Below are 69031 nucleotides of genomic sequence, written 5' to 3'. Positions count from 1 at the left end.
TTTTTCACTGTGAAATGTTGTTAATTAATGAATAAATCAATTAGTGGATATTTGATAATATAGTTATATATTATATATTAGGGGTGTAACGGTACAAAATATTCACGGTTCGGTAGGTACCTCGATTGTTAAGTCACAGTTCGGTACAATTTCGGTAGAGTTGGGGGCAAGAAAATGCAAAACAAAAAATTGTATTAATGCAGTTTATTATTTTTAACATTTGTGATCATCAACATTTGAACAGTTTACATTTTTTATAAAATGCCTGCTTGGTAAAATAATATTTAAAATCACATTTTATAGTATTTTATAAAAAAAAAGAATAAATCAAAGTAATGCAATACACTTGCTTATTATATTGATTTAATTAAGTAATAAATTGAATTGGCACAAATAAAATGTATTAAATACAATTTAATACAATGGGGAAAAAATGAATTAAATAGAATACAGTTGTTAGACCCCATTTGGGTAATAGAGACGTGTATGTGTGTGTTTTTTATATTTAATATAATTTTTTTTTTAAAGATTTTATCTATTTAACTGTTCTACTTATTTCAGCAGACTTTAACAAATGTTTTCATTCCTTCCATCCTTCATTCATTCAATCCCTCGATATGTGGAATTGTCAGGATTTTCTCCTTTTAAGAGAAATTGGAATTGAATTGAAACATAAAATACTAAAGAACCCATAGCGCTAGCGTTAGTCGTTAACCAGGAAGTGGCTAGCGGCTAACGCTAGCGCTATAGATTTAAGATTTAAGGTTTTTTTATTTGTCGCAAACATAGTCACATGCAAAAATTAACTTTTTTGTTGTTGTTGCAGTCTTTAGAAGATCTGGAGGACCAGAAGAGGAGAAAGAAGAAGGAGAAGATGGGCTTGAGCTCTCTGTCACGCGTCTTCGCCCGAGGAAAACAGAGGAAATCTCTGGATCCTGGCCTTTTCGACGGTACCAACACACCCGAGTACTACATAGAGGAGGACGCTGACTGGTGATCCAGCCACACTGACCTCTGTGTGTCCGTGTGTGTTTGTGCAAGTGAAAGAGTATCATTATGAGCCTCTGCGGTGTGTGTGTGTGTGTGTGTGTGTGTGTGTGTGTGTGTGTGTGTGTGTGTGTGTGTGTGTGTTCTTGCTCCTTGCATTGCTGCTGACTACAAAAGCACAAGTTTAGAAGCACAAACTCAGAACAGTCCTGCAGCGTGCCGACTCTACATCTTCTAACCTTTTCATCCCTCATCTACACTGAAGCTTGCTGTACTTTCTATGGAAACTTGAAGGACCTGCTGGATTTGTAAATAACAAGTGCATTGTAGTACATCCCGTGCTTGTAAATGTCTCGTCCTAAATGCGTTCTGTTTAATTTAACCTTGTCTGTGTGTGTGTGTGTGTGTGTGTGTGTGTGTGTGTGTGTGTGTGTGTGTGTGTGTGTGTTTTGGGGGGGGTGTCATTGACCAAATTCTCTATGTTTTCCTGCTGAGATGTGGCAGGCAGATACGATTCAGAGGCCAAGCACACTGAACGAAGAGGTTTAGCCCATGTCCACACCACCTGGTCTGAGCCTCTCATTAATACACACGCCAACCACACACATGCACATCAAGGTCTCAGTGTAATCCTCGCACGTCTACGAACCCACAATACATATCCGTCTGCCTGCCATTCTGACAGGGTGACGCTCTTAACCTGCCACACTGGATATGAGCTCCTCTTAAACACTGATCCATGACCAATGTAGTCTGCTTAATAACCATCAATGCTTTTTTAAACCCAAACCAAATCTACTAAAAGATCAGTGGCTTAAGGGAAGCTTTCCTTCTTCTCCTCCTCTGATGTAGGAAGGGGTGTCATGGAAACACAGCTGTCATTGCTCCTATGCAGATGAAATAGGATTGCGTGTATTTAACAAAGCCAGGTTTCCAACACTTCATACGACTCGCTACTTGCTTTTTGTCGTTCTTTTCTTGTCCTTTCTTTTGTTTTTTTAGACATTCTATTCATTCCATGGCTAAAACTTGATGTTGTGAAAATGTGAATACTGAATTAACTCTCTGTGAGGGAGTAATGTAGCTTTTAACAGTAAAGAACCTCTTCATGGCTGTCTGGGATTGTCTGAAATCATAGAGATCTAAATAGCATGGAAACAAATGTTAAAAAAAATAACTATTATAGAAGTAATTATTTTGAAATAAAACCAATACTACAAACAGTCGAGGCTGAGGAGACTTGCGTGTGTGATTTTGATGTTATATAAGGCTGGGCAATAGGACGACGTTATACCTTGCTGAATTGTCACAATCCACTTAGTTATTTAGCAGGGTATCCAAATAATTATATATAATTAATTGCCATAAAACAATGGAAATGGTTAGGAAAGAATCTGATGTTCAGCACTTCATTTCTCAAATTATCATGTTTACGTTACATATTTTGTAGTTTTTAGTGTGAAGCAGTTTGATCAACAATTTTATTTCTAGAGAATCTTTTGTATATAACAGTACAGTACTTCTTTACTACATTGTTCTTCATAAGCCTATGTATTCAAATCCATTTTTTACATCGTAGGAATGTAAATTTCTGATTTGTGTCCTATTGCCCACCCCTAGTTCCCCTCATGTTTGGGGTGCTTTCAGTTAATTTTACTAACCATAAATGTTCTCACAATGTTATACATAAGTGCTAGTTGTGCTTTGTCAATGCTGTGTGTCTTTATGCTTATATATGTGTGTGTGTGCTTGTGTGTGTGTGTGTGTGTGTGTGTGTGTGTGTGTGTGTGTGTGTGTGTGTGCAGATCCTTGAACACACAATGAAACACAATTTTTTGCCGGGTATAGCCCCAGAAGCAATAGTATAATATTTAATAATAATAATGATAATAATAATAATAATAATAATAATAATAATAATAATAGAACTATCTTGTTGATTGATATTTATTTGTTTAATGTTTCCAAGAAGTCCAAGTCTCTTGAGCATTCATGTTCGAACCTAATGAGAAGTGAATGTTCGGAGGCTAAGCAGAGCTCAGGGAGGAGGGAATGTGGTTTTGCACATTAGGTCATTGTGAATATCTTTGTGAGCTGACATCACCTTAGCCCTCAGAGACTAGAACTGAGGAAATGATAAATGTGTACTGCCACCTGCTGGTGCCATTCTATGGCGTTACCATGTGCAACGGAAAAATGGGGCAAATGATGGAACACATCAGATACTGCAGTAAAGGTGTTTTATTTTTAATTTGTCATATGCAAGCTGGGCTTAGAGCACAGAATCAGCCATGATACAGCACCTCTGGAGCACAGAGGGTTGAGGGCCCTTTTCGAGGGCCCGAGAGTGGCAGCTTGGTTATACAGAGATGTGAACTCCCAACCTCAAGATCAGTAACTCAGAGCCTTAACCACTGAGCTACAACTTCCCTTATAGTATGGGGTTTCCTTTTACTATCTTATCTTAAGACTGTTATATGTGACACCCAGTCTACTATCCCAGAATATGTCTAATGGTGCATATACAAATATTATAAAAATATGCCCACTAGCTGTGAACTTGCACAGAGTTTGTAGGTATACTGGTTTCTACTTTCTTTTGGTTTTCTGTTCTTTAATAAGTACTTTATATTGCCTATCTTTTTTTCACAAAAATATATTGATAATTACTCAGGATTCACTACAAGTGTGAGCAACATCACCTTGCATATAGCCCTGCCTCTTTCCCCTCATGCACTGATCCAGAGTCAGACAGCGTGTCCAGTCCAGGCCGTCTGAGTGCGAGCCTGTCGGACAGCGAGGAGCAGCTTGACAAACTGCAGCAGGTGGAGCTGGCGCGGGCAGTACCCATGTCCCGGTGGCGAGCCGGCACTGTTCAGGCCTGGTTAGAGGTCATCATGGCCATGCCCATGTACATCCGTGCCTGTGTAGACAACGTCAAGAGTGGCAAGGTCAGAAATGATTAGAAACCTCCACTGTTTTACAAATAATGCACGCACTGCAATATGAACCTGTTCACTAAAATACATAGAATGTCACAGAGTATACTATAATTTAAAATAATGGTTGTATAATATACAAATGAACATATGACAAACTTTCCTATAAAATTTGACCAACTTCATCACTTCCCTGGAAAATACAGTACAGTGGGATTTACCTTTCAGACCATAACAGAAAACGCATCTATTTTGCAAACTTTATAAAGTTACTTCAAAATGTTTCATTACAAATATTATTATTGGCAATAAAATGTTAGAATCCTGTATGCTCCAATGACATTTGTGGAAAAACTGATGAGTCATATTAGGATAAAGATGGGAATCCCTGAATACGTCCTTCATCGGCAGGGACGAATCTGAAGAAATATTCAACCTTCTAAAGAATCTTGAATACTAAATAATATATATTTTTTATTTTATATTAATTTTTCATTATTTAATGAATCATTTTTAGACAGTTGGACCCTACTGCATGTGTTGTAGTGGCAGTTTGCCATAGCTACAACAAAAACCTTCAGGATATTACTATATAGGCTTTATTTGAACATAAATTGTGAATTAATATTACTATTTAGGTTTTTACTTGTACAGCAAACAACATTTAAAGTTCACTTCAATTAACACCTATGCAAGGAACAAATTCGATTTTCAGCTTCAACAATTTTCACACACTGTTATATCATTTAGATGTGGTTGACATATTTTACTATTTAATGGTGTACCAAGTAATAAAATGCACTCATGTAGAAAGGTTGGTGGCTTAATTGAAACAGTTGATTCTTAAGCAATTTAAATGATGAAAGATTTGATGCATTAGCCGTGTCTGGGAGGAGTTTATCCCCAATTAAAACTTTTAATTCTAATCTAGCTGCATGGGAAGAGATAGATGTGCGATCCATGGCTTGGAAAGGGGAGTAGTATGACTAAAGCAATTGTCAAAGCAAAAAGAAAAATGAGGACTTTTCCCAGTAGAGTCTTGTTTAGAGTAGAATTGCTAATCTGTGCAGCCCCTGATGTAAAAAAATGTAGTCGAAAGCATGAACGTTTTGTTTTAAGGTCACTGCAAATCAATGTCTTTGCTAAAGTGTCTTTGACATGACATAAAAGTATTGATTTTTTAAAAAGACCTATTGCAACTTTAATTGAGAAAAATGTGATTGGCTGATTTACATCCTAGTTATAAAGGCATATAGAATATATATTAGATATGTAAATAGTTTTGTAAATAGGCAGTTGGTGTTGATCCTGATGCTCGTAATCATTTACTTAGTAATGTGTATCGGTCTATTGTCATCTTTATCCAACTCACAACACCATAAGGAAAAAGTGTGGTTCCATATGGTGCACCTGGAGGTATAAAATGGCCTTATATTTCTTGACCTTTAAACGACAATACAAAGCACTTCCCAGTTCTTGTTGACTCTCGTGTTATGAACCCAGCATAACAACAGGCTTTCTAGAAGTTTAAATGCATATTTTGGCTTACTCCAGATAAAACTGTGGAATATGGGTGGAAGATGACTCATCAGATGATATCATTATTATTATTTTTCATTTCTCATGGTTTGGTAACGGTTAACAACAAACCTGTTGAGCCACTCTCTCTGTTTCTGTTGCTTGGCTTAGATTTGTCAACATGATCATGCTTGCATGAAGTTCACAAATTTCCTATGACAATCTGTCATAGGAACATTGGACTCTTCCACCTGTATGGGTTCTTTTCCAAACTGTTACCACAAAGATAGAGGCAAACGATTGTGTAGTAGTGACGGAAAGATAAGCTCATTTTAGTGACTGGCTTCTTTGAATCTTGTTCTTCAACAAATCTTTTTTTTGTCATGTGACAAAAGGACAAACGACTCTGACCAAAGGATTCATAAGATGAACTGCTCAATTCTGTTTCTGTGTAATGCACTGCATAGTGTGGGAGTCACATGATAAAAAAACAAATGACTCAGACCAGAAGAAGTCGAGAGATGAACTACTCAATTCTGTTTCCTGCATATAACCTACGGAGATTTTGCTATGCTTTGCTCATGCACGTTTATAAGAAAATGAAGAAATCACTCTTTAAAACTACTTGTTCTACTGAGTCACATTAAAGACTTGTTCAAAATGAACAAATCCTTCATGAATGACCCATCACTACTGTATGCGAATCATCTAGCATGACAATGCCCCTGTGCACAATGTAAGCTCCATGACCATATGGTTTACATGGGTTAGAGTGGAAGATCTTGAGTGGCCAGCTATAGAACTCTGAACTCATCCCTACTGAACACCTTTGGTCTGAACTGCACCCCAGGCCTCCTCACCCTACATTAGTATCTAAATATACTAATGCCCTTGTGGCTGAATGAGCACGAGTCTCCACAATCACAAGCCAGAATTTCATGTGGAAGAGTGTAGCTTTTTTAGAAAAGCATTTAGGGACTAAATATGGAATAAGATGTTTAGAAAGCACATGCATATCACAAACATTTGCCCATATAAACATGTTTAAACCCAGAAAGGTAGAAGCACTTTGGTGAAAATATGAAGGTATGCTACTACGCGATGCTTATTTATTTACTGCTAATTCCTAGGCTTTGCTTAGATCTACCCATCATCCAATAACTACCAATTCATATGTGTGAGGCTAAAACCCGCTAGCAAACATAGCTAATGTTTTATCCTATAGATCGCTAGCTATGCTAATTTTAATTTCCCAATGTAGATACTATGTACACATGAATAAAACACTATTCTTATCCTCATGGCCTTATGTGTATCTATGTATGTGTTAGGTGATGTTAGCCTTAACTGACACAGATCTGGAAGCTGTTTTGGGTATCAGCAACTCTTTGCATCGCAGAAAACTACGCCTGGCTATAGAGGATTACAGACAGGCCGAGTCGGGACATGGGTGAGATGCATCAGCCAATTGTTTACTCACACAAAACAGTCAAATCCATACTAATGCTCTGTTCTGTGCTCTGTACACATAATCACTGCTGCTGGTACAAAGCAGATAAAATAAAAATAGCAAAATAATTACCCGGTCTAATCAGTCTGACCATAATATTATCTACTGAGCACACAAACATTGCTATACACACCCGCCACATGTATTTCTAATGTGTGTATTGTAACTAGGAGTGCTCAACTTATCTATTTTGTGTCTTTGTGTGTGTGTGTGTGTGTGTGTGCTGTCAGACTATCAAATGCTGCAGACCTGGACCACCACTGGGTGGCGCAGGCATGGCTAAACGATGTAGGCCTGCCGCAGTATTCCCAGTTCTTTCACACACACTTAGTCGATGGACGCCTTCTGAGCACATTCACACGTGCAGACCTGGAAAAGCACCTGCACGTGTCGAAAAAAGCCCACCAGAGCAGCCTGTTGCTGGGAATCCAGCTCCTTCACATGCTCAACTTTAACAAGGAGGTGCTGCACTTGCTTGCATGCATATACAAATGTATTACTAATAAAAAAAAAAAAACACAGATATATAATACAGTTTTTATTTCTGAAGTTGCTGCAGGCCAGGAGAGCAGAATGTGAGAACCAGAACTCTGACCTTCTGGTCTGGTCCTGTCGGCGCATTAATAAATGGCTCAGGGACATCGACCTGAAGGTACACACACACATAGAGAGGAATAATAAGTAAGGGAATAAAACAGCAAATAAATAATGCACATACACTGCAATGCTTTGATTGTTTGAGATCAAATTTCTGACTCTCTGAGAACGAAGGATTCAATTTACACATTAATTTTTCTGAGAAAAGGTGCAATAATATAACATTTTCAACAGCAAATGGACAAAAAAGAGAGCAGTTGTGTATTTTAAAAAAAGACCTACAATTATAGATTAAAAGTCCAGTGCTGATATTTTGTGCATGTGTTGTTTCAGGAGTTTGGTGGCAGTCTACAAAACAGCGGTATTCATGGTGCTGTCATGGTGCTTGATCCTTCTTTTAACACAGACTCCATGGCAACAGCATTAGGTATCTCTGCAAGCAAGCACATGGTCCGTCAACACCTGAGTGAAGAAATGAATGTCCTCCTTGCTGCTGCAAGGTGAAGCATGTCGAGAGATATTTTCTTTTGTTTTTTTATTGTATTTCTTCATTCAAAGCTGCATAATAAATATGCCACTACTATATTAAAAAAGTGACTACTTTAATGTTATGGAAATGGTATATGGTAATGGTATGTAATGATATGGGATCCTGAATATTATCACTTGCCATCACTTGTCCAAAAGTCCAAAAATCAAAAAGGTAAAAATTGAACTAGTCACTCCAGCCTCATGGTCAAATGAGGTCTTGAATCCATTATCCACTTCTCAAGTCAAAACCAAGTCAGGACTTGAATCCATTAGCTTCTTCTCAAGTCAAAACCAAATCAAGTCTTGAATGAAGAGTCTTTGTGGACAGAGGAACCTTGCATACCTTGATGAATTACAGGAGTGCCCACCAATGATCTGGGCATACTTTAGTGATGCTCCAGGTCCCCCACTATCAGGAACATCCCCCTTGACGGAGAGCCCAGGACAGGCCCAATACCCACTGGAGAGATTACATCTCACATTTGACTTGGGAAAGTCTTTGAATTCCTCAGGGGGGTGTGAAATCTGCAGGCAGGATCAAGATCTCAGAAATTACGACCTTAGCTTGTCTCCTTGACCCTACACAGGAACAATAGAAGCAAATAAATGAATAACATGGTTTATAGGACATGACTTAGAATTATGGATCAGTCATTTACATGTCAGTGTAAGTCAAATGACACAATTGCGACTTCAGTGCAGTTAAAATCCAAGTCTAGAACCTGAGTACAAGATCACATTAACATGTTTTCATTTCGTCTTTGTGAATTTGTGTATTGAGCATTTGAGGAGGTTTCTTTCTCAGTATATTACTATATAGAGCCGTGCTATTTTGACCAACTATTTTTATTGTACATGTGCAGAGTGGATGTTGAACAGGAAGTTGACACCATGGAAACTCCACCAACTATGCCCCTTCAGAGCTCTCTGGGCGCTCCACGTTAGGCCAGCATGATGGCCAATACTCCTTCAGACAACTCAGTGTCAGGGTGAGACATTTTCTCCAAGTATTTTGAGTTAGAAATGAACAAATATCATTTTTTTAAATTCCAATCTCTCAGCCACTTCAGACACAGCAATGCTTCACTTACTAAATCTATTTTGTCCATGAGCTCTCATAGATTTTTTAAAAATGTTTTTGTTTCAGATCATATTTTCAGTGATTGTATCAAGTTGCTCTTGAGGGAAATATGTGAAAAATAGAATTTGCACTTCTTTTTCAGCCGGAGGTAAGCTTCAATCTGAAAGGCCATAGTGGAGGAAACGTCACGTCTGGAAACGCTAGCTGTGAGGATGCCACACCCCAGCCAGAAAACAGTCCGGCCAGAAACCTCTCTGCTGCTGACCACACTAATGTCTAATCCTAACTCTGCTCTCCCGAGACATGGTCCAAAGCCATAATGACCCTGATCTCAGGGGTTTAAGCTGTAAACAGGCATTTATATGAATTTATATTTCTCAGCTGAAACCTTTCTCCTTGGACTTTTTTTATGATAATGTTATTAAATGTATGTTTTGTAATGCCAACACTGGTTCTGAGGTACGATTTGGACTCAGAGTTAGTTTTGGCACAAATGCTGCAACTGATTTAGCTTTGAATAACATCATCTTATAATAAATAATTAAACCTTGTTTTTTTATGAATTGTATAATGAAACAGTCACTAATATTTCTGCTAATCATACATGTTAAGCTTTGTTTTGTGAATTCATAACATCACATGAACAAATATGGAGCCTTTAAATACAATGGGAAAAAGTGTGAATTGTAGAACTTTCTGGACATAATGGATTAAGCCTTAACCTTGCCCATCTGCTCTGTTAGGTTATTGTCCCTTCACAGCAAAAAAAATATACAGCAATGTGGCTGTGACTCACCAGGTTCTGCAGGTGCAGGCTAAGCCTGGTCTTAGACTTAGAAGACTATTAAACTGTAGAAAATATAAATTAGTCTACGCTTAACCTGTGACCAAGAAGAAGGTAAAGAGTTAAATCTGAGACTGCATTGTCCAGTAAAGACATGCCTCACCCTGCATTGCCTGAGATTATCTACTAACAATAAAGCTAAACCTGGGAGATACCTTTCATTATCTCCGACCTCAATGAGTAATAAATTAATTTTTTTAAACAGAAAAGCACTCTTCTCTGTAACAGTTCATTCCTATAAGCTATAAGCTAGATCATTTACATTTAACGTTTTTTTTAAATAAAAGATTTTTGCTATCAAGCCGATAAAGACTATCCCACAGCTGTCTGCAGTAATTCACTGTGGATAAAAATATGAAAAGGTCAGTCATATAACCTCATCAAGTTTAAATAGTACTTTCGAACCTCTGCCCTCTAAACCCCGAGTTGTGATAATGCACCTGTACAACGATAGCACAGCTGATCATAAACCTGGTTAAACATTGCAGGACGCCCTCGCTGTTCTGGAAATCGTGAATATTTTGAAATATCTGGAGGTGTTCATGAGTCATGTGTGTCCATATATTTGTATGGTTAATACCCAATAGAAACATTTGGGTTTGGTCTTGATAATGTCACAATAAAACAGTTATGGACGTCCTTAAAGACAATATAGTGATAAATAACAATGAATTATGCAATATCCTGTAGGAGTTATATGTTGGTAAGGGTTTAGAAAAATAAAGTAATCACTGGGTATGGCACATTGGATGTAAGTCTCCTCAGCCCAACTCTGACCTCAAATCACATCTCTCAGATGTTTATAATTACTCCTTTACAATTCATTAATCCTATGCAATTTGTGCAGACTTATGAAATGTCTTCATCTTGGGCAGGGTTGCACTGAAGCCTGTGTCAAAAGTTCAGGAACACTTGGAGACAAGGTGGGAACTTTCACCTCCCGAACTTTAGGTCAGGCCAGTGCAGGACATGTAAACAAATGTCCTATGTGTAATTTAACACATTCTGTGGGCCTATTTTATGTTTAATATTTTTTTGGAGTGTGGAAAGAAACCTAAGAACCTGGAGAGAATACAGACATCTATAATAGTAACGTAATGTAATGTGGCCATCAATTGTACATTAATGAACAAAAGTTATTCTGCAACTTTGTCCTTTGCTATTTTGTCAAGTCTTGAATCCATTAGCTTTCACTCAAGCCATATCCAAGGCAAATGGAGACTTAAATGGAGTTTTTGTGGACAGGGGAAGCCTGCCTACCTTATTGAATTACAGGAGTGACTTCCAGTGGTCTGGGCACATTACACTGATGCTCCCTGTTCCCCCACTTGGTGGAGACCCCAAGATAGAGCATCCACTCCAGAGATTACATCATACACCTCACCTTTGGCTTAGTCAAGAATCATTCTTTCGTCCACCATTATCTTGGTCATTGTTAAACTGGAGCCTGTGTCAGGAAGTTCAAGAACACTTAAAGACAAGGTATAACAATTCAGCTTGGACAGAAAGCCAGTCCATTGCAGGACATGTAAACAAATTCAAACCTAGGTGCAATTTAGCACATCCACTATGCCTACTTATTTGTTTCATGTTTTTAGAAAGTGGGAAGAAACATACGAACTCAGAGATCAATTCGAGTAATGTAATGTGGCCATTCATTTTACACCAATGAACAAAATGAGTTATTCAGCATCTTCGTCCTCTGCTAATATCTCAAAACCAAGTCAGGTGTTGAATGGAGTCCTTGTGGACAGGGGAAGCCTGTGACTTTCAGTGGTCTTGGCACATTACAGTGATGGTCTTCCACTATCAAGAACATCCCTCTTGGTGGAGACCCCAAGATTCAGGCTCAGGATCTCACTTTTTCCAAATTCACACCTACATGCAATTAAGCACATTTTCATATTTTTGGAGGGTGGGAAGAAACCTAAGAACCAGGAGAGAACCCAGACATCTATGAATGTAATGTGGCTATTCATTTTTTTTTTTACACCAATGAACAAAATGAGTTCTGCAGATCGATCTCTAGCTAATGTAGGGATTAAGTGTGAAAACCTTGACGAGTCTAAAACCCTGAACACGCCAATAACCCACTTCCGTTTCAGCCTACATCTCAACCGAGCTCTTATCACTGGGAGTCAGGGGCGTGTTTCTGCTGTAATCGTGCACTTTCTCTCTGAGGAGGGACGGGAAGCCAGGGAACGGCTCGACTACTATTCGCGCTCTGCTTTCTGCTTTCCCCCCTCTTCTTCTTGAATGAGGTCTAAACCGAGAATTAGGCGAGTGTGCAAAAAATATTGGCACCCTTTACCCACGGAACTCCTGAGACACTTAACTGAAGCGGATTGTTTCCACTTTACAGGGTAAGTGAGGCTTCAAAGTTACGCTTTGCAACTTTCTGAACGGTTTGCCGACGTTACAAAGTCCTAAAACTTTATATCTGTTAGTTTAACTTTTATAAGTGGTGAACACAACGCTTTATTCAGTAGTAAGCGTTTATACCACATTATAACTTGAAATAAAGTCGCTTGGAGCGGCATTTTTATGGATCCTATGATGCATTCTGTTATACCGAGTCTTATTACATGTATATATATATTTTTACATTAACTACTTTTCTATAGTAGGTATGGTTTTTATTTTAGGCATACTCATATGTGGCTGGTTTATTTGGTGGGTTTGTATGAGGAAACAGAAAACTTTCACCGCCATACTATTACAACTACAGTACACATCTTACAGTCTTTTTCAAAGAGTAGTAGTGGGCCTGTGGGTCACGTGACTACAGGCTCCGCCCACAACCGTGTTACGAGTCCAGAAGCAGTGTAGAAGTTCTGGATTTGGGCGATTCTTATGTTTTTCACTTTATAGCAAGTGGAAAAATTTTTTTTAAGTACCAGCTATTGTCTTTTGTCTTTCTACTTGGAGTCGTTTTTTTTTTTTCCAATGGTACTTTTAAAAAAATGCTCCATATATGCATATTTAGTTGTATCAAAACCTGAAGTGGGCGTGGCTTATCTGGCTCTAAGGTGAGGTTTGTTTGTTTGTTTGTTTGTGTAAATGTATCTTGAAGCCTACTATTATTCTGCCAGAAATACCTGGACTACTCAGAGGTAAAACTTGCCAGTGCTGTCACTTCTGGCCCTGACAGTCCAACATCTGAGTTGTGTAGACAATGCAAATGCAGCTCCAGAAAGAGGCACTTCCCAACACTGCAAAGAGAAGATACAATTGGCATGCACACAGTCAGCTGTACGAATAAAACCACCTGCCCTATTGTCTATTATTACTATATACTCTGAGCGCTCCATGAAACATGGCGTTTAGGCATCATAATTTGGCCCTTGTCAAAGTCGCACAGATTCTTACACTTGCCCATTTTTCTTGCTTCCAAAAAATATTTTGCTCCCTATTAAAATCTTAGTGAGTAAGGGTTAATGTTAATGCTGAAAAGGAGGACAGGAGCTCTAACTGATTGATAGTAGACATGGAAAGCTCAGTGGTAACATTCATAAGGTAATTGTACAGCAATATTAGCACCATTGCAGAATCCTTTACACTTAACCAAATAAATGGCTGTGACTGATCAGCAGCATTAGTTGGAATATTAAAACCGGTAAATGATTCACACAAATAAATATCTTACAGTTTTTTTAAGTAGATGAAATTAACCTGTTATTTCAAATAGTAGATTTTTGAATGCAGCCACACTTGCGCTGATTTCTCCATACAGGATGCCCCGTGATTGTAGTAGATTTATTAGAAGATTTGGTAGAATAAAATGTTTTTGTAGTGTGTTGTGAATATCCTTATTACCATTTGCTGTTCCACATTTGTGTTTCTGTGGGGCTTTGGATTTTAGTTTGCACAGTATATTTAGGGCAGTGGTGGTCCAGTGATTAAGGCTCTGGGTTGCTGAGCAAATGGTCGGGGGTTCAAATCCTAGCGCTGCCACTGTTAAACCTCTAAAACAAGGCTTTTAACTCTCTGTGCTCCAGGGGCGTCGTATCATGGCTGATCCTGCGCTCGGACCCCAGCTATGCGACAAAAATAATTTTGCAGTGCTTTAATGTATATGGGACAAATAAAGTCTATTCTATTCTTCTATTGGATACTGATATTAAAAGTTCACGTATGTTTTTTTCCCTCTATTGCGAGGTCTTCCACAACAGCAATGTCATTACATTCTATTAATATGTCCACTTGTTGAACAAACTGGAGATCTGTGGGAATGAAAACTGTCGGAAAATCACATATAACACTGAGGTGTATGATGAATGATATAGTTTTATTGGAACAGAATGGAAGGTTGTAGTCAGAGTCATATGAAAAGTATTCGCTCAAATTTTGAATGACCGTGTCAAGGAGTAGACCAGGAGAGGTCATGAACAGTTCAGTCTAAACACCGACCTACCCCATGAGCAGTCGTTAACATTTTGTTTTAACATTAAATTTCGCCAGTGAGTTATTGTAACTATGGAACTGTTATAAGCGTCTATGTTGTTTCGATCACTTTGAAATACTTGAACTCAAATACTCAAGTTACACAGCATCATAGTCAATAAACTATTTCCTGTATTATATTGCACACACATTTATGGCTTTGTACTAAGAGCAGATCAATGCAGGTAAAAAGGTAATCTAATAGAATAGTCATGTCTAAAGATGCATTGCGTGAATATGCGGTTAAATAACAATAATTAAATATTTAATGAAGACACAGTGTTGACATGTCAGACTCTTATAAGTGATGCAGCAAAATAAATGAAAAGTAACCATGGTTTAATTTTCACTGATGTGACTCACAAGCAGTGCTGAAGCACAGCATTGTTTATGTTTCACTGTTTATACATACAGTAGCTACATAGTGTCACATAACTGTCTGTGGTCCTGGATGTGCTTTGAAATCCTGAATTCTCCAGTATTTTAAATGCCAGTATGCAGCTTGTGTGTGTGTGTGTGTGTGTGTTGTTGTTGTTGTTGTTGTTGTTGTATTGTCTAGTTTTTGAGACTGATGTCAGATACCAGGTCTGTGGTATGTTGCACCAGTTGTAATTTGGCAGATTTATTGTACTTTAATATTTTCATCCAGGACTCACTGGACATCAGGGTTAAGACTTATTGGGAAGTCAAAGTGCTCCCATACACCAAACCTTCACAAATTGGTGGAATATTTGAGTTGATTTTACATTCAGAGATTTATCAGGCACCCTTAATTGAGAGCGACTTTTATACAAGTGAGCAATTTGAGGTTTAAGGGTCTACTGTAGCAGCTTGGTGGGGCTGGGATTTGAACTTGCTACCTTCCGAACGGAAATCTAACGTCTAAAATAAATGTTGTTTTTTTACTCCCTGTAGCTTCTTCTGAATTAAGGAAAAAGGGAAGTTACTTTATCAGTCGAGGAAGTGTGGGCTTGGTTTAGTTTGTTAAACTTTAACTTATATAAGCAGTTTTTATGATGACTAGGCATTTTTATGGTTCAGCCTGTTGAGCGTATTATTAAATACGCAGATGAATCAAATCGCCAGCCTGGTTCCGAATGAAACGATACACTTTTTGTTACATCCCTACAACCTACACCGTGTGGTCAAAAATACGTGGACACCCGACTATCACACTCATACGTGTGTCTCCAACCTGTCGCAACAATGTTTGCCGCACACAACAGGCAATTTGTATTGCGTACAAGCAGTAAGAATTACTGAGAGGCCAAGTCCTTGTTCCAACATGACAATGTGCCCGTGCTAAAAGTGAGGTTCAAAGTTTTTTCCCAAGATTTAAGTGTAAGAACTCAAGTATTCTGTGTAGAACACTGTCCCCAGCCCACTGAACAACTTTAGGATAAACTGAAATGCCTCTTTGGAAGGTATCCCCATAGCAACGTTGTTCAAACTAGAGATAAGTCTTACTACAAGACTTCAGGTTATTCTGACAGCAAATGATGACTAACTATGAAATAAGACATTCAAAAGCACATAGGGGTGTGGCTATTCGAATAGCTATACTTTGTGCCTGTTTTTTCTGAGTTAAAAATGAAATAGATTTAGATAGTCGTCTGATATCACTGTTGTTATTTTGAAGTTTTAGTGCGCAAGACACCGCATTTAAACATGTTCGTAAATAATTCATAAGAAGGAGAACCAGAAGTGTGCAAAATGTTATACAGGTAATCCTCTACTTACGATGGAGATACATTATGACGACCTCATCGTACGTCAAAAATATTACAAAAATACAATTTCTTCGCATCGCTATCGTCATCGTAAGAACGAAAAATCGTAAGTCGAACCATCGTAACTCGGTTACAAAAAAATTTAAAGATGTACTCCCTTGTCTGAATTATTCAATTTTTAGAAGTAAAAGCCGAATGTCAACATTCAGAAAAAGTTACGTTGAAGGTTTTCTCTGTTGTAATGCTCTGAGATTATTAATGACTAGTCACATATATAGCTACAGAGAGTTATTGGAGAGGCCTGAACGTTATGTGCATTTCTTTTATCCTATTCTCGTTCCTGCACTGAAAGAAAGTATTGTGGTTTTATCAAAGCTTAAAGGCATCAAGTGGTAACTTGAGTGTTAAACTTGTTTTTTTGAAGTGGTTTATAGGAACCTTATGAGCCACAGCGATGGTGTAAAGGTTATTTTTTTGTCTTTTTTTTTTTTTTTTTTTTTTTTTAGTGAAAGGGAAATGCAAATTAACTATAAATGCTTTCTCTTTTATTCATTCCTTCTGTGGTACTAAAAACTAAAAGTAAGAAGGGAAAAAAGTTCCCAAGCACAAAACGTCCAGATTTCACATTTATGTTGATGTAAGAGGTGGGTGAGTTCTGTTACCACTATGTGTAATGATGCAAAGTGAACATTCTGTCGAAAGCATGACACGTGAAAAATCTTCACTGAAGATTTGAACATTCACGATGTACTGTGGCTGGTGTGAAACGGCCTTGAGATTGCACTCTAGATTACATCATACATCATAAGTTTCATATTAACAGGAGAGTTTACATTTCCAGTGCAACTATGGTCAACTTTAAAAAATTCTCAACAATGTCCATTGGAAGTGACTGGAAGTGACTAATATATAATTCAATATAGATCATAGATTCATAGATTGCATCTTTGAAGGTCTTAGACTGGTAGTTCAACCAAACAGAATAACAACACAGTTCTACTTCTAATTTTCTATTGTACTTTTAAAAAAATGGGTGCAGGTGGTAAAGGGGTGAGTCATATACATAGTTATTACACTATGTATTACTATTTTATTAGTGCTGCACTAATAATTTGCTATCTGAAGCTTGTTGATGTCTAATAAATCAATCATGGAAGCAGTGAAAAGCAAATAAGATCATCCAACTCTATATTTCAATAAAGATTTGAAAGTTAAAAGGTATCAATGAAATGAAGGTTGAACTTTAACAGTGTGTTAGAATGAAAAAAGCATAAAGAACAGCTGTAGCATCACATTATCTGTGAAACCTAATGGCACAGTGTTAGTGCTTTTTATATAGCTGGTTGAGATGCTGGAATTCGATTTTCAGATAACCAGTGCCTGAAATAAAGATTGTGTAAGAGGTATTACAGAGATTTGAATGCACTGCATGCCATCATAAACTTGAAGTCATGCATCCATTAGCCGTTCTGTAATACATTCATCGTACACATTTCGACAAATGTCCATTCTTGCACTCAGCTAATCATGAGTCTGGAGCCCAGTACACACAACCATGCAGATACAGGTCAAGGGCTTTAGTTCACAACAAACATCAGAATGGAGGAAAATACGATCTCAATGACTTTGACCGTGGTATGGACGTTGGTGCCAGACATGCTGGTTTGAGTATTTCAGAAATTGCTGAATGCCTGGGATTTCTACACACAGCACTTTGTAGTGTTTACACAAAATGGTGCAAAAAACATCCAGTGAGCAGAATTTCTGTGGGCAGAACCTCATTGTTGATGAGAGAGTTCAGAGGAGAATGACCAGATTGCTAAACAGGCTATGGTTACTCAAATAACACTGTTTACATCCATGATTAGCAGGAACCCTGAGGTGGATGGGTCACTAGAGCACAAGACCACATTTGGTTGCACTTGTGCCTGCTATGAACAGGAATCTAAGGATATGGTGTGCACAATGTCAATATGGCATTTCTACAGGAAGTAATAGTGATGTTATGAGGCATTATCTTCAACAGCATTAACGGCATTAACAGCAACAGATTAAATGTAATGTTATTCTTCATTTTTGTTTGCAGCGCACTACAAGATTAATTCGAACGAATCAGAAGTTAGAAATGAAACATGTTTGTGTTTGTTTATTAGCTTTTCTAATTTCAACTTAAATTGCTGCATTCACATCGCATGTTTAAAGTAATATTTCATGCAATTAATAATGTGCTCATTTTCATATTCGTAAAAAAAAAACATATTCAGTGTTCAAGATTTTTTTTTTCTTTCTAGAGGAATCTCGACGTTTTTCAAGCATTGGGATTATGTAAAAAAAAATTATGAATAAACGTTATTTAAATATACGGGAAACATTCATTCTGTGACTATTTTACAATGAATTGTCAAAATATGCAGATAATTTAGATAAAGGTGGTTTATGCTTGTCACGTGTACTTTATAGCACAGTGAAATTTTTCTTCGCATATCAGAAGATATGATTCTTGCACTCTGGCATGATACAGCACCTCTGGAGCACAGAGGGTTAAGGGCCTTGTTGAGGGGCCCCAAGAGTGGCAGCTTGGTGAAACTGGGGCTTGAAAAAAGGCTCATACTGTACACTACTACCGTATATGGACAGAAATACACTAGATTGCCAAAAGTTACATGGTCATAAGTACCGTATGGACTTTTTGATCATACATTCCACATTTAGTCCCAATTTGCTCTTATAGTTCCCTCCACTCTTCTAGAAAGATTTTCCACAAGATTTTGGGGTGTGCTTGTGGAGATTAAGACACAAGGACGTCAGTAAAGTCAGGTACTGATGTAGGTGAAGAAGCCTGGAGTGCAGTCATTGTTCCAATTCATACCAAAGATATTTAACAGGGTTGAGGTCAGAGCTCTATAGCAGATCTTCCACTCCAATCCATGCAAAGCATATCTTCATGGAGTTTGCTTTGTGCACAGGTGCATAGCCATGCTGGAACAGGTTTGAGACTCCTAGTTAAAGTGAAGGGAGAATTTAATGCTACTCCACCTAAAGACCCCCTGTGTGCCTTCAGCTTTGTGATAACAGTTTAGGAAAGAACCACATATGACTGCGAATGTCAGGTGTCCCAATACTTTTGTCCATATAGTGTATGTGGAATTCTGACAAACACACTGTCTACAGACTGTTGCTACAAATTTAGAAGCACACATTTGTACAGGATGCCTTTGTATGCTGTGGTACTACTTCTTACTTTATACTGTATATTGTTTGAGATTTGTTGTTACTTTTAGTATACAACAGGACAAGCAGCATTCCAATACTGCTGGTTTTTAGTACTCCAATACTGTTAGATTTCACCGTTTGTATCACTCAGCTTGTCTGTGCTTGTTACACAAGTTTTAAATTTCAATAATGGTTACTGACAGAGAAACTGTTCCTACACATGCTTTGGGCTGTCAGTGGCTACTTCAGGAATTATTTCTGGAGCAACTACTGATGGAGCAAAAAAATACACAAAATGTTTATGCGATTTGTCAGTTACTCAGTATCAATGAATAAAACTGCTCGTGTGAAATCAGTGCTGAAATGTGTGCCAGTGTAAGAACATTCTTGTTCATGCGATACCGCTTAATTACGACATCAAATCAAATCAGATTTTATTTGTCACGTACGCATACATACAGAGCACAACATGCAGTGAAAAGCTTTTTTACGACGGGAATAGAATGAGGGGAAAATAAACCAAGAAAAAAAGAAGGTAGATAAATAAAAGTATAAAACTTTCTTTCTTTCTTTCTCCTATTAGGGGTCGCCACAGCGGATCATCCGTATTCATGATCCGCATGTTTGGCTTGGCACATGTTTTTACGCTGGATGCCCTTCCTAACGCAACCCTCCCCATTTATCCATGCTTGGGACCGGCACTAAGAGTGCACTGGCTTGTGCAATCGTAACAAAAGTATAAACTATATAAAAGATGAAATAAAGTGTATATACAAGGATGCGACATTGCTTGCTTTTACAGAGGAAAGGCCCTTGTATTCTCAGGATGTTTGTTTTTTGCCTCTGCAAGACTTTTCCTGTTGCTTTTTTAAATCTATTTAGACAATTTATCCTTCTTAGTTCAGGCTGTGATTCTCACAAACCTCTTAAACTGAGTATACAAACAATCCGGAAGATGGTCACGCTAAAGTTCCCCTTGCCTGTTGTTGACAAATTTCTTGCAGTTGTACTGCTTCACAGTTATTTGCAAAAGTATGGATATTAAACATGTCCCCTGGTGGTCTAGTGGTTAAGATGCAGCGCTCTCACCGCTGCGGCCCGGGTTCGAGCCACGGTCAGGGAACCATCCCCAGCCACTCTCAGTGCCGGTCCCAAGCCCGGATAAATTGGGGAGGGTTGCGTTAGGAAGGGCATCCAGCGTAAAAACATGTGCCAAATCAAACGTGCGGAGGATCCGCTGTGGCGACCCCTAATGGGAGAAGCCGAATAAAAGTTTATGGAGTATTAAACGTACAAAAGTAGGTATTTATGTCCAGAGGCCATATGAGTAATACATGTTTCATGCTTATTTGCATTCAGTTGATCATATTTTTGTGTGTAAATTCAAATGAAGTGCATATTGCAGAATCCAGGTCCAGTATATGTGTCAATTCTCAAGGCAGGTTCAGGTGATGAGTAATTAGACTTAGAGTAAGTTTATGAAATGTCAGAGGACTTTTAAACAATATCAGGCAGCGTATTGTCTTTCAGCTATTTACAAATAAGTAGGAAAGGCTATGGAAGTTTTCCTGGCATCTTCAGTTTCACACACTAAACTCAGCACAAGTTAATGCTGGAGGAATGCGCAGTGTTTTGCAGATATGACGTCAGCTGTTGCTTGAATGAGAGCGATTTCAGAAACACAAATTACCTATGGGAAAACATACAGGGCTCTGCCTTCTTCCTGGAGCTCTGTAACACTAGGTTTTACTACCTGTTTGTTCATTGTTCTGCTTTTTTTTGGTTCAGTGGTATTCACATGGGCACTGCATTTATCTATGCATATTATATATCATTTTAAATATGTCATTTTATCTCTGAATCATGCCCACACAGCACATCAACTATTGTTTTATGCATGTGGTATGATTCAGGTGATTTGTTATCTTTATTACTGCATGTGGCTGCAAAATTTGTCCTACAGCATAAGTAATCTGTTTTTCAGATAGATAACTGTAATTGGGAATAATAATAAAAAATTTTTTTATTATTTTTCTTGGTTCGGATTATCAACAATTTCCCCAGGTTTGGTAAAGAGTGCTATATAAGTGTAATGTATTGAGTTCAGTAACACAGTAGTCATGTTCATATCAAGATAAAGCACATAACAGCCTATTTCATCTCTGTGTGCCTGCAGTAATGCAACCAGACTGTGCCTCATTTATGATCTTACATCTTGGCAGAAATAGTTCCAGGCACTAATAGGCTATGAGTTACTGAGGCTCAGAGTTCTTCATTACCAGCAGAGATACGAGAAAAAAGGCACGGGAACATGAATGTCCCCTGCATTCTTGCAAGGGGGGTGAGAGTAAGTGAAAGACTTGTCAGAGTGATTTAACATGTAATGTTTTGCTTTCTTTGTGAGCTGTTAAGAGTGAGGATTTATCTTTTAGTTGTACTGATTTCCCAACATTGTCTTTATTGCCAAGTGAAGTTGGGGTTTTGTGCTTATTCTTAAGGCTGTTCTAGCTGGATTGGTAAATCTCGCAAAGGGGGGGAAGTGATAGTCTTTTAAAAATACAAGTCGAAACTGGAATAGTTGGAAACAGAATATGGACTTTTAAATCATTGAACATTCAGTTTTACTTAAGCAATATAACTCAGAAATGAGTGCATGGCATGGTACTTTGAAACTTTACGTATCAGCTGATATTAATATGATACCCCATATCTGTTTGATCTTCATTCTTAAAAACTACTAAGGTTTAAAATAATGTGTTGCCTGAGAAAAAAAGGATGTGAAGTACAGATTAAATATGTGCTTTAATTCTGTTCAAAATTCATCTCTTTCTGCCTGTGCTTAGAAAGCATGTGTTGCAGGGGTTTGAAGCAGAAACATTTGTGTAGAAAGAATTTTCCCACAATTTGGACAATGGAAAGTTAAAGGATAGAAAGAAAAATATTATGCAGTTGATGTATATTATGTAGTCTATATCCTAGACCGTTTTAAGTCGGCTAGCCTATGTTAAGACAGTTTTATAATTATTTATATTAATTTAAGTTCCAGCTATTAGTGTGGGTGGGTGATTTAATGCTGGACCAAGAAACATTCAAATATTTTCCGACTTAACAAATGTAGTTATATTAACTGCTGGTTCTATTCACTTTAGTGTGTACATCCCTGAGACTTTAAAAACCTTTAACCAAATAATAGCAAAGTGGTTGTTGTTTTTTATTTAAGGGTATGAAGATTTACTTTAACCAAATGTATAAATGTACAGATGTGAAGTTTTATTTTCCTTGAAATCCTCCCTTAGCCGGATTAACAGCTTTATACACTCTTGGCTGACTCCAGACAGTTTCTCCAAGCATTCATGTAATACTTGTAATGTAATGTCATGTAATACTTTGCCATGACTCTTGTCAGTGGTGCTCTTCACTAGTTGGCTATTTCTTTCTGACCTTGCGATCCAGTTCAGTCAAAAAAAAAAAAAGGGCAGTTTGTTAGGATTTCCATCCAGTGACTGGGCAGGCCATTCGATGATAGATAATTCTCCAGCCGACTGTTTAGTCTCTTATTACTTGCTTCAGGTCATTGTTTTGTTGTATGAGGACGTTTCAGTTAGCCAGGTGGAGTTGCATGGTGTTGACGTAAGGAATGGTAGCCATGTTGGATTAGTGTTTCTTTCACTTGAAATTAGTTGATAACAACCTCAAACCATTATGCTTCCATGCTAATAAGGATTATATATAATTATCTGATTTTTGTCAGGAGCTCTGAGTTTATTGCTGTAATTTTGCCCCAAGTGGAATAAATATTTTTATTTTTAACATAAATAAGCCGCACCTGTCTATAACACTAATGTACTTTACACAGGCTTTAACGAAAGACACGTTACACACGGTCTAACGGGTGAAATATGTTGCGCTTCCTTTAGGAGCAGAGCGGTATTTTGGGAATAGCATGCCACCATTTTTTTCCAGTATTACTGCGTGTGTTCAAGACGAGAATTATGTCCTTATTATTTTCTAATGCTGATTTCTAAGTTTCTTTGACTAACCCGTAACGCCGTTGCCAAGAAAAATAAAAAAGCACGAGTTTTGGAAACCTGTCTGTGCTTATATGATTTCTGTTGCAACTGGAGTTAGCAAGCTCTCCCTTCACCCTGACTCAACACGTTACAACGGCTTGTATCTAAACAGTAGCCTACCAAGTAAGTTATTGTTCACTGTCTTTCTCCTTCCTTTCACAACAATTTCTCTCTAAGGTTTATCATTTGGCATCGTCGTGCGTTTAAAAAAACCTTTTTTTCTCCCGATGCCGTGCAGCTCAGAACACAGGTGAGGTGCGTTTTTTCGTTTCCGTTCGGAAATTTATTTGGTCTAATGTTATGGGGTTTAGTTTTTTGGCTTGAAGTTTGTGAAACCAGGAAAAACCCAGGAAAAATTCATAAATTAGCCGCTTCGTTGTTTAAGCCGCGGGGTTCAAAGCGTAGGAAAAAAGTAGCGGCTTATAGTCCGAAAAAATACGGGAGCTTTTACAACATCTGGCCTGGGACATTGTGCTGTATGTGTGACATTGGTGTCATACCTGATAATAGATGAGAAACGAACAGAGCTGGTTTCAGTGTTTTGAGTGTGGGGCTAACCTTATTAAACAATTATTTAAAATGTATGTAAGAAAACAAAATATGTATTTCATTGTGAACTTTGCTTGTTGTTGAGATCAACTTGTGTGACCATCATTTTACTAAGAGCGTTGTTGTTATTGATATTGGTATGTAATATTACTGTGCGGTTGAATGCAGTTAAATTCATGGCTATCCTTCTTCTTGTTACCAGTCTATCTCACCTCATTAGATGCCAACGTAGGGATACTCTGAAGGATACCACTTCAGCATCCAGTACGTCCAAGCGTGATCGAGTGAGAGGCAGAAAGTGAGAGGAAACGTGGAAGAGGGAGCGGGAGACAGCTCATCGCTGGACATGTCGTACAGCAGCCAAACACCCCCCGACTCCAGCAGCAACAGCGGCAGCTCCAGCTCGGCCTCCCAGTATGCCACGGCAGCACTGGGCGTGGGGCTGCTGGTGCTGGGCATCGTGATGATCCTGTGGAGCGTGGTGCCTGTTGGCTCAGGCGTAAACAACTCGCAGAATACAGAGGACAAAGTTAGGCCCAACACATCATCCGTGGGCTTTGTTCTGCTGGGCACCGGAGTGGCCATGCTGCTGCTCTCACTATTCCTCGGCATTCAAAACAAATACCGGGCGCAGAGACAGGCAAACGGCAACGCTAACACAGAGCAAGGACAGGGGGGAGACAGGTGAGGATGTTAACACAACAAAGAAACAGGAAGAGAGTAAAACACAGTTGCAGTTACACAGTAAATAATTAGTTGCAGATGCATGCTTATATGCATTCGAACAGTATTCTCTCTCTCTCTCTCTCTCTCTCTCTCTCTCTCTCTCTCTCTCTGTCTTTCTATATATATATATATTGTTGGCTTCAATGTGCATCAGTGGTGCTTGTCATGCTTCTTAATAGTCCAGCAGTTGCACCTTAATCCCTCCTAAAGACATAAAGAAAGAATTATTTAATCACATTTCTATTTAATGTCTCTTAATTGTTCACAATTTTACATACAACAGCATAACATTTGTAGCCTCTTTATTCTTTATTCACAGCATGCTGAATATCAGTTTGTATTCGTACCCATTAAGCCTTACCAAAGCAAAAACAATTATAAAGTTGTCTGTTTTTGCGTGTCTAGGCAACCAGACGACTCCGAGCAGTACACAGTACCCAGTTATGAGGATGTGGTCGGAAACACCGAGTACCCAATCAGCCAGTTCTCTCCGCGGCAGAACAGCACCACCTGCCTGCCAGCCTACGACGAACTGATGGAGACAGGTCAGGGCGAGACGGAGGGTCCATGCGCACACAAGAACGGAGCAGACAATTTGAACTCGACACACATAGTCCCCAAAAAAAACCCCGGACTCAAATTGCTCCCGCTTAAAGTGAGGACAAAGAGCTCGAGCAGCTCACCACAGGTCATGGGCTCCAGCATCGAACCCCTCACTCCTCCACCACAGTATGAAGAAAATCCCCCGGAACTCCCCCCCGGCAGCACAGTGACCCTGTCAACACTTGGAAGTGCGATGTAATTAAACATGCATGAAGATTTGTGCACTTTTTTGCGCCGATTACAGTTTGACCGTGACACAGTGACACAGTTTGGTCATGACTAAATAACAGTGAAAGCAGAGGAAGAAGGCATGCTAGAATCTGCTTCCTGGTTATTATATCTGATCAGATATAATAGGTTTTTTATTCTAAGCTGGAAATTTTAACCGGATACACAGGAATTAGAGGAATCTCTAATGGACGTGTAATTACCACACTCAGGTAACATGTGCCAATGTGCTCTGCACTGGTCTTCTCAATAATGCGTTATTTAAAAGACTTTATTTAGCCTTAGCCTCAAGAAAACTGTGTATCAAAGCCAGTTTCTGGTTTTATGTTGTATTATGTCATTCATATCTGAAAAAAGAGCATTTCATCCTAAAGTGTTGATGAAACAGCGTATTTAACGATGCAAATCATTATCACAGTATCATAAATGGTGTTATTCTGTCATATAATTGATAACGTTCAAATGAAATTGCTGCTACAGAGCATCGGGCAAAACCACCCAAGACACACAAACTCTGACATGAATCGGTTAAACGCTGAGTTCGGCCAGCGCTTTTTAGAGTAACAAGAATTGTCGCATCTTGCCTTAGCGTCGATGTTTGTCTGCGCTGTGTGTAAGTACCCTTTATTGGGTTTGAGATTACCTCTTGTTACCATAGTGATGAGCAGTGAAGTCATGAATGGGTAAGTGTGTCTGTGTGTCTCTTCAGGAGAGGAGACAGGGAAACTCTTTCACCCTGCAGCTGCATGTTATTTCACATGCTGTCTCGCAGTTGCTCTTTCACTGTTACTAGCGTGCACACACACACACACACACATTTGTCTTACTAACCTTCCACTGACATGAGTATTAATGCAGACAATTGGTGCCTAAACCTAATTCTAGCCTTAACCCAAGTAACAAAAAACCTTCTGATATTTACAATAAAATCTATTGGTTTCTCTTTGGTTTTTTTTTTTTTTTTTTTTAGATGTAACTGTGTTTTTGGGGACATTTATCTTCCACAAACATAAACTGCCCAAACATGACCCACAGAACATTTTTCTTTTCTTAATTACTATTTATAGATCTGTATCTTGCATTCCTTTAACCCCCCCCTCTCCCCATCACACACACACAAACACACAGACACACACACACACAGAGACACACTGTAACAGTAATTACGGCTTTCTCAAACCCACCAGCAGTCTGCTGCAGTGCCATTACTATTTCACAAGCAGAACATTACTGAAACAAACAAGCAGACATCCCATTTCGCACTGGAATACGAGGTATGATTGTGATAAAATGTTTTTAATCACCATTTCAGTGTCTGCTCTTGATATATTGTTTGCATTCCATATTTTGTTCTAACACTATTTAAGGCTGACTGACATCAGATGCATTTTGTTGACCACTCCCTTTACTAATCTATAAAACCCATTTCTGAAAGGTGTGACCAATTTTTAAAATGCTGTTTTTATATGTTTGCAGTTGAATCCTTTCTGAAAATAACTGGAGACTGAGGATCTGCTGGTAATATTGCTGTCTCATGCATGTGCAGCTTTTATGAGCATTACTCGGTTCGGATGCAGATCTGTGTTTGGCAAAATATATTTTATTTTATTGAAAGAATGTACACTGTTTCCACCTAGAGGTTCAAATGTGTCATTGCAGCCTGTATTTCTGAACAACCAATGACCATTGGGTTAGAAACATTCAACAGAATGTTGAAAGAACAAAAACTCATAAATGTCAGATTATTTAAAAAGGTATATATTGTGTAATTTATTGGGGATTTATTTATTATTTTTTTGTTTATTTTTGCCCAAGTGTGACCCCGAACTTGTAGTAGATTAGCAAATGAAATATATTTTTCTCACGTTTATGCTGTTGACATCGATAAAGCCACAGCTGAAACTGGGGTCAGTGATTTTTAATTCTTAAAGAATACGTTTTGTATTATTTAGTGATTCCTACATTCTGGCAGCTGCACTGAAGATACACTCTGGTCTCTGGTGCACCCCAGTCACTGTAAGCAGGGGACACTAACTAATGTTAAAAAAAGCTGATTATTGTGTTGATTATATTGAATAGAACGCTGGAAACACTTTGAGTGGAGTCATTTTGACAGAAGTACATGATGTAATGTTTGTCAGCAGTGTGTGTACCTTAATACACATCTGTCAGAATACCGTATCATTTGCTTTACCTACGCCTGACAGCATTATTAATAAAAAGTACTTTTTTCTCCATATGTCTTGCCTTGCTTTACATGAATGTATAAAAAACAAAATGTTTTTCATATCAACTACACACAATTCCGTAATTGTAGAAATGTGCTGTTCAGTGATAGGGCCTTAAATGACTTACAATTATAAGGAACAAATGAATAGGCTCTAAATGTATATATTCTTTTATACCGCTTTATAAACTCTTTATCTTTGTAAATCTGCTTTAAGACAATGTCCATTGTTAAAAACACCATACAAATAAAAATTAATTGAATTAAAATGAAATAAATTGAACAATTCCATATGCTAGTGAAGTAGTTCTCAAAGTCGGGTCCAGGAAGCACTGGGCGTCTATGATTGTATTATATTGTGTCCCACTAGTGGAAATCTTAGTATTATTATTATAAAAATGGATTTATGCAGTGTGTTTTAGTTCAGTGTTGATTGAGTGTGTGTGTGTGTGTGTGTGTGTGTGTGTGTGTGTGTGTGTGTGTGTGTGTGCACTGCTTTCAGTCGATATTGGATTTCTTTTTTTTTTTTTTTTTATGTATATCTGGCAATCTATGACTGCTTCTAGCTAAACTTCTTCCAACAAGGTGTTTTAGGTTTTTAGTTCCACCATTAGTGAGCTGCTTTGTTAGATAAGGAACTGTTGAGGTGACGTGGTTAAGTTTTTAAGGTATGGCCACAAATAAATATAATGAGACCAAAAGGTAACCACAACAAATTATAATATTATAATATTATATAATATAATTTGTATATAATATTATAATATTAATACAATAAGCTTTTGGTATGGGGCATCTGTATAATGGTATTGATGTAATGTCTTATGCATGCACAGTTTTTAGAAATACAGATCAAGTGCATTACTGTGTTTCCGGTAAAAATGTTTTTGCATCCATCTAGTGGTCAAAAGATGTTACAGCAAACTGCAACACTATTTAAAATGAATATACAGTATATATATATATATACCAAACCCTCACATAGATCGTTCAGTAACACTAAACAATATCCCTAATCACTACTGCATCAGTATTTAAACAATACCTGACATTATGCGATATAAGTATAAAGTTGCAATGAACACAAAATATTTAGTTATTAATATTAGAATTAGTATATCTCTGATCATGTACGGTCAGCATCACATTTTGTGGTGTGCAAATCCTTTTCCTGATGGCAATTTAATATTTTAACACTTCACAAAGTTCAGTTTTTTAAAAAAGAATGAAAATCTTTCATTAAAAATTAAAAACTTGCCTGATGCATAAGCATGGACTTTATGGAAACCATACAAGACATGTGGAGACAAATAATCTCATGTTATATATTTAAAAAACACTCAAATACCTTTAAGTGTCAAGATATGATGTAATGATCAGACTTCAAGACAATTTGAATGTAGAACTAAACTAAGGCAGCTCTAAACAATACAAAACAAATAAATCTCAGAAGTCAATAACTACATCATTTACACACCCATCTGGTAAAATCACTAAAATATCCATAACAAATTAGTGATAATTATAGGTCTGTTTCTATCTATACACTGTAGATGCAAATATCATGCCAGACAAGTTTCTAAGAAATATCACCTAAGCTACAACTACAGTAGAATCAGTAGACAATCCCCTTTCTTCTGAAATAATTATTGCACATAAGTGCACATTAACACGCCTTGTAACAAATACCAATGACCAGACGGCTACCTACCCAGCACAATTCTAAAATAAAAAGAAATGTTTCTTCTGTTTTTATCTTCTGAATGTACTTATGCTAAAATCACTGCGCTGTGGTTTTTTGGCAGTAACATTGGAATGAAATATATATTTTTATGAGTGTCCTGCATCACATATTATACATTATCCATGATTAATGAAAGGTACAGTTAGGTGTGTTTTCTGTTTTATCTGACCATAAGTATCTTTCACTTGGACAAACATGAAGAGACTTATCATATACCTGCCCAAACAGGAAACTCCCAAGGGAAATCCCCACAGAGGCAGATGGGGGCCCTCCCCCTCTTCCAAGTGTTGACTTTGATGGCTGTGGCACCGCCTCTCTAGCCAGAGTGGCAAAAACACCACACCTTATTATTAAGCAGTGGCACGACCCATCCATCATCATCATTTCTAATATTTGATTAAACCACCCGCTGGCTTACCCCTATAGAAAATGGGTAGGAGTGGTTACAACTATGGGCCATGTTTTGAGAAATGGATTAATATTGTGCAACAGTGCACATGTCAGTGCACACACTCCACTCACTCAGCTGTTCTGGTTTGAAGTCACATGATGAACTACTCCAACGCTATCAGATTGAGGATTCCTTTGGCATGCTGTTCCTCTGACCATCCACCACTGACTAGAGTATTTGAAATGTATTGCAAAGATTGAACAGCAGCCAATATCCAAAGTTTATTTGACTGAAAACGTTATAAATGTTTCTCAGGGGTCTTTCTGACACACTGCAGCACTGCCTGCTTCAGGCTCTGGTACTCTAGTTGCACATGTGGTAGGAGTTGCAGGGTGGTGAGTTGGGTTTCCCCTGACAGCGAGTGAAGAATATACAAAGCCCACTTGTCCACAGACCATCCCCTTTTAACTGCTGGGGTAGGTTGCAGCAGCTGCTGAAGCATCCGTTCGGTCTTTTGTGATGGCTTCGAATTGCAGCTGGTGTTCATGGTACGAGTCAGAGATCATTCTGTGGTGCATCTAGTGAAGACTGGTGAGGAAAAAAATTATTTCAACAAGCAGGGAGGATTTTAGGGTGATGGCTACAGTAGGTCTTTCGGGTGCACCACTGTGAAACCCTGTTCGTGTGATTGTGTGAGAATGGAAGACTTTTCTTTTGTTTTCTATTTTTTTAGTACCAGGTGTTTTACATGTATGCACTCATGAGGTAGAGAAGGTCTCCAGCTTTAGGTTTTTGGTAGTTCAGGTAGAGGAACTGAGGTAAAGACGGTCTCCAGCTTTAAGTTTTTGGGAGTTCACATCTCTGAGTATCTGTCCTGGCACCAGAACACTTCAGCTCTGGTTAGGAAGGCACAACACGCCTGTACTTCTTGAGAGTCTTAAGAAAGCTCATCTGTCCCCAGGGATTCTAAAGAGTTTTTACAGCTGCATCATCGAGAGCATCCTGACCAACTCCATCACTGGATGGTACAGAGGCTCCACTGTGTGTGAATGTAAAGTCCTAAAAAGGGTGGTCAAAACCACCCAATGGATCACTGGCACCCAACTCCCCGCCACTGAACTCCTTCACCACAGCAGATGTCTGTGCAGAGCTCACAACATCATCAAGGATCATCTATCATAAACTTAAAAACTTTCAACACAGTTTCATTATTAAGTTTATAATTATTGTGTAACTTAGGCAGTGGTAATCAATAAAATAGACTAGGGCTTCAGCTCAAATACACATCAAACATCAAAATGAAGAAAACATATGATCTTGTCATCTTACGTTTTGTTGGCATAGTTGGTGTTGGCAAATAGGCAGGTTTTGGGTATTTCAGAAACTGCTAATCTTTGGAATTTCATGCGTATCTTTCATACAAACATTTTGATGTATTTCAACTAATTCAAACTAACAAACTCCTGCCAGTATGTGCTACAGATGAAAATGGTTGCAGAAGATGAAAATGGTTACTTTCGAAAAGCAGAATATATAACATCCGGGTTTCTCATGGCCTATTTTTTGCTTTCAGATTGATCTGATTGTCTAAAGTTCAGGAGTTTTACAAGATAATGTATCACCCTAGAAAGACAATACATACTGTAAAGCATGCTGCTGGAATGCTTCTCTAAAGCTGCAATGGGGCTTAAGTCAAGAATAAAATAATCAAGAATAAAATAATCAGGAATAAAATAATCAAGAATAAAATAATCAGGAATAAAATAATCAGGAATAAAATAATCAGGAGTTTTTTAATATAAAACTGTTTACAGATGGTTAAAGATGAAGAAAATGTTCACCTTTGGAAGTGACAGTGATGTAAAGCATAAATCTAAGTTAATAAAAGAAGAAGGCTGAAAAGCCTAAAAAGAGCCCAGATCTGAGATGTGTGCACAGGAGATTCCCTCACAAGCAGGGGGAAAAAATAAAAAATAAACTTTTCACATTACAGAGAAATTCTTTCTGCACATATCCTAGTGATGTTAGGAAGCTGGGGGTCAGAGCACAGGTGTACAGGACCCCTAGAACAGAGAGAGTGTTAAAGTTGCTGAGGGGCCCAAGAGTAGCAGCTTGGTAATAGTAGAACCCCCAACCTTCCAATCAATAACCCAGACCCTTAATCACTGAGATACCACTTTCTATTATGTATTAAGTAGACTATTCATGGTTTTGTTTTTGAGTATTAAACAAGCCACTGTAAAAAATAAATAAAAATAAAAATAAATAATAATAATAAATTATATATATATATAATGTCCAGGAAACAGCACATCTCCTTTACCTTGGATGAAATGGGCGGGGCAAATCCAGCTTTCTGGCCTTGTGTTCGGGATCATAGCTCCGCCCCGTGACTAAGCTCCTCCCAATTCACGGTCCAAACCGATTCATTGGCCCGTAAAGTGCACATCAGTGATTCTGCGGTAAAGATGGCGGGGTCGGAGGGGGCGCGTAATGGCTTCGACAGCACGGATCTGCCCCCTGTGCGTCTGATTTAGAGGGAAAAAAGAAAGAAAGACTTCGGGATTATTAGATCAAGAAGGGCCGGTTTGCCGCGGTATCGAGTGGTGGCGTTAAAGTGAACCGAACTGATTGGTGACACATTGTGCAGAGTAGAGAGAAAGAGAGAGAGGGAGAGAGGCGAGGCGAGGCGAGGTGTGGTGGGTGGGCTCAAACCCACACACACCAACACCGACCGCTAGCTCTTGGGCTAGGCTATCGAGCTAAGAAGTGGGGGGTGAAAAGCACAGTCAATAGACCCGCGCTTGAGAGAGAGAGAGAGAGGGGATGTGATGTGATCCAGGCGGACGCGGGTGTTTCCGTGCCTCGGTCCCGGCGGATCTTTTCACGCAGCGATGGGACAGCAGGTAGCGCGGGTGGGTGAGGGGGCCGCGGCGGCAGCGGCGCTGCAGAGTCCACCGCACGGCCACGCGCAGCAGCCGCAGGCTCACCAGAGCAAAGGCACCCGCGGGAGCAGCTCCGGGAGGAGACCGCGGGAAGCACCGAGCGCCGCCGGGACACCAGCGTGCAGGCTCGCCGTCCCCGCTAACGCGTCCGACCCTGGGATTAACATCTTTACTCAACATTCAGGTAAATAACCCCGACTCTCACACGTGTCCAGCTCACAGCGCTTTGTGTGTGGTTTTTGGTGCTGTCAAAGCAGTGCAAGGTCATTCCAGGAATCATCTCCAAAGATGGGTAAAGCTAGCGGAAATGCTGCTCAGGAGTTGCACGGTTAAGCCGTGAAATAATGCCTGAAATACTCCAAAAAGCACATGAGCGAATACATTTCACTGTGCCAAAATATCAGACAGTGATCGTGTTGGACGCTTCCTGAAGCGCTTGTGTTTTAATAATCTATAATGAATGGAGAGTGTAGCTGTTAGCCGGACGGTGAGACTCAGACTGGGACTTCCTCCATTTAGATCCAGCGAGAGGAAGCATGGTTTTTCCTGGCATGGACTTCTGGAGATTGTTATACCCACGCACTATACTAACAATAAATAATGACATTTCTAAAGGATTGATTGCTTATTATATCCATAATTTATCACACACACACACACACACACACACACACACACACACACACAGAGATTTATTAATTATTTTACACTGCCTTCTAACAGAAACAGGATCTTCTTCTTGTCTGTATTGACAGGGGAAGAAGGCCTTGTTGTGTCAGAAGCTCCTCTTCATTCTCACATTTCACACATACCATTTTTACTGAGTCAGTTTGAGTTTGCCTAAAGCCAGGAACCGTTAAACGCTGAAAAAGATGGTGAGGATTATATGATACAATACACCTCTCATCCTCACTGTGGTCTTCACCATTATAACTGCTCGAGATAATGAGAGTCTTGGATCATATTGCTCAGTGTTTCTTACACCCCCAAAGCACTATTTTTTTTTTTTAAACATTATCCTATGTAAATTGTTTGGTTTTACTATTGAAATCCTAGGTTTTTTTTTTTAATGGAAAGAAATGATGATATCAGCAGGGATGGCGCTGCCTTTTCAGCATGTTGTCTGCGCTCAGATGTACAACAAGATTGAAAGAGAGAACCGCAACCAAATGAAAGTATACACAGGAGGGCCTAATGGTTGCGCAATAGGCACGTCATGCAGGCTTCTCGTGAAGGAAGTGAAGGCAGCTCGCAAAACTTCCCTAGAGATCTCGGAGACTGACTGTATCAATGTCCTTTCTGATATCAGAAGTGACTGTGATGGAAGGGAACGAGCACTTGGTTGAGACACTTGGTTCAGAGTTTGTCTCTGTCTTGCATCAGAATTATATATGGGCATTTTACATCTGGACCGTGAAGCCCTTGAGCTGGAAAAGCCGACCTGCAAAGGGCATCACATCCGTTATTTTTATACACTCATTCCCGGAAATGTCAAGTGTCCTGTCTGTAGTGTGTTTCACTATTATGGTGTGGTGATTCTGCAGGCGTTCGTGGCAGCGAATTCATGTCCTTAACGTCATCTGTCCATGAAATGTAAAATAGACTTATTAAAAAAAAGCAGAGAAAATCATCACAATAGTGTTGTATTTGTTTCAGCTTTAAAACCATTGCTACCAAAGGCAATTTGAACTCAGCATCTCATGTATATCTCAGTATATCTCGTGTATATCTCTAAATCATTAGCAATCCTGCAATAGTTATTTTCAGATAAAATGGTGCAGTATAGCTAAAGATTAAGTATGGGCTGCATAAACTTTGGTCTTTACCCCCTCTGAACCATTCACCGTCCAGTCCTGGCTACCTCAGATTCAAATCATAAATATTAAACATGTTGAATATGTATGAGGAGGACAGGCTGTGTCATGTGAAAAAACAAGCTTGATGGCATGTGGGAAAGACTGATGAGCACTGACGGCTGAACTAAAGTGTTGAGCTGACATTGCATTTTTTAATAAGAAATTTTGCGAGCTTCTTGATCGATCTCTGAAACGTGAGTCTGATTGGCAGTAAGTATGGTGTATTATGACTAAGTGGTAATCCAGTAGTATTGGTGGAATCTGCTATTAATTCTGAGACAGAGCGTGATTGGTCGATCATCTTGATGAAAGGTATATGACAGTGTTTTAACCTCCTGGCAGAGGCAACCATGTTTTGCTCAGGTTTTTCCTCATTGGCCTCATTTGAACAGATGCTGAAGTCTTTTGATGTTTGGTCAAATTGAGGCATTGAGTTTTGTAGTTTTCTCTCAGGAAGAACCTGAACATCACAGTGCACATTTGTACCAATCTTGGTGAATCTTTTTTTTTTTTAAATTTGTTTATGTATTTTTTGTTTATGTCCATTACCAGATTACTTGTGCAAGTCATAAATTGTGTTTCTGATATATCCTATGGTAATAGATGATCTTGGGATTTTCGGATATCTCATATTTATAGCCCAAGGGTATGGTAACAGCAGAGCTCTGTATGTAGATAAGTGTTGGCTGATTTTCACATCATCTCAGACAACGCTTCTCTGAGGGTTAAGCTTTAAAGCAAAGCAAAGTAAAGTGGAAATATTATGGATATGGAGTTGACGGGTCAGTTGAACAAGTTTATGTGAGCTATAATGCATTTGATATGCCTCATTGTAATGAGGTGATAAATAGCTGGTATTAATTTAGTAAATTTCCACCTTCTGCATTCGGGCGACTGCACAGAGGCTTTAATGATTACCTTTTGTTAGTAGTCAGTGTTTTAGATATTACAGGCAAATATCTCAGTATGTTCATTCATCCAAAGCAATTACCTGGATACTTGTGTATTTGGGAAGACTACCCTGAGTAGTTGAAAATTACGAGTTGGAATCCTAAGTCAAACGCACTTTTTTTTTCAAGTTGGTTCAGAGTTCAAATATTAACAGCATTATCTATAGCAAATGGTGCAAACAATGGTTATTACATTTGCACAACATTCTTCTTCTCTCTTGACCAAAAAAGATTTTGTAGATATTTTGACATTTCATTATAATAAAAAAAAATCTTTATTACCAAACCCTAGTTAATAAACATTGGATACAGTCTGTTTACAAAACTAAATTTATTTTTTAAAGAGGAAAGGGTACATTTCCTATTTCCAAGAGGTCACCCTGTTTTAATAATACTATAGTGTGTGCAAACACACTTTATATCGCAATCATGTTACCAGTCTAGCAGATAAACCATCACACACCTAATTACTATATGAGCTCTGAATTCTATACCTGGTTAAAACAATGGTGTGAATATATATGTGACTATATAGAGGCCAGTATGTATCCAGCATCCTGTCAGGTCACCAGGCCACTTCAGCATTCTCCAGCATTACTTATTTATCAGCTCTGCCTCATGCTTTATCTCAGCTGCATGATGAGTCTTTCCCCCCTCTGTGCTGCATTTAGCTTTTTAAAGTAAAGTCTATTAGTATGTAATGTGAATCTGAATCCGAGTGGTTTTTTTTGTTGTTTTGTTGGTTATTTGTGATCTATGTATCTGTGTATACATTCCAGAAAGGCTGCTTTGTGGTTTTAGTTGATTTGGAATGAACCAGCCTAACGCAAGCAGAACGAACGCTTCCTGTGTATTAGGCTGCCGAAAGCATGATCAGATCAGATTAAACTAGAGGTGGTCAGTCCACTTTTAGCATATTCACGATAAAAGATTTGATGACCTGAAAAGTCAAGAAATATCTGAGGGTTGTGAGTTCAATCTAATCTATAGGACACCAGGGGGCATGAGAGAGCCACATCATCTGTTTAATGAGTATTCCCTTAACGGTCCTAATGTTATCACTCTTTTATATATATATATATATATATATATATATATATATATATATATATATATATATATATATATATATATATATATATATATATATATATTTATATATATATATATATATATATATATATATATATATATATATATATATATATATATATATTTTTATATCATACATTGTATAGGAACAGTGAACGCTATAAATAACCATTTGAATAATCCCCAGCCTTAATCTCACATTATTATGCAACAGCAGTCCTCTTCAGAGCAGCACCGCTCAATCTGCCCTCAATAAAGTGTGGATTAGTGAGAGAAAAGGAAATTATTTGTCTCTGGTGGGGGGAGGCGATAGAGGGAACACCACTGTTTTGCATAAACCTGCTTCTCTGTGAAAACAATAGAGGCGATCCAGAGGGTAACTGTGTCTCTGTGTAGTACCAGGAACCAACGGTCTCTAGTCCTCTTCCTGTAAAGATGCCTCTTATAGAGACACTGCTCCAGTGTAGAGACAGTAATAAAGACATGAACATAGGCTTGTCCGAGAGAGTGTCTGTAGAATGAAGTTAAATGGTATGGATAATGGAGTAGGAGTGTAAATGGTGAATGTCTGCTTCTGTTTGGGTGGATTTATTTTTTATTCTTATTTTTTCTAAATCCATAACTAAAGCATGGATCACTTTTCCATCTGGCAGTAATTATGCCCACTGGTGGTGGACTTGATGGGAAAATTGTATTTGTTTATTGAATTATTTTCCGTGCATAAGTGATGTGTACACTGACCCATTATCAAATAACGGCTAACTGCTAAGTAATGAGGCCTGCTTAGGCTGTGTTCGAATTCAGTTTTTTTTTTGGCATATCTGATACGACAAAAAAAAAAAATGACATTTTGCTAATTCAATTGGAGTCCATCTATATGTGGTTTCGAATTTGATTAGGATCTCAGTTCTGGACATGCATCTAACATGTCCTGTTGGATTGAACGCATTTGTTGGCGGCTGGCTGTGATCTAATCTCAGTGGCGTGACACGGCACAAACAATTACCCAAACACACTTATAGGAGATATAAAGGAGTTCATATTTGTGATTTTTTTTTTTTTCTTTTAAAAAGAAAAACGTAGTTTTTGGTTTCAACTGGATAGCAACACAAACAGGAAGCATGTAACCGTTTTGGGGGAGGTTTTTCACTTCCATCTGTCTATTACTTATTTTGTTTACTTTTATTACACATGCAAAAGTCAGTGGTAGTCTGGATTAGAAAGAAATCAGACCAGACTTTTTTTCATTTCATTTAACTGGTGTATTTTTTTATTTTTTTATTTTATTTATTTCTTAAATCGCCATTTGTTATATTGTTGTTCATTCCACGAAACTCCAAAAGAAATTATCTCTAAGACTCTAACAGATGTAACAGATGTAATCAGATGTGGAGGCCAAAACTAAAACCTTATATCGATGTCTCTTTATCTTCCACAGACTTAGCGTCTGCTCGCTCCTGTATATCGGCCGCCATTGTTTTCATGTACTTCACCGGGTCTTCGCTGCACCCTCCTAATTATTTGTTCTCGTTCCGTGTCGTGCCTAACAACGGACAAAACACCACGCGCAAACAGAAGCCATACCTTCTCGTATTTCCTCAGCCCTCTTTCCTGCAACGGCATGTTTATAGTCCATCGCTGTTTCTACATGTAAGTGTTCACGGATTACGCAAGCCTACTCTCAGCAGAATTTAAAAACAGATGGTCTGAAATCTCACAAATGTTATTCATGCGTGTCTCGTGTTTGTTCACATGAAACATGGGTACAAAGGATCTGTCGATTGAGACCAGACTGAATTGGTAGAATAGATCTTTTATTGGGTTTTAATACCAGAGGTGGGTTTGGTTAGGGTACAGCATTAAGCTGTTCGGAGGTTGGCTTTGTGAAATGTCACTGCTCGAGGCTCTGTTTTTTTATAATGTAATTAACACCATTGTGTAGTGTTCAAGGTTGAGCCTGAGCATGTTGTGTTATGTACGATAATGATCACTCTGCTGTTCAGTATAAACCTAGTCTTTGTAAAGCACACGTGGGGGAACAGGACCGAACAGAACCCTTCAACACGACCTCTGTGACTTTTCAGGAATATGTACCTCGGTTAAGCGCATGATTTTATATTGTATACATTAGGAGTGTAACTGTACACATTATTTATGGTATGGTATTTATGGCTCGGTTTTTACATCACAGTTTGGTTCAATTTCGTTACACTTAGGAGGAAGAAAGACAACTAAATTGCTTGTCACTTTTTATTAACGCCGTTTATTATTATTAACATTTGTGAGCATATATAATTTTTTTATTTTAATAAAATGCCTGCTTGGTTTAAATAAAAAAAAAAGTAATCGATTAATTAGGCACAAATTAAATAATGTAATAAATTGAGGGGAAAAATAAATATTGTTAGCCCCATTATGCAAATGTATGTGGTATTTTTTTTTTATTATTATTTAATATTTAATTTTCTAAAGATATGTTCTATTTAACTGCTCTACTTATTTCAGCATACTTTAACAAACGTTTGCATTGAAGATACACACAAGATATCTATTTATTTATTTCTTGAAGTGGTACGTAAAATGCAAAAGAATCCATATCACTAAACTCTCGTATAAATAATAACAAAGTGGTGACAGGAAGTGGCAGGAATTTTGCACAAACACGGAACAAAATTTCAGTTTCACACACGCGCGGTGCAAATAGCGTTTCCGGTAAAGATGCCCCGAGCCGGAGACTAAACAAACTTGTGGTCCACCAATGAATGTTTGGGGAAACTCAGATTTTAATCAGCAAAAATTTTACATGTGGTTAATGATTTCCTAATTTTTCTGACTGGTTAAAAAAACAAAGCTTTATAGATCCTTTGGTGGTTCATGTACCACCACCAGGAGAACCACAGCATGAAAGATGATACCAGAATGGCTTTATTTTTTTTATTTTTTACTGGTAACCTGATGTGAGGAATCTGAGGTAGGAAGAGTGTGAATACTGTGAGTGTGTTTTTTGGCGGATGTAAGCCGAGGATGATGTAATTCAGGTGAGTAAAGCGTGAAGGCTGATGAGTCTGTTTCCGAGAGGACTGAGCATTTATCGAATCATCGTTCAGAGTCGGTGGTGTTCCGGAGTAGTGGGAAATCTGCGGGTTCCTTAGATAAGCTGCAATGTTTTAATTGGGAAGGACAACCTGGAGCTGTCGGTGAAAGACGTATGTCTTCTAGACATTATGCATCTCTTGTACGTTACATTCAGGTCTCTGCCTTTAGTAAGTGATTACATTATGGTATCTCCCTGTGCATAAGTCGAACTCTAAAATGGTTGTCATGGTAACGTCCTCCTACATTGATCATGCTCATTACCATGTGCTTATTTAGGCTCAAATTGCCTTAAGAAACTACACCCCCCTACTGATATGAGCCTCTGTGTTCACTCGTGATGAGTGGAAACACCTGACCTGATCAGGGAGCAAAGAAGAAAAATATATAGATGTAGTATGTTCATTCTGTCACATTTTCATCATTACTATATTGAACCTGAACCAGTTGTATTTTTAGTTCTTTAGTTCTATTGTAGTTCTTCAACTCGTTTGAAAAAAAGTGTGTGGGCATCTGACCATAAGATTCATATGTATTATTTGAGAACCCGACTGCACATTTAATCCCCATTTGCTGTTGTAATGACCTTCACACTTCTGGGAAGATGTTCCACTACATTTCATCTATCTACATATCTATATCAGGTGACTCACATTCTTCCGCTCCAACCCGTGTAAACCATATCTTTGTGGAGCTGGCTTTGTACACAGTGGAACTATCATGCTGAACCCGGATTAGGTCTCCTAGGAAAATTGTAATGCATCCAAAGACATCCTGTACAATTGTGGACAGTTTGGGCAGAACCACATATCGCTGGAAAAGTCTGGTGTCCCAACAAATTTTCCCCTTACATCTTCTAGCTATGCTGCTTTTTGGAAAAGCTGTTGGTACACAATGTGGTTGTCCTTCTGATGTTTGATGTTACTATAAACAAGGATTGTAGCTTATTGGATCGATAAGTTGTCAAAACATGACCTCGTGCTCGTTTATCCAACAAGCTCACGTGTGCCAACAACCAGGCAACTGAATGAAGGACAGTATTATACAACTTGCCTATATATATATATATATATATATATATATTTTAAGAATGCAAGGGTACTGAAGTAGACTTATCAGCAATCAGGAACCTCAAGCCAGTTGTGCTGATGTGAAACGTTTTAGACTTGATATTAAAATTTTCATATGGCACTCAGGCACTTTCAAAGGTGCTCTTTTGAGCGAATTATTGGCAGGCAATTTTGTATTTTCGAAGTAAAACCTCTTTGTGAAACACATTAAATATGTTAATTTTAAAATGTGATGTGTTTAGTGATTGTGGTGTTGATTTGTTGGTTGATGTATTTTTATTACCCTTGCGAGAACCCATAGGTTACATGTTCACACTGTTGAAGGAAAAAAAACATGGCTGAGAGTTATATGAAGCAAAAGAGCAGGAGTAAATTTCCACACAGTTTTCTTAATTATGAGAACTTCATAGTGGAAGCAGTGAGATAACAAACAATGGTCTGAAAGCCCCAGAATGTGCTACAGCTTTATGATTCAGTTGTGCACTTAAACACCTAGTTAGCATCTTTTCAAGATGACGATTTGGACCTTGACCTCTAAAGCACTTCTGCATCACTCTCCTTCAGTGGCAAGAACACAAGGGCTAAATCCCACTAAACGGCTTTGTGAGTAGTATATGAATCCATTAAGTCAGCAGTCCCCAACCTTTTTTTCGCCACGGACTGGTTTAGTGTTGGACAATATTTTCACGGACCAGCCTTCAAGGTGTGGTGGATAAATACAACAAAATAAAATTATACGACCGGCATAAAAACTGGTATTTTCTAAAAAAAATATAAAAAATAAACGTGAACATTGTTGTTTTTTTGTTCATTTTGGTAGCTTGGGGGTTTCAATTTAGAGATAAAGTATTGTGTTAGCAGCCGGAGCAGCCCCTTTAAGAAGATAGAGAATCCAGTAATTTCCCAAAATAAAACATCGTTCAGAATCAGATAATAAATAAAACGGAAATAATGTAAGTTATGTATTCTTTATGTGCGGCCCGGTGCCAATTGGGATCCACGGTGCCGGTCCGAGGCCTGGGGGTTGGGGACCACTGCATTAAGTGAAGTAAAATTATCAGAGCATGTTGATGGGGGGGGAAAAAAACTAGTTGACCGCTCGGGATGTCACCAGAGATCACTCATTAAAAGTAAAGGTTTATATCTAAATCATTCAGAGCAGATTGGTTTTCCTTTTGCACACACCCACCTTTACTACCGTATACCCATGTGTTCTGTCAGAGAAAGTGTTGTTCCGCCGGTATTTGCGACACAGAGTTTGATGAGCGCGAGCGTGTGAAGCGGCTCCGGGAAAAATGTGGAAACCCCGCGCAACCGACTCGGCAGGTATCGGTGTAATTGATTAATTTTGAAAGCTTCCTCTTGTTCACGCTGCAGCCTTTTAAAGCAGAGAGAGTGAGTAAAGGCGAGTGGAAGTTTACCATCTTGCTGTCCAGAACATGAGAGTGAGGAATTTCATCTTCTTTGCTTGCATTAGTTCATCTTCAGTCTTTCGCCTGATGCGTGTGGCTAACAGTATGATACACAACAAAGAAAACACAGATTTTTAAAAACCATTTCGTAACTAGAGTCGATTTTCCTCACTACCGAAATCCAGCATGCAGATGCGTAGTTTTGTCATTTCTGAAATTCTATTAAGAGCTTTTTTTGTTCACACTGACCGTATGTCTTAAAACTGTTTGAAGAATCAGATTCTCAACAACCGATGACTCAATCTATTTCTGGCCCATGCTGCAGGAAATCAAGCCCTGCAACTCAGACTAAAACTTGCTGACCTGCACTAATTTCTCCTTGTTTCCTCTTTCTCACATGACCAGCATCTCTCAGTTGAGTCATGGCAGTAAAGGGAACAGTAGTATAATGCTGAGCTTTCGGACTGCAACGCTTCCCCTTGCAGCCATTTTTCATTTTGTCCTTTGTTCTCGGCATAGATGTTTTACAGCAGGAATATAGAGTGCCCATTTTCCTGCCAGTCCATACTTAACATTAGGGCTGCAGCATATGGGTGTATTAAAAATGTAGGTAAATATTAGCTCAAATTGATGAACTGATTTGGACAATGTATGTTAGTGTAGTTACAGGACATCATATGTAACCTCTGGGATACCAGCCAGAACCACATCTAAAAAATTAAGCTTATTAGTTAAATAAAAACATGTAGTTTATTTCTCTCTTTATATCTCGTTTAATAAAAACATGTAGTTTATCTCTCTCTTTATATCTCACTTATATCTAGTGTATTGGTTCGATTCCCAGTCATTGAACTTAGTGCCGATCCCAAGCCCGGATAAATGGGGAGGGTTGCATTAGGAGGGGCATCCAGCGTAATACATGTGCCAAATCGATCATGCAGATCATTATGGACTGCTGTGGCGACCCCTAATGGGAGAAGCCGAAAGAAAGTGTTTTTATATATATATATATATATATTATATATATATCTCGTGAAATAAAAACATGTAGTGTATATCTCTTAGGCTACGTCTACACCAATCCGGATACATTTGAAAACGGCGTTTTTATTTAAAAACGCTCCGCATCCACACTTTAGTTTTTAATAGTTTCCCAAAAGTTGCTTATCCACACAAAAATATCTGGAAACGCCTACGTCCCTGTACAGCCCACGATCACAATCAAATTTATATCATATTGTATTACATGTGCTGTCCAAAAACAATCAAGGTACTTTTTTCATTCCAAGAGGCTGTTTGCGTTTTCAGAAATGTAAGTTTTGTTCTTGTCGGTTTTGTGAAATGTGTTCAGTTTTAAAGACACATTGGTAAAGTAGCAGTGGTAAAGTCACTCCTCCTAACTGCTGAGTCTTCTAATTTAGCTGAAGACCACCATTACTCCCTACTAGAGCAGGAATCGTCTTTCCATTTGCTCAACCTGGTCAGGCTCCCCCTTTGCGTTATCTCCTGCAGTCTGACTGACTTTTCATTTGCCACACTATGTGCTGTACTTAAATGTGTCAACCAAATCAACAGAAGTTTGGTATACACACCTGTAGGGATATGATTAGGTTTTTCCTCTGTGCTACAACTCCCCATTCTTTCCCATACACAGTAGTTATTCTGCATGTTGCAGAAACCAAGTCTGTTCAAGCAGTCTCTGAATGTCCTAGTAGCTGAAAACATAACTAAAACCTATAACTAAGCCTGGCAATGTTTCTTCTACGTTGACTTTGGCCTGGAATCACTGTGGTCTCAGGACTGATCTCCGCCTCTGGTCTCATCAAAAATGGTCTGAGTCAGGCTTTGCCAAGTAACAGGTGCCACCAGTGCCAGGTTTTAAGCCAGCCATGGCAGCCAAACTTTGCATTGCGGGAACCCACCATATGAAGCAATACATCTAGAAGATCTACATGTAACCCAGTACTTTTAATTATCCAGAGAATGAATGAATTTGATGACTGTTGGTGAGAATAGCTTTTGGAAAGAATAGCTCATTCAAGAAAAAGAAATGATTGTCATTTTAAGATACAAGTAGCAAATGCTGAGAAGATACCCCAGTTTCTCCGAATGCTTTCTGAAACGGCATGGATTTGCATTTGTAAGTGAAAAATCAATAACGGAAATATTAGATGATGCTCATCCTTATGGTACTTGGAAGCCAGGCCAGAGGAGAAGCTCATCCGTGGGGTCCATTAAGTGAAGAATGTGAACATGCGGCACTCCTCATTAGTGCCTCTGATGTTGTGGGATGTTCAGCTGTTATGAGAGAAGAGCTTGTGTAAATGGCTTTGGGTGCTCTCACCAATTATACCCCAGTGCATAAATAGTAGATTGATTGACATTGAATGGGATCAAGACCATGTATCCACTTAGCAAACCCAGAGAGGCTCACCACTTTAGGCTGTGCACTTTAGTGCCTCAGGGTTTACTGACCTGTGTCACAAGATTGTAGCTTTTATTTATTTATTTAATTTTTTGCAGCTGTACTATGGGACCTAATAAACCTAATAATGCTTCTAATATCGAATATCTGTTTTGTAGACAAAAAAGGTTTAACTTTTAAAGTTTTGAGAATCCACAAAGGGCAATGGATGCATACTCCACTTTTTTTCCTGAAATCCATGGTATAGCTAAGATTCTATTGAAATATCTTTGGATTTTGAGACACTTAAATAATCAGCTGCTCCTCCATTGTAATGAAAGTCACGTCTTTGCTACTTGACATATGAGAGCTCCTTTCGGTTGTGCTTTAAAAAGGTTAGTGGAAACTGGGTCATTTTTTTTTTTTGAGAAAGCATTAAGCACAGCACCAAGAAGGGAAATCCAAGGTGGCAGTTTCTGCAGGGAAACTGGTGCTGCCTTTTCCATGGCTTCATCTGTACAGAGCAGTTCTTTCCACTGATCATCTGTGGGTGGCCTTAGTGGTGTGTTATAATATTTTTCATTTTTTGCGTATGGGTTTTTTTTTTTCGTATTTGTTTATATTTTTACATAAATTAGTAGTGTGATTGGTTTTAATAAAAATCATCACTGTGCTGCCAGCAATGAAATCTACCTGGGTGTTATGTTTCATTTGTTATGTACAAATGATTAAAATAAAAGGTTAAGACCTTCTCCAAAACAAGTCATTTGCATCCTAACACCTCTGCACATCCTTAACAATCACTATGAGCAAAAGTAACTTGTTTATAGAGTTGTAACGCAGCCTATACCAATTATATGAATGTGAACGTATGCTTGAAAGTGATGCCATGACTAGAGAGGAGTACTGAGAACCAGTATTTCTTTTAGACCGGCACAAAATTGGGTCTGTACCAGACAACCAGCAAGCTTTCGTAGATTAATTCTGTATTATTGGCGAATTAGAAGCTGCTGCTTATCATTTTTCGGACTTGAATGATGTCATCACGTGACCAATGTTAGCTCGATGTATGCGTGTGCGCATGAATAACCCCACATTAAACGCTAGGGTAGAAAGGGTTTCACCGCCTGTAAGGAATGAGACGTAGACAGGGTCTCAGACACCCAGGAGCAGATCATTCACCAAAGCGATGCATGGGAAGATGACATCTGGGAAAAAAAATTGCAGTGTCATTGGTCTGATTTCTTGCTCTTCACTAAAAGCTGGTTCGGGAACAGTAGGCAGTAAATAAATGAGCCTATTTGTAAGAGATGCCAGAATTCTCTATTACAGTAATCCCTCGCTTTACGGCGGTTCAAATTTCGCGCCCCCGGTTTATCGCAAAATTGCATTTGCCGCATAACTCATTAGTTTGGCTGATTTTTTTTTTCCCGGTATTTATATATATATATGTATATGAATAAAAATATAATTATTAATTATAAAATGAAGTAAATTAATACAGTACAGTACTGCTTACATAAAATAGCATTTTTGAAGTGGTGTCCGTTTATAATGTTTTGGAACGTAGCCACCCTGATAAACGGTGGATTACTGTACATTCTGTTGTGCTCCTATGCACATGCTGTGTAAATATGTTGTGCTGTGGTATGCTGAGGAAAAATCTTTTATTTTATTTAAAAGAATGTGCTTTATGTGCCTTTTTTCTGTTTGCTTAGAGGTGTTTGTAAAGTGCAGCGCTACAGTTCGGCAGTAATAAAACAACTTGAAATTTTCTGCATCTTTTCACTTGTCTTTTTGCACCAAATTATAGAGTAGTATCAATAAGTACTGGTATCGATAAAGCAGTATCGGTACCGGTATCACTTTAAACATAAACGATACCCATCTCTAGCCATTGTGGTTTTACAGAGGATCTTGTTCATGGGCGGAAACAGCGGAGGATTTAATGAGTAAAAAAATCATTCGCATCTTCACCAACTCCACTTATTTGACCATTTATTTCCTTCCTGCGAATCTTCCTTAATGCACCTTTTAAGATGTTAGGATCTTTAAACAGTATTTTAATAGAGCACATGAGGGTGAATTAAGAGAACAGAGCAGTATCAGTGCTCATTAAAAATGAGCACAGTGTGTCTAGAGAGAGCATGTTTTTCACTTTACTACTCCAAGCTAGCATATAGCACTGTGTGCTCAATTCTATACACTTGTCCGTCCCCACTGACGCTGCTTCTCAGTTGAATAGAAGTTTTTATCAGGATGTTTATTAGGCGTTTTATCGTACAAAAAATGCAGCAGTAGTTTATTTGATACCTGGGTGAGCATTTGATTTGAACCAGGTCCTGTGTCAGACAGGGATATCATCACTAAACCGTATTGTAACTGTTGTGCAAGTTGTGATTTTGTGATGTTTGTAGTGTAAAGGCAGATTTGGGCGGTTCTACAGTGAATGGATATAGACACGGGGCTGACAGACCTGAGGCCGTGTCATCACCATGCTCAGCTGTTGCACAAGTGATGACTACAGATGAAAACATTGTTCAAGGCCATACTTTTCTCAGACTCAGGGTCTAAAAGGCCTCTGGGCTTTATGAGACAGAGAGAAGAGGAATTTTCTTTTAGAACGTAATCACTTTCTTTTTTTTTTTTTTTTTTTTTTTTCCTTCCTATATTGCCATTTGTTTTTCTTCTCACTAAAGTTGTATTGTGTTTTATCACTGAGTATGTGGGATAAACAATAAAACCACTGCTCTTGTGGGAATACAATTATATTTTATTGAAAATTATTCTGTGGATTGTTTCGGCTTGTGCTTTAGGATCAACCCTGTTGTGAAACATTTTCATCTCCTAACCCAGTGCAAGAAGGCACACCTACACTGGCTCACTAGACGAGTCGAGATTTTCCTCGTGTAACTGCCAATGCTTTAAAATGCAATTCTGTAAATGTAATTTCATTCTCTCTGTTTTGTAATACCTTTTTTTTGTTTGGTTTTTTTTCGCAGCACTCTGCACGCTGATTTGTATTGCATTTTTGTTGGCAGTAAACAACGCATCGATCGCACCTCCATCGAACGACCCATTTATATAATACACTCCTACTAAATAAATGCCACTGTCTTATACGACAGATATTGGCAGCTTTTTGTATGTAATGTAAAATATGCTTGAAACTTTTAGTAGAAGATATCGCCAATTTACCGAACAGGACGTATTATAACTGTATGTAATGAGGCAGTGTGAAAAGGGTGAATATTTACATTTACATTTGCGGCATTTAGCAGACGCCCTTATCCAGAGCGATGTACAAAAGTGCTTGGAGTCTCTAACAATGAATAAACCTACACTGGAACGCAAGATTACAAACTTAATATTAATATAACTCTTGAATTCTACAAAGCAAACTTGGAAAGTGCTAATTTAAGGGTTTTGAGAAGAGGTAAGTCTTCAACACATCGCTTGAACATAGCCAGGGACTCCGCTGTATGGACATCTAGTTCATTCTTTAAACATTGGTGCCAGAACAGAGAAGAGCCTTGAAGTATACACAGATAAGTATACTTCAAGGCTCTTCTGTTTTGGCACCTGAGAGAAGGTGGTACCAGTCGAGCAGTGCTGGAGGATCTCAGACAGAATGGTGCAGTGCACGGTGTGATGAGATCTCTGAGGTAAGATGGCGCTGGTCCATTTTTGGCCTTGTAGGCAAGCATCAGTGTTTTGAATCTGATATGTGCAGCTACTGGAAGCCAGTGAAGGCGCGCAGCAGTGGAGTGGTTTGGGAGAACTTTTTCCAGATTGAACACAAGTTGTGCAGCTGCGTCATGGATCATTTGCAGTGGATGAATAGCGTTCAGAGGAAGATGAATATGGTCTTTGATGCAAATATTACAAGATGCACTATACAGACAAAAGTATTGGGACACCGGACTTTTCCAGTCAAATGTGGTTCTTTCCCAAACTATTAACACAAAGTTTGGGCACACAATTGTTTAGGGCATGCAATAACATTGTCCCTTCACTTGAACTAGAAGGCCCAAACGTGTTCCAGGGTTACAATACCCCTGTGGACAAAGTGAGCTCCATGAAGAAATGGTTTTCATAAAACCTGCTATAGAGTTTTGATCTCAACCCTAATGGGATGAATTGGAACACTGACTGCACCCAGGCCTCCCCACTCTTCAACAGTACCTCACTTTACTAACGCCCTCGTGGCTGATTGAGCAAAAATCTATAAAGATATAGATGACTACCTTTCCAGAAGAGTGGAGGTTAATAAAACACCAAATTGGGTCTAAATGTGGAATAGGATATTCAAAACCAATTTTATGGTCAGGTGTCTACAAAGGATCCTTCATCTAGTGCTACATGGATTTCTGTACGATTGAACGAGAGCAGCTGCAGGATGGATTAGCAAGTAAACAAAGAGTTGTTTATTGTATCAGTACCATGTGATGATTATCCTGTAACGCTCCTAGTTCTTCTTCTGGTAATTAATCACTTCCCAATCTCTAAATCAGCACTGGTTATGCTTCCCAATTTTGAATTTTTTACACAATGCAAGAGCAGGTTTTTACTGAAGTGCTTATGTATTAGAAAAAAATATTAAAGCGTGAAAAAAAGTTGTTTTTTACTTTTATTAATAAATAAATAGAGTCCTTTAAGTAAACAGTCATTCTTTCACAGTGCACTTTCTCATCTGGGTCTATTGTCTGGAAGAATCATTGTTCAGTGCTTCCTGTGTGTGTGTCTCTGCGTGCTTGCACTCTGGTCATTCAAAAAGTATTTAAGGCCAGATTGTTTTGTATTACTCTGAAGCTAAAAATACTCCTGCTGCATTGTGATGGCCGTAGCTGCGCGTTTCTGCTCGTCACGCAGCCCAGGTTCAGATAAAGAGGCATGTGGACAGGATGTTTGCTTGTCATCATGCTGTGCTTCAGCATCCCTTCAGCTCTCGGATAGCATAACATCCTCCTTTCTCACCTCGGAGTACGCAGCTTGCGATTTATTGCGTTCGAATTTGTTTGAAGTTGTCATCGGGGGACTTTTTGTGGTCACACTGAGGCGCATAAAATCTATGTCCGTGCTCAATGTACGATGCAAGGGCATGTCTGTTTGTCCTGCTAAAACGTTTTGCTGCGATTGTGAGAGATGTTTCAGCACAAGCGGGATTTTGCCGATTCCTATTTTACTGATTATGTATTTTAAGAAATGTACAAAAAACAATCAAATTTGTTCCGCAAGTGTTTTACAGCACCGATGACCGACCTAGAGACCGTGTGTGTGTGTGTGTGTGTGTGTGTGTGTGTGTGTGTGTGTGTAGAGTGAGATTTTAGAGACAGTATAGTGGTTAGGGTTATTCCCCAACAGAGAAGTCCATCTAACTGACTTTCGGTGAATGTAAATGTGAATGACCGTTTTTCAAACTTTTGTATTTTGACCTGAATTGAGACAGAGATTCTGCAACTTCCACCTGGATGTTTTTCCCCCCTCATGTCTCCTTAAGAAAGCTGGCAATAGAGCTCCATCATTATCCTATTTGGTCTTTCCATACATTTCTACTTGCATAATGTCTGATCCTAAAGGATTTGACTCCATCAAAGTTGGAACCCTCTCTGAAGTGGGTTCTGGGGCTGTTCCAGCTTTAAAGCATGCTTAAGATCTGGTGAGAGACATCACCCCTCCTTCATCAGTCAGTGGAACATAAAACACCACACATGCAGCATAGTTTCCCAACAGACTTCAGGCAGCCTTTACTGGTTGATTCGGTCTGGGATAAAGTCATCACGACTGCGGTTACAATGTTTATAGCTGCAGATGTGAAGTTCTACTCAGTTTTGGAGAATGTAGGATTCAAGAAATGTTAAACATGCTTGCGCTGTGATGTAGACTGTTTTAGCATATCCTCCATTTAGGAACGATCTAGTTCCTGCGTTGTACAAGCGAAAACCTGTCAAGGAAAAACATTGTACAAGCAAAACCGTCATAATGTTTAACGGTAGCTTTACCACGGGGTGACACAGTGCCGTTTTACCTGACAACAATTTTGAAATAGGAAGCATTGTGCTTGGGGTACACTTGACTGATATTTATACTAATACAAATTTGCCAAAGAGGTAGCACAACTATATTCATGTGCATAGACTATGCAAACAATACCTTTTAATACTGTAGCAGTTGCTGATCTGGCTCCATGGTGCTAGGCTTTGCACTGGAATCTCAGAAAAGTTGCCAAGCTCACAGCGCGTTGAGGACAAAAGAGGACATCCAGAATCTCACAGTGTACCAAAGTTTTCTTTGTCATTTAGTGGGATTCACTAACTTTCAAAAAAAAAAAACACATGCTGCTGTTTATTCCGTACTGGCTTCGAGAGGAATGTCCCAAACATGGAAAGCCTTTCGATTCCCAACTTTCAAAACCTCTGAGTTTAGGGACCTAATTCTGGAAAAGGAAAAAAAGAGCTTTGAAATCAATGTGCATCTTCAGTGAGTAAATCTTGTGAAGATGTTTCGACAGTTACATGCATTTTTTAACTAAAACAAACTGAGATAATCAAAACTAGAAAAAAGATTGGCACCCTGGCCAACAAAGTTGTTTCTTTGTTCACCACTGAGGTCTTGGGGTTTTCTGTATATAAAATAAATCTCATAACACTTTCCTTGGACATGTCCAGCAGACAGAATGCTTCTTTAGCTCTATTCACATCTAAATGAAATCATTCTTTCCCAGGTTAACTTTCATCACTGACACTGGTGGAACATGTATAAATTAATAGAAGCCTGAAATTGGAGCTTGTGGTCCTTCAAACGAGGCTTTTATCCATCAAGAATATCAGACTGAGGAAATATGTATGAGACAGCGTAACGTTTGTCATTTTCTTTTTTTTCCTTTTTTTTGTGACAAATATCTGCTTTAAGAACACAAGACTTCTACACTGGCTTCCTGTCAAAAATTGAATAGAATACAAGATTCTGCTTCTCACTTTTATAGCAGTTTAATAATCTTGCACCTGCGTACCTTTCTGACTTGCTTCATACCTATACCTCAAAGTGCACGTTCAGATTTTCCTCATCCGTTTCCCTTACTGTACCTTGTGTCTGTTTAGTCACCTCATGAAGATTATGGACCTTTTAAAGAAGTAGATTCCGACCACACAAACATCCCGAACCATCTAGAGACGTACAGCGCCACTTCATGTGGAGTTTGGACACTGGACCTCTTTGAGTGTTTAAAGGCTCTGGCATGGAGAAGCTGGCGTTGGATCTGTGATGATCGCTTATGTTGAGCTATTTAGTTGCTCAGTAGCTCCTAGTTTTATAACCTTAAATGACTGTATAAGACTGTAGAAAGAACATTACTCATAATCTTACACTCCAGTGCTCATGTTAGTTCTCACTCTCCAGTGTTCTGTATTGTTTAAAGACAATAATCACACTCCTGATGTCACCCAAATGAGGATGGGTTCCTTTTTTAAAGCTGGTTCCTCTCAAGGTTTCTTCCTCATAACATTTAAGGGAGTTTTTCCTTGCCACAGTCGCCATGGCTGCTCACCAGGGATAAATACCTTATTTTTAGGACTATAAGCCGCTACTTTGTTGTGGAGAGGGGGTAGAGGCGGAGGGAAAACTTGTTTTTTTACTATCACTCCTGTACACTACGTATCCCTAAACTTAAAAATTTTTTACTTTTTCTTCTTTGCTTATCTTAATTTTCATCACAGTCTTCGCTTTCTGGCTTCGCTTCGCCATCTACTAGCGGCGTCTCGAGCTCGTACCTACATTTTTTGCTCACGTAACAAAGCAAAAAAAACGACCGAGTGACCGCTCGTACCTCGGAAAACTGGTACATTAATGCACTCGTAGGTCAAGGTACCACTGTAGTTGTGAAAGGAAGGAGGAAGACAGTGAACAATGACTTTCTTGGTAGGCTACTGTTTTGATACAAGCCATTGTAACACGTTGAGTCTGGGTGAAGTTGCAACAGAAATCATATAAGCACAGACAGGTTTCCAAAACTCTTGCTTTTTTATTTTTCTTGGCAACAGCATTATGGGTTAGTCAAAGAAACTTAGAAATGAGCATCAGACAATAATAAGGACATATTCCTCAGTCTCCACACACGCAGTAATACTGGAAGAATGCAGTGAAATGCTATTCCCAAAATACCGCTATGCTCCTAATAGAAGCCCAACATGTTGCATTTAGTGTCTTTCGTTAAAGCCTGTGTAAAGTTCATTAGTTTCAGTGTAGACTTATAGACAGGTGCTGCTTATTTATGTTAAAAATAAAAATCTTTGTCAAATTCAGTGGGTGCGGCTTATATATGGGTGCGCTTTATAGTCCGGAAATTACGGTACACGTCGTTCACCTTAACTGTTAAATTCTATAAAGCTGCTTTGAGACAACATCCGTTGTGAAAAGCACTATAGAAATAAACGTGACTTGAACCTTGACTTGACTATGGGGTTTAGGGTTTTTAGCTTTTCTGCTCCTCATCTCTGTAATTCTCTTCTACAATCAATGCCACTGACCACTTTTAAATCATGCCTCTGTTCTAATGAGCTTTTTCTGATTCATTTTAACAGTTAAATAGTTTTGTTTGATTTTATGATTTCACTCTACTGCACGGTGTCCTTGAGTGTTTTGAAAGGTGCTTTTAAATAAGAAATATAATTATTATTAAGCCCCAACTGAGAGGCAAATTGTCTGCCTCAGGTCTTTCTAACTAAATTGGTATGTTAAACTGGAAAAAACATCACTAAATTAGGGGGGAAAGTCTGTGACACCTCTTACCCACTTCACTATGCGGCGATGACGTGTTTATCCCCGTAGTTTTAAGTCATTTTGCATTTACGGCATTCAGCGTCGCATCAATCGTATATCACAGGTGTGAGTCATAGTGAGGATTATCCCACCATTAAGTAGATATGATGAAGCCCCCAGATATGTGGTGAAACATCTTCCTGACTTCCCAAAACATACTCGTGTCAGACAAAACATGCTTACGACAATTACAGTTTCTGATACAAACATGCAGCTAAATCGAGATTCTCAGCAAAAGCATTTGAAAATATTGTTAGTCTGGAATTGCCACTGTTCCCACAATATACAAGTACTTCAAGAGAACAACACCAGGCTGTGTTTTATTAACTGAAGTCTCCATGGTTGAGCTTTTTGGGCATTCGATCACACAGGAAGTGGTCTGCATTCTTCAGGATGCTGATTCAATAGCATAGTCTATGAATGGATTTATATAGTAAATCATTTGTATGTGAGTTTGGGAGGATAAAACCATTTGTATTCTACTTGTTCATGAATCAGTGTAAATCGTGATTGATCATTTTTAAATCATGTTTTTTTTCTTTCAACTTTTATATATAGATACACTGGCAGTTTGTTTATTTGTAGGTAAATACAAATTGTAATTTTTGTGAATTCCAATTTCATAGTAATATATAACAAAAAAACAAAACAAATAAGCAAAAAATCCATGAATTAAGTCATATTTTCTTGAGCTGAAGATGTTGAGGTTTTCGTTGGGATTGATGAGGATGGACAGGATTAGAAATGATTTTATTAGAGGGACAGTGCATGTAATATGTTGGAGACAAGGTGAGGGAGGTGAGATTGAAATGGTTTGGACATGTGTAGAGGAGGGACATGGGGTATATCGGTAGGAGGTAGGTAATGCTGAGGATGGAGCCACCAGGAAGGAGAAAAAGAGGAAGGCCAAGGAGGAGGTTTATGGTCGGGTGAGGGAAGACATGCAGGTAGTTGGGTTGAAAGAGGCAGATGTAGAGGACGGGGGGGTATGGAGACGGATGATCCGCTGTGGTGACCCCTAATGGGAGAAACCGAAAGAAGTTTCTTTGAATCACTTGGGTACATTTACATTTTTTTATGTCAAAACATTTTTATTTCACATTGCAGAATTCACATCTGATTTACCGTTCCAAAGCTTTACTCCAGATTCTGGCTTTCTGGTGCTCTCGTGCTGTCAAATGTATTCCTTTTTTTGGTCTATACACAAATTTGAAAAAAAAAAATTTTTTTGATAATAATTCCAAATGTGTAGGCTTGGCATTTAATGGACTTTTTGTGCATCATGAAATTATTAACATTTCTGGCATTTGGAAGGCGCCTTTATCCTGCAAGACTTGTGCATTGATTTCTTCAACAATAAATACACTCTAAAACTGGTTCATTATGACACGGACTGAAAATACAGTCAGTCGAAAACTGTATTAGGAGAGAAAATAGAATAGCCTTTATTTGTCACATATCCATTACAGCACACTGAAATTATTTTCTTCGCATATTCCAGTAGTTAGGAAACAAGTACCCCCAAGAAGTGCTAATTTAAGAAGCTCTGAAACAGGTTGGTCTTTAGACATCGTTTCAGGAATGCTAGAGACTTTGTTTGGGCATTAAGTGAAAGCACCACCTCAGTGCCAGAACAAAGAAATCCCTGGAAGAATATCTTCCTTGTTCCCAGAGAGATGGTGGGACCAGTTGAACAGTGGTCGACGATTGGAGAGAGTGTTGGGTGAGAAGTGCTGAAAGGTAGAGGGACGCTGGTCTGTTTTGGCTTTGTAGGCAAAATGTTATATCTGATGTGGGCAGCTACAGGAAGCCAGTGGAGGGAACATAGCAGTGGGGTTGTATGAGAGATAGTAGGAAGGTTGAAGTTTTGGGGCTGCATTCTGGATCAGTTGCAAAATGACTTGTCCAGGTTTGAGATGACAAAGGAACTGAACAAGCACCGAGTGGACAGAAATGGACAAATTCTCCTGATGTTCTAAAGAGAAAGGAAAGAAAAGGACAGTTGATTTTCTATGATTAACTGTCATTTATGAACATGTGAATCTGGAGAAATGTACTGTTTCTGAAACTTGTGCAAATCCCCCATTTTCATGCCTTTAATTCAATATAATTTACATTTATCTCATTTGTGCAACTGACCAGTTAAGGGTTAAGCGCCGTGCTCAAAAGCCTTAACCTCTGATTTGAACTCCCAAACTTCCACTTTTGACAGGGAAAAGAGTGTATGGTCATATTTTGCACTTGGCTCCTGTCCCCAGGATTTTTTTTTTAACTGGAAGAAAAAACAATGCCAAAACCAAAAGACGTGTAAAACTCCATTTAAACACTAACCAGAACTTGATGCCTGGAGCTACAAGGCACCACTACCAGCCTGCTGCACATCTGTGCTTCAGTACATTTTGGATCGCTTTCTTTTGCTTCTCAGAATATCGAGTCATCTCAAATGTAATAGTAACACTACTACACTATTTCCATTTAAAGGCATTTGGCAAATGCTCTTATACAGAGCAACTTACATTTATCTCATTCTCACAACTGAGTAGTTATGGGGTTAAGGATGTTGCTCAGGGGCCGAGAAGTGGCTGCTTGGTGTGCCTGGGATTTGAACTCACGACCTTCGGATCCAAAATGCAATGCCTTATCCACTAAGTTCGTAAGCATTTTTGCAAACTGTTGCACATTGTTGAGGCATAGAGATGACAGCATGCCAGGGAATGAAGGATTTACAGAGGTGCTGCTTCAGCTGTCGTACCCCCAGCAGCTGTGCGAAAGACTCAGATCAGGAAGGGGATCAATGTCCTCATTCAGATCAACATTTGGCCGCCCTCATGCTCCTGTCCCAGCTGCCCTGTGTGGCATCTCCTACGCTACGCACACACAAGACATGTGCCGGCCAGCACACTCGCTCGGCACACGTCATGCCCCGTGCAGGGCAAGTGTTTCAGATTGGATTTTACACACACACACACACACACATCCTCGTAGCAGGACATATAGGTGTAAGGTTGAGCCGTTGGAAATCACTAATGCCTTTACAGGCATGTGATTCAAAATTCTTGGTCTTTGGTCTGTGATGCCAATGTCATTCATTCCTCTTTGATCATAAGAGTCCATTAGTTAGTTCTGTGAGCATGTTCATTATCCTTTCCATGTTCCAATTATTTTCCATTCGAATCCCTCCAGAGGTTTGCCTTTCCCCATGGTGGGTCCTTTCAGGTTGTCTGGCTGCGGATGGTGTTAATAATTGAGAATCCTGTTCTAGTAAATGTGGGCTAATGTTCATAGAGCTGGAAATTACAGGAACATGCATGCTTTAATAAGTGGAGACCTCTATGCGGTTTATCATAAGAAGAATCACAAAATTTCTTGTTCTCTCTTGTGAGCACACTCACTTCTTACTCTCTTTTTCCTCTTGCTTTCTAACAAGAGTGCGGTTGGAGAAATGTAGACATCTGCCACGGGCCAAGAGTCACCCCCCCATGTGCCCACTCCCCACCCACCGTGCAGTCCGTGTAATGCACGGCCCCCTTACACACATGCACACACTCCCTCTAGAGATCTCCAGCAAGAGCGTCCTTTCTCACGGACTTCCTTACACGTGTTTGCGCTGGAGCAGTAACCATGTAGACCCCATGGCCATCGTGGTTTAGCTTTCAATGAACTGTCTTGGAAATTTTGAGGTCTAAGCCACATTAGAGACCACCGTGGAGTCTCAAAGCGTACAAATAGCCTGAAACGAAGGTCATTTCTTGTCTTAGAGGAGCCCGTGTCTGCCGTGAGCCTCCTGGACTATATCCTGGTGCGATCAATCAATCTGTGGACTGAGTTTGGATTTTAATGGGACCATGTACTGGGAGCTGTGGCTGAGTCAGATGAAGGGACGAGGGATTCATTACGTGCTTCTCCGAAACAAAGGTGTGGTGAGCACTGGCATGTGTGTGTGTTCCTGTAGGCTCTTTGTGGCAGTAAAATGTGTCGTACAATTTGCTTGTTTTCTGTAAAAGATAATGGCGGGGTTTTAAAGCATTTATCAACTGTAGCTGCTGCTTGAGTTGGGAATATTGTCATAATTAATGCGTGGCTGGGAGGAGCCTGGGTCTGTTCAACTGTCCTCTTGTCGAGGACGGCACTGATTTCAGCATCCTAAATGAACTGATACGCTAAAATTGAAAAATTATGATTCGACTCATTGCACATGTTTTGGTACAAGGCAACGAAATCCACTTAGCCTCTAACCAGAGTGCATTGGTAGCAATGTAAAATCTTTACATAGGTACAGGCTGGTAGAGCTGGTATATGATATATATATAATAGTTTTGCATAAATAATGATAAATGAATGAATGATATGAACATAAATAAACAGTACACGGAAAGGAGATTATATACAATGAGTACAATGGTCATGGATAGTGCAATGAAAAGAGATCCTGGTAATGACCATACTAGCTAGAATGTTTCTTTTTAGGTTGTTTTACATCTTTCCTATGTTCCATTACCTCTCCATGCTGTACTTTTCCCCACCCTTACAAACCCTAGAGCAGCTGCCTAGGCATGCTCACTGCGTGTGTATAAGCCATGTGTCCGCGTATGCGTGAGCGGCTGGCAAACAGCTGTGGAGGTAGGAGGAGAAACGTAGGCATGCTGGAAGGAGTATGTGCATGTTGGGGGGGGGGGTGGTAATTGAACCTTCACCACTCGTTTGTTTTTTTTTCCCCCCAACCACGCTTCTTTGGCTCCTCCTTCCCTTCCTTCCATAAACATATATAAATAACAGGCTGAGCAAAACCCATTGAACAGAGCCTCTTACTCGGCAGCGCTCTGTTAGGTTTATTAGTAAGCTGTATAAATCTAGACGATGCCCCTGCATACGTTACCATCAAGCAGCAGCTTTGAGGAGGACAGGAATCGGCTGATCGGCACCAGAAAGCAGGACGTGGATTTTTACAATCTCCCAGGTACATTGACTGACTGACTTCAACGTGGTCCAGGTCTTTTTATTTTGTAATATAAATACAAAATATAATCTCAGCTGGCTTGAGGAGGACATGAGCAAAGATTAGATTTTCATCTTTATTTTCTTGGTTTTAGATTGTTTGCGTTGTTTCCTGTAGATTTGTGTCATGCAAGGTTGTTTTTTTTTTTTTATGTGGATGAGTGCGAGTGTTTTAGGAATCTTCGACTCGTTCAAATATGAGCTTATCTTTCTTTGATCAAAAACTCAACCTCACCTTTTTTTTCTTTTTTCTCCTGCATATCTTTACACTTAGTCATTCATAATTGGTGTTCTCCACCTCTTCACTCCCTCTTGCTTCTTTGAGTCATCTTAAGCCCTGCCCTGAGGGACTGATGTTTGATGTCTTTACACATTTCCACACCTTTTGAGGAAGATTTTTTTTCTTTCTAATGTCTCTCTCTCTCTTTCTCTCTCTTCACCCCCTTTCTGGGACAGAAGCCCTGCATAGGCCATTTGGATTGGACTCGTCGGCTTTGACTGAGGCGGTGCGTTGGAGCTCAAAGGAGAACCTGCTGGGTGCCGCCGAGAGCGACCCCAACCTGTTCGTCGCACTTTACGACTTTGTGGCCAGTGGTGACAACACGCTTAGCATCACGAAAGGTATAATGAAAGCAGTTGCTCTGTGAACACATGATTAAATCTGACTCGTGTCATTGCGATCAGGATCTTTTTTTTTTTTTTTACATCATCTATTTTTAAATTATATTCTCCTCATGTTTGCCTATAGTAATTTATTTTTGCTTCACTGTACCAGGACAAATCCCCTGTCCTCTTAATTACACGTTAACACCACCTTCACATTCCAAGCTGCTGTAGATAGGATTAATATTTGTAGTGTGAGACAACGTCCACTGTGGACTCTCCTCGTGAGCACTAATGCCTAAGCATTTTGTAATCCTCCCAGTTGGCCCCATAGCAGGTGGGTAAACACAGGCTGGTGTAATCAGAGCGAGGGAGTTAGTGCTTAGTGGCTGCATTTTAATCTCTCTGTATATTTGCTGGGCTCTAGCACTGACTGCCAGAGCCCCAATATTGTCTGACTGGTCCTGACAAGTAGAAACAGGAGCCATTGTGCTGGAGTTGTGTTTTTAACCAGCCTCTTAGACATAATTTGAGTTTAGAGTAGGCTACTTTATTAGCAAAGGCGAGATGCTCTGCGCTCCATTGTTGGTCCGAGAAACGCGTAAGAGATCGATCCAGAAGAAGCACACGTAGCAGTCAGAAGAGACGGTAATGCTGAAAACACTGGGCTGTGGTTTGAATCACTTTCCTTAATGTCTTGTCTGTCTCAGGAGAGAAGCTCAGAGTGCTGGGCTACAACCAGAATGGCGAGTGGAGCGAGGTTCGCTCCAAAAACGGACAAGGCTGGGTTCCTAGTAACTACATCACCCCGGTGAACAGTCTGGAGAAGCACAGCTGGTATCATGGACCAGTGTCTCGCAGCGCAGCCGAGTATCTACTCAGCAGCCTCATCAACGGCAGCTTCCTGGTGAGGGAGAGCGAGAGCAGCCCGGGCCAGCTCTCAATTTCACTGCGCTACGAGGGCCGAGTCTATCACTACCGCATCAACACTGCCTCTGATGGCAAGGTGAGACCCTCACTATAAAGTGACATGGCATAAAATGAACATAAACAGTAAATAAAAATAAACAGGCGAGGCAAGGTTCTGACTACAATCATCTTGACTTGTCTAGAAGTTTAAAGGATGATATGGGTCTTTCTTGCAGGTCTACGTAACATCTGAGAGCAGGTTTAGCACATTAGCCGAGCTGGTCCATCATCATTCCACTGTAGCGGACGGTTTGGTGACGACGCTGCACTACCCAGCCCCGAAATGCAACAAGCCCACTGTCTACGGCGTCTCGCCCATCCACGACAAGTGGGAGATGGAGCGCACCGATATCACCATGAAGCACAAGCTAGGAGGAGGCCAGTATGGCGAGGTCTATGTGGGTGTCTGGAAGAAATACAACCTTACTGTCGCTGTCAAAACACTCAAGGTTTGTCTCGAGACTTTCGATTAGGTTTTTGAAACGTTTGCTTTTGCAGCACCGGTGTTGTCATTCTGTAACCGAAAGTGAACATTTAGCTTTGAAATAAATGTGCATTATAGGAGGACACTATGGAAGTGGAGGAGTTTCTGAAAGAGGCTGCTGTCATGAAAGAGGTGAAACACCCCAATCTAGTGCAGCTGCTTGGTTAGTATTCAACACACACGCATCTACCTTTTATCCTGAAATTGAAATTTAAAATGAACCGCATTTATTCATACATCAAAACTGATTATATATAATCGCGGACTCAAAGGCGATACTTACAGAGTGGATATTACGCTGCTTGTTCAGGTGTGTGCACACTGGAACCTCCGTTCTACATAGTGACGGAGTACATGCCTCACGGCAACCTGCTGGACTACCTTCGCGAATGTGAGCGTGAGGAGGTGAACGCTGTCGTGCTGCTCTACATGGCTACTCAGATCTCGTCCGCCATGGAATACCTGGAGAAGAAAAACTTCATTCACAGGTAATAATTAGACATTGCAGGGTTTTATTATTATTATTATTATTATTATTATTAATATTTTTTTTCTATATACAGTATTGTACAGTACAGTGCAAGTATCTGGTGCATTACAGAAAATGGTTTTAACTGTAATGAAATCAAAAGTCCTAATAATAAAATCCTTATTCAGTACGGATTTGAAACTGTTTCAGTTCTCTACATTGTGCTGCATGTTTTTAAGGAAAATGGCTGGTAGATTCCACAGTTCTACAGACTTTGGCTCTGTTTGGTTTCTGTCTTGCAGGGTCTTGCAGAGCACAGTTAACTATTAAATTGCATGTTGTGCAAATGTACTTAGTATTCAGGAAGACATAATTATGTCTACCTTTCCCCTCTTCCTCTCTCTCTCTCTTTCTCTCCCAGGGACCTGGCTGCACGAAACTGTCTAGTAGGAGAGAACCATGTGGTGAAGGTGGCAGATTTTGGCTTGAGTCGGCTGATGACAGGAGACACGTACACAGCTCATGCTGGCGCCAAGTTCCCCATCAAGTGGACCGCACCGGAGAGCCTGGCCTACAACACCTTTTCCATCAAATCAGACGTCTGGGGTCAGTCTCTCTCTCTCTCTCTCTCTCTCTCTACTGTTTTCATTGACTCATTCTTTTGGCAAATGTAGATGTTTCTCATTTCTGCTATAAAAATATCTCGAAAACTCATCAAAACCTTTTGAGACCGTTTGTCTTGGGTTTCTCTTTATCTTCATTTCTGTGCCTGCATGTGTCCTTTAGCGTTTGGAGTGCTTCTGTGGGAGATTGCGACCTACGGTATGTCTCCATATCCTGGCATCGATCTATCTCAGGTTTATGACCTGCTGGAGAAAGGCTACCGCATGGAGCAGCCAGAAGGATGTCCTCCGAAAGTTTACGAACTCATGAGAGCATGTAAGTGCATTGGAGACTGTATATCTCTTCAGAATTGAGATTTCAGAAAGGTCCCAATATTACATGCTTACATTTTAATAGGATCCGACTAGACCCTGAATATGTTTAACACAGAACTTTAATTTAAAACTTATTCTTCTTTTACTTAAATTAAATATTTGTAATTTAGAAATGTTTTTTGTTGTGTTTTCAGGTTGGCAGTGGAGCCCAATGGACAGGCCCTCTTTTGCAGAGATCCATCAGGCCTTTGAGACAATGTTTCATGACTCCAGCATATCAGAAGGTACAGTTACAAACTCTGCATACCTACTCTTAAATTTTTTTTTTTACCTTTTTTTTTTTTTTTTCCTTTTTTTAAACAATTATAGTCCTAAAATCTATCTGGATTGAGATAAACGTCTGATGGGCTCTACTCATATGCCGATGTCCATTTTGCTCTCAACCTTTGTTTTGCAGAAGTTGCAGAGGAACTATGTAAGACTGCCTCTAGTGGTAAAAGTGGGGTAGTGCACTCGTTTAGTCACGATCAGCCCCTCGTGCCTTCCAAGTCACGGCCGCAGAAGAAGCACTCCGACAATAAGGAGAACATGGAGGGGCTAGAGAGCCGGCATGAGCCTGGAGCTCACGGTCCTTCAGGTACACCAGCTGATCTTCACTTCACACGTCTCCAGCGCAGACTCAAGAGAATGGGAGTGGTGTTTCTTCTAGACTAAAGGAGATGCACTTCACACAGACACATGCATATTATGCATAGATATGTATAAATATATCAGCAGTAGAGGAGGGTGTAGTAGATATTATATTTTGTAAGTTTTTTTTTTTTTTTTATTTTTTAAGTAAAGAGTTTAAATTATTATTATAAAAAATATTAACAATGTTTTATATTATGCGTTATTAAAGATAATCTTTTTTAGCAGTTATTATAAAAACAAATCACAGGTCAAATCAAGGTCAATACTATATATATATATATATATATAATTTTATTTATTTATTTATTATTTTTTTTTGTTTATTGTTGTTTTGTTCCCTTTTGTTGCTCATCACTTAATTAGTACGCACAAGCACCTAACACTCCCAAATCATCCCCTCTACACATCAGCATGCTGATCTATGTTTCGATTAAATGCAATTTAACCTCATTTGTGTTGTATTATTTATGTATTATTAATATTTTTATTGTATTTTATTTATTCATTATTTATTTTAAGCATGTGTTTATATTTGCAAAAATGTCATTAACACAGAGCCTGGTCTTTTATTTCAAATAAACATGTAACACATTTAGTGCTTTACCTGCCCACATTTATCTAAGCAGTCTTAGTTTGACACCATGGTGTCCCGGTTTCTTTTCATAATGGTCTCTGAGTGCTGAGAGCGACGGGGCATTTTTACTCCAATATGAGTGGCTTTTAACAATATTACACTGTTGGTATAATGTAGTTCAGGCCCAGTTTAAGCAGTTCCTGATTAGATTTTGAGTGTTTAAATCAGCTGTAACAGTACATTTTATGACAATGTTCCTCTCAGAAGCAGGCTTAAAACATGCACATTGGGGAACACATGAGTCTCATTCTCAGACTGCTTTATCTCTCCTATAACAATAATAATAATAATAATGCACAGAATTAGCATTACTTCTACATCAACACTCCATCAATACTCCTTTTCCAAAGCCTCTTAATTAATTAGAATATGAATTACAAAAAGAGAAGCTGCTGCATTTCATAAAAATGAAGCTAAATGATTTATCGAAGTACAAAATTGTTGCAATTAGAGCTAAACAACTGACTCCAATAAAGATATCTGACTTTGGTGTAATAGAGCAAAAATTAAATTGGGTACTTTTGACTGACCACTTTCAAACCATAAAACGTGAATAGTGTTGAATCCTCTGTCAGCTTTTCTCCGATCTGTGCATTCTATCTTGTCACCATGAACTTGTAAAAGAATGCACCACTATAATTTAGATACATGTACATGCCTTTACAGCAATCTTATTTTCTGATCCGAGTTATGTTTTTTGTGTGTTTGGGCTTTTCAGCCTCTCTGCTAATAGGTGACGGCCGTTCCAGCAGCTCTCCTGCTTTGCCCCGGAAGCAAAGAGACAAATCTTCCGGTGGCCTCCTTGATGACCCGTTGGATGCCACCTTTACCCGTGACCGCAAAGCTGGCTTCTTTAGCTCCTTCATGAAGAAGAAATCAGCAACAACAACCACTTCCACCTCTCAGCCTCAGCACAACCTCCCCGTGACCTCGAGCAGCTCCTTTCGTGATGTGGAGACCCAGTCGCTCAAGAAGTACGAGCCCACAACTGCTTTTGGTGGTCCTCCTCCTCCACCACTGCCTCAGAATGATGGGCTTGGGTTCTCTCCATCTCATGGAGAAGGAAACCATGTTCAGTCACGGTGCTGTGGAGCCACTTTTGGGCAGAAACTCTCTGGGTCAAACTCGTCCACCTCTACCCAGGTGGGCAGCAGCAGTAGCTGGGCAGGACTTGCAGGCTTCTTCACACCACGCCTTATCAAAAAGACCCTAGGGTTGCGCACTGGGAAGTCATCTGGGAGTGACGAAGGCAGTGGGGGAGCTAGGCCCTTTCCTCGCTCAAACTCGACGTCCTCTATGTCAGCCGGGCTGCTAGATTTAGAACGCATGGCACTAACGTTACCCAGGAACCGTAGCAAGCCAGCATTGGAACGCACAGTGTCTGCCTCTTCGCAGCCAGAGAATGGTGCCCCACGACCCTCAGATACTCCGCCTAGAAAGGTGGATGAGGGCACAGCACAGATCCGAGACAGGCCCAAAGCTAAACTGCTGCCACGTGCTGTATCAGTGGGCACAGGGGCGACTAGGGCACCAGGGGTTGGCGGTGAAGCAGAGTCTGATGCTCATACTCAGGGTAGAGTTGGGCAGGATGACAGGCCAGCTTGGACTTCTCCGTCTAAAACATTAGTTGGCCCACACAATCATAAAGTCCCGGTTCTGATTTCTCCGACGTTGAAGCCCGGGGCAGCTGATGCTCACATGGTTGGCGTAGACTCACAGGGCAACCGCTTCAAACTGCTGGCTGACAGTGGCACTGATAGGCCACGACTGATCAAACCCAAGTGTGCACCCCCTCCTCCACCCACACTGCGCTCTCTTCAGCACAGTTATAGTACGGATAGTGCTGATGAGGTGACTAACATGAGCCCAGAGATCAATGGGGATGGGGTTAAAAGGTCAGGAAGAGGCTCAGTAGGAGTTCGACCATGTATACCACCACCACAAGCACCTGCTGCTTCTTCCAGTAATACAACAACAACCAAGATAGCCAATGGTGGCACTACCTCCGCCTCCACAAAGCTGACACTGAGACGGACCCGGCAGCAGGTGGAACGTATACCACTGGAAAAAGTGAGTAAAGAAGCTCTGCTGGAGTGTGCCGAGTGCCTGAGCCTTGCGCTCCATAGCAGTACAGAGCCATGCTCCAGCAGCCAAGTTTTGGATGCTGGTCACCAGTTACTCGACTACTGTTCGGGCTACGTAGAATGCATCCCACAAACACGCAACAAGTTCGCCTTCCGTGAGGCTTTGGGAAAGCTTGAACTCAGTCTCCAGGAACTGCGAGCTTCTTCTACGGGTGGAGGAGGCGGACAAGGCGGAAGTCCCGCTCTGGACAACTTGCACTCTTGCATTAAAGAGATCAGCGATGTAGTGCAAAGGTAGTTGGCGGAGCCTCACAAACCCCCACTACCACAATAGGACTTTTACATGTTTTTAAGTATTGTTTTGTAATTGATTATGGACAGAGGATATTCTCTCTGAAGTACCTCAGTAAAATCACTACAAATGGTCTTTCCCCCCCCTCTGTCATTGTTTACAGTGGACTTTGAAATCGCCAATTGGAAACAAAACTTGTAAATAAGCTTGTTGTCCAAAACAAATCACATACAGTGCCCAGGTTTTGGCTACTTATTTTATTAACATAAACAGCCAACGTTTTAAAGTAAAAGAGACTAATCGATGCCCACGAACCAGTCGATTGACATTTATGATATTTGAAAGATTCTCGTAATTATTACACAGGTTAATTTTACTCACAAACCCGGACATGTGATTGTGTCTGAATGCACAACAAAACCCATCACCATAGAAATAGATCAGGCATGTCCTAGTTGGGCTCTGTACACACTGTTCAATACTAGCAGTACTGAGCCTTTGGCACGAAGGGTACATCATGCAGTCACTGTCACCTCTGATTGATTTCATACATCTATGTATAGACATTTCAGCATTTCATGGAAGGTTGTGGGTCTGTAGAAATGCCATGCTTTTCATGTCCATATTTGAGGGCATGGTGCTATTTACTTGTGGAATAGACGTATGGTCAGCATACTGTTGGTTAACATGTTTCGTTTGAGTGACCTTTCAAAGTTGTGCTTCAGTGTCAGAATTCTTAGCTAATGTCAGATTCAAGCTTCCAGTTATTTCATAGAATTCAAATGATTAAACTCAATAGGGACAATCATAAGATGCATGGTAATAATGGCAGTTAATTCCAGCTGATGTAAGTATTTGATAAATATGTGTAGCTGATATTTTTTACAGTTTGGAGCAAGAAAAACGAGTTCATGGATAAAAAGATAGTTTCATATCCAGTACTTATGTCAGAATCTTATAAATCAAATATGTCAGGTTTACTGGTATTCCTATAGATATGTGAACATTGATTACAGGCTATGACTCGGAATGTTTTCAGAGGTTACAAGCAGGTTTTTGGTCCCTTGACCCAACAGTTGAATGTGCTGTTTTCGACATGGGTGGGCTTTTGTTTGTCTGGATGGGATACGGGCACAAGTTTGGACACTGTGGTTTCCCACTGTGACTATAGACACTCACTGCAGAACAGCAACTTTTACTGCAATATTGCTATATATAAGTGACACAACAAACTGCCATTTCTATAGCATGTTTTTTTTTTTTTTTTACTTTTTTATTTCATTTTTTAATTTTAGAATGTCTTCTAAACTTGAATTTTAAATTATTTCTTATTAAAAGCACAAAATTGTTCTTTTTGTTCTGTTTTAGTAAATAAATAAATGAGCATTATGTCCTACAAGATATATTAAAGACCATCTTTATGTAGCTGGGAGTGTGGTTGCCTAATCAGAAGGATACTGTTCCTTATAGAAAAGAGAATATCGAAGTAAAACAAAGGTTTCCATCTGAGCATCTACAACATGAATGTATCCATCTTGTCAAATGCTGCATGATTTCATACGGCCTGACCAGACTCCAAAAACGCTAAAATAGGGTGCAATTCATTTTTCTTTTCTTTCAATTTTAATGACAAAGTGATGTAAATTTATTTTTTTTTTAAACACTGGATGCAATTTTAAAGCATAGATGTTGACAGGCTTGTCTTAAATCATCTATGTGATGTAATATGGAAATGTAAGTGTATGATTCATCTCAAATTCATTCAGATTCCTCTGACCCAGAACAAATTGTACATTTAGGGAGCAATTTTTGGTTTCGATTAGATGACTCTTGGTGGGTTTCTCTACCATAAGCCGTTTCTGCGGATTTACGGTGCCTTTTTTGGGAGAGAGTTCATCGTGAAGATACAAAAAAACGCATTAGGATGATAAAGGGGAAAGCGCTTCTCATTCAAAGCGTAAAATGACTCGTCAGCGGTTATAGGATGTCTGACTTCAGCTGGAAGATGTGCAATGGTTTATCCTGTAGCAGTAAAACAAAAAGACAAGGCTTTTAAGAGTGTTTTAACTTTTCTGATAAAGATCATTTATTGGTTATATCTTGTTCCTCATGCTGACTAAAATCTCAGTTTTGATCCTTATTCTGGATATAAAGTTAAATATAACTAAAGTATAAAGGAGAACTTCAGATGTATTCACACAGCAGGAAATCTATTTGAAATTAAAATGTTTGACAGTTGCATAGCTTTGGAGGGAACGGTTTACCCTAGTGCAAGTGATTTTCAGGTAATTTTTTGAGATACGAGAATTTAAAAATGGCAAAATGGTTCATTTTCTACTGTTGAATTGGGGATTGATTTCATTTTTTTTCTCGGTAATTAACATAAAGTAGTGCATCACGCGGTCCATTGGGGTTGCCTTTCTGTAATTTGGCTTTTTATTTAGTCTGGTATGTTCGTTGTGTAGTATTTGCCGTAAGAGTTGATGACTAGACAAACCTGTGAAGTTGAGAAGAAATTGAACAGAATTTTCTGTTTGCTTGTCCACGTTCAAAGCCATCTTACACAGCAGTTTTTACAATACAAGAGTACAACTTTATTAGCCCTTTCTCACTCTGCATTTTCATTTTTGACACTGTCTCTTTTTTTTTTTTTTTTATTTATTTTTCTGTTTTATTTATGTATTTTCTAAGAGTTGGTGAATCCTAGAAATATCGTTCTTTTTTTTGTATGATGAGGTTTCGACTAATGTAGTTTAATTAATTTTTTTTTCTTTTCTTTTTTTTTTTTTTTTTTATATAAATGTAAAACTTCATTTATATACCAAAGGGCACCTCTGCAGTCCTACAAGTGCAATGACAAATGGAACACTCTTAATTTTAAATATGTGAATTTTGAGGGGGATTTAAAGATAAAATAGGCAGAGGTTGACAGAATAACAGTATTTTTCTGTTATGTAAAAAGTATATTTTGTGTGATTCTAATTTAAAGCTCACTTTTAATAGCATATTACTGTGAAGTGCTCCCTCAGTGTTACACTTGATGTAAATAATAATTAAAAGGGTTGAAGATTGTTGTGTAGTATGTTTATTTCTTTTTAAATCCTTGTGAAATATATGATATATCCAGACACATTTAGTTACCCAGTGCAAATCAACGCATACTTGAATGCCATACTTGATTGAACTTAGTCCTCACCTACTCGGTAAACATTAGTTAGCCATTACTGTGCAATTAGTGATCTCTAGTTACACATTAGGACAAACACTGTATTAACGAATGAGTTGCAATAAGGCATTTAT

General features: G+C 39.1%; 4 protein-coding genes across 8 annotated transcripts in view; all 4 read left to right on the top strand.

The window, feature by feature from the left end:
- Window positions 1-2215, top strand: part of LOC124399834 (kazrin-A-like) — a 43306-nt gene extending 41091 nt beyond the window's left edge. For both annotated transcript variants that reach the window (XM_046871079.1, XM_046871080.1), the window contains one exon: window positions 827-2215. In XM_046871079.1, the coding sequence (XP_046727035.1) occupies window positions 827-997 (171 nt within the window). In that variant the 3' untranslated portion in view covers window positions 998-2215. The remainder of the gene's footprint in view (window positions 1-826) is intronic.
- A 1730-nt stretch (window positions 2216-3945) lies between these two features.
- Window positions 3946-10216, top strand: LOC124399835 (kazrin-A-like). The gene is made up of 6 exons (XM_046871081.1): window positions 3946-6894; window positions 7185-7416; window positions 7505-7606; window positions 7885-8051; window positions 8946-9071; window positions 9306-10216. The coding sequence occupies exons 1-5, from the start codon at window positions 6779-6781 to the stop codon at window positions 9025-9027; spliced, it is 699 nt and encodes a 232-aa protein (XP_046727037.1). The 5' UTR covers window positions 3946-6778; the 3' UTR covers window positions 9028-9071; window positions 9306-10216.
- Window positions 10217-12138: 1922 nt separating this feature from the next.
- On the top strand, window positions 12139-27806 carry tmem51a (transmembrane protein 51a). Of its 2 annotated transcripts, none has more exons than XM_046872035.1 (3): window positions 12139-12370; window positions 24215-24696; window positions 25144-27806. In XM_046872035.1, exons 2-3 carry the CDS (start codon window positions 24359-24361, stop codon window positions 25538-25540), a joined length of 735 nt encoding a protein of 244 aa, XP_046727991.1. In that variant the 5' UTR covers window positions 12139-12370; window positions 24215-24358; the 3' UTR covers window positions 25541-27806. The 2 variants fall into 2 exon arrangements, with proteins under 2 accessions (XP_046727991.1, XP_046727992.1); XM_046872036.1 differs by lacking the exon at window positions 12139-12370 and adding an exon at window positions 23537-23586.
- A 4578-nt stretch (window positions 27807-32384) lies between these two features.
- On the top strand, window positions 32385-68802 carry abl2 (c-abl oncogene 2, non-receptor tyrosine kinase). 3 transcript variants are annotated; one of them, XM_046871230.1, is made up of 11 exons: window positions 32385-33060; window positions 59022-59186; window positions 59879-60174; window positions 60314-60586; window positions 60700-60784; window positions 60932-61109; window positions 61512-61696; window positions 61877-62029; window positions 62223-62312; window positions 62486-62665; window positions 64074-68802. In XM_046871230.1, the coding sequence occupies exons 1-11, from the start codon at window positions 32826-32828 to the stop codon at window positions 65735-65737; spliced, it is 3504 nt and encodes a 1167-aa protein (XP_046727186.1). In that variant the 5' UTR covers window positions 32385-32825; the 3' UTR covers window positions 65738-68802. The 3 variants fall into 3 exon arrangements, with proteins under 3 accessions (XP_046727186.1, XP_046727188.1, XP_046727187.1); XM_046871232.1 differs by lacking the exon at window positions 32385-33060 and adding an exon at window positions 58336-58527 and having other exon boundaries at window positions 59025-59186; XM_046871231.1 differs by lacking the exon at window positions 32385-33060 and adding an exon at window positions 58337-58527.
- The last annotated feature ends 229 nt before the right edge of the window (window positions 68803-69031 follow it).

The sequence above is a fragment of the Silurus meridionalis genome, chromosome 17 (genome assembly GCF_014805685.1).
Source record: "Silurus meridionalis isolate SWU-2019-XX chromosome 17, ASM1480568v1, whole genome shotgun sequence".
Taxonomy (NCBI): Eukaryota; Metazoa; Chordata; class Actinopteri; order Siluriformes; family Siluridae; genus Silurus; species Silurus meridionalis.
Note: the sequence above shows the minus strand (reverse complement) of the source record. Positions and strands in the feature narration are given on the sequence as shown.

Excerpts from the sequence above, each read along its gene's own strand:
- abl2 (XM_046871230.1), top strand. The coding sequence starts at position 32,826 with ATGGGACAGCAGGTAGCGCGGGTGGGTGAGGGGGCCGCGGCGGCAGCG. Across the intron at positions 60,175-60,313 it reads ACACTGCCTCTGATGGCAAG|GTCTACGTAACATCTGAGAG; the intron begins GTGAGACCCTCA and ends TCTTTCTTGCAG. Across the intron at positions 60,587-60,699 it reads TCGCTGTCAAAACACTCAAG|GAGGACACTATGGAAGTGGA; the intron begins GTTTGTCTCGAG and ends TGTGCATTATAG.
- tmem51a (XM_046872035.1), top strand. The coding sequence starts at position 24,359 with ATGTCGTACAGCAGCCAAACACCCCCCGACTCCAGCAGCAACAGCGGC. Across the intron at positions 24,697-25,143 it reads CAAGGACAGGGGGGAGACAG|GCAACCAGACGACTCCGAGC; the intron begins GTGAGGATGTTA and ends TTGCGTGTCTAG.
- LOC124399835 (XM_046871081.1), top strand. The coding sequence starts at position 6,779 with ATGTTAGCCTTAACTGACACAGATCTGGAAGCTGTTTTGGGTATCAGC. Across the intron at positions 6,895-7,184 it reads CAGGCCGAGTCGGGACATGG|ACTATCAAATGCTGCAGACC; the intron begins GTGAGATGCATC and ends GTGTGCTGTCAG. Across the intron at positions 8,052-8,945 it reads GTCCTCCTTGCTGCTGCAAG|AGTGGATGTTGAACAGGAAG; the intron begins GTGAAGCATGTC and ends GTACATGTGCAG.